We start from the raw sequence: 72089 nt of genomic DNA on the forward strand, positions 1-72089 counted from the left end.
AGGTTGAATATCTTTAGACACATTCCATCAAAAAACAACATCCGAGACATAGACATAACAGGAGCGTAAATCTACGCCCAACCTGAAAATGACAGTCTCAAGTTTTAATTCCCTAATTACTTTAGAGTAAGTAAGATAATGTTTATGAAAAAACAAAAGATGTAGATCTTTGAAACACACTCAGTGATCAAAAGATCCACAGGTACTGGTTTAACGACCACTCGTACGAAATCAAACAAATGAAATAGAGAATGTGGAAAAATCCCCTTACGAATAACTCACACATCCACTATTTCTGGCTGGGAAAAATTTTTCGAATAGAATCAAAGATCCAAACACCAGTTCTTAGAAATGTGTTTCGCCCTCTTCAACCTCCGTGGGCTCGTCGGTAAAGATGAGAGGTTGAATATCTTTAGACACATTCCATCAAAAAACAACATCCGAGACATAGACATAACAGGAGCGTAAATCTACGCCCAACCTGAAAATGACAGTCTCAAGTTTTAATTCCCTAATTACTTTAGAGTAAGTAAGATAATGTTTATGAAAAAACAAAAGATGTAGATCTTTGAAACACACTCAGTGATCAAAAGATCCACAGGTACTGGTTTAACGACCACTCGTACGAAATCAAACAAATGAAATAGAGAATGTGGAAAAATCCCCTTACGAATAACTCACACATCCACTATTTCTGGCTGGGAAAAATTTTTCGAATAGAATCAAAGATCCAAACACCAGTTCTTAGAAATGTGTTTCGCCCTCTTCAACCTCCGTGGGCTCGTCGGTAAAGATGAGAGGTTGAATATCTTTAGACACATTCCATCAAAAAACAACATCCGAGACATAGACATAACAGGAGCGTAAATCTACGCCCAACCTGAAAATGACAGTCTCAAGTTTTAATTCCCTAATTACTTTAGAGTAAGTAAGATAATGTTTATGAAAAAACAAAAGATGTAGATCTTTGAAACACACTCAGTGATCAAAAGATCCACAGGTACTGGTTTAACGACCACTCGTACGAAATCAAACAAATGAAATAGAGAATGTGGAAAAATCCCCTTACGAATAACTCACACATCCACTATTTCTGGCTGGGAAAAATTTTTCGAATGGAATCAAAGATCCAAACACCAGTTCTTAGAAATGTGTTTCGCCCTCTTCAACCTCCGTGGGCTCGTCGGTAAAGATGAGAGGTTGAATATCTTTAGACACATTCCATCAAAAAACAACATCCGAGACATAGACATAACAGGAGCGTAAATCTACGCCCAACCTGAAAATGACAGTCTCAAGTTTTAATTCCCTAATTACTTTAGAGTAAGTAAGATAATGTTTATGAAAAAACAAAAGATGTAGATCTTTGAAACACACTCAGTGATCAAAAGATCCACAGGTACTGGTTTAACGACCACTCGTACGAAATCAAACAAATGAAATAGAGAATGTGGAAAAATCCCCTTACGAATAACTCACACATCCACTATTTCTGGCTGGGAAAAATTTTTCGAATAGAATCAAAGATCCAAACACCAGTTCTTAGAAATGTGTTTCGCCCTCTTCAACCTCCGTGGGCTCGTCGGTAAAGATGAGAGGTTGAATATCTTTAGACACATTCCATCAAAAAACAACATCCGAGACATAGACATAACAGGAGCGTAAATCTACGCCCAACCTGAAAATGACAGTCTCAAGTTTTAATTCCCTAATTACTTTAGAGTAAGTAAGATAATGTTTATGAAAAAACAAAAGATGTAGATCTTTGAAACACACTCAGTGATCAAAAGATCCACAGGTACTGGTTTAACGACCACTCGTACGAAATCAAACAAATGAAATAGAGAATGTGGAAAAATCCCCTTACGAATAACTCACACATCCACTATTTCTGGCTGGGAAAAATTTTTCGAATAGAATCAAAGATCCAAACACCAGTTCTTAGAAATGTGTTTCGCCCTCTTCAACCTCCGTGGGCTCGTCGGTAAAGATGAGAGGTTGAATATCTTTAGACACATTCCATCAAAAAACAACATCCGAGACATAGACATAACAGGAGCGTAAATCTACGCCCAACCTGAAAATGACAGTCTCAAGTTTTAATTCCCTAATTACTTTAGAGTAAGTAAGATAATGTTTATGAAAAAACAAAAGATGTAGATCTTTGAAACACACTCAGTGATCAAAAGATCCACAGGTACTGGTTTAACGACCACTCGTACGAAATCAAACAAATGAAATAGAGAATGTGGAAAAATCCCCTTACGAATAACTCACACATCCACTATTTCTGGCTGGGAAAAATTTTTCGAATAGAATCAAAGATCCAAACACCAGTTCTTAGAAATGTGTTTCGCCCTCTTCAACCTCCGTGGGCTCGTCGGTAAAGATGAGAGGTTGAATATCTTTAGACACATTCCATCAAAAAACAACATCCGAGACATAGACATAACAGGAGCGTAAATCTACGCCCAACCTGAAAATGACAGTCTCAAGTTTTAATTCCCTAATTACTTTAGAGTAAGTAAGATAATGTTTATGAAAAAACAAAAGATGTAGATCTTTGAAACACACTCAGTGATCAAAAGATCCACAGGTACTGGTTTAACGACCACTCGTACGAAATCAAACAAATGAAATAGAGAATGTGGAAAAATCCCCTTACGAATAACTCACACATCCACTATTTCTGGCTGGGAAAAATTTTTCGAATAGAATCAAAGATCCAAACACCAGTTCTTAGAAATGTGTTTCGCCCTCTTCAACCTCCGTGGGCTCGTCGGTAAAGATGAGAGGTTGAATATCTTTAGACACATTCCATCAAAAAACAACATCCGAGACATAGACATAACAGGAGCGTAAATCTACGCCCAACCTGAAAATGACAGTCTCAAGTTTTAATTCCCTAATTACTTTAGAGTAAGTAAGATAATGTTTATGAAAAAACAAAAGATGTAGATCTTTGAAACACACTCAGTGATCAAAAGATCCACAGGTACTGGTTTAACGACCACTCGTACGAAATCAAACAAATGAAATAGAGAATGTGGAAAAATCCCCTTACGAATAACTCACACATCCACTATTTCTGGCTGGGAAAAATTTTTCGAATAGAATCAAAGATCCAAACACCAGTTCTTAGAAATGTGTTTCGCCCTCTTCAACCTCCGTGGGCTCGTCGGTAAAGATGAGAGGTTGAATATCTTTAGACACATTCCATCAAAAAACAACATCCGAGACATAGACATAACAGGAGCGTAAATCTACGCCCAACCTGAAAATGACAGTCTCAAGTTTTAATTCCCTAATTACTTTAGAGTAAGTAAGATAATGTTTATGAAAAAACAAAAGATGTAGATCTTTGAAACACACTCAGTGATCAAAAGATCCACAGGTACTGGTTTAACGACCACTCGTACGAAATCAAACAAATGAAATAGAGAATGTGGAAAAATCCCCTTACGAATAACTCACACATCCACTATTTCTGGCTGGGAAAAATTTTTTCGAATAGAATCAAAGATCCAAACACCAGTTCTTAGAAATGTGTTTCGCCCTCTTCAACCTCCGTGGGCTCGTCGGTAAAGATGAGAGGTTGAATATCTTTAGACACATTCCATCAAAAAACAACATCCGAGACATAGACATAACAGGAGCGTAAATCTACGCCCAACCTGAAAATGACAGTCTCAAGTTTTAATTCCCTAATTACTTTAGAGTAAGTAAGATAATGTTTATGAAAAAACATATATATATATATATATATATATATATATATTTAGTTTACAAATTGATGTTTGTACCGTCCAACGGTGTTATGTCAAAATTATGTTGTTTCTCTTTAATAAACAAGGTTTAAAAAAAATATTTGTTGTTTTAAGTTAGTAGATATAGGTAATATTATTAAAAAATTAATAATAATAAAATAATATTTGAGTAAAATTTATCACAGGATACATCGTTTAATGAGTTTTAAAGATTCCTTTAAAACAAGATATCGCTGGTTGCATTAGCTATACACGTTTTTAAAATATTGCCTTTTTTTGTGAGTACCAATAGGAAATTTAATTGAGATAAGTATTTTTGATAATTTTTTTGAACAAGAACCCATCATTTCTCCATCCTAAAATTTGGCAAATATGTTCAGAAAACAATAAAGAAAAATATATAATTTTTTGAAAAAAATCAAAAATAGGGTATTTTGAGATTTTTGAAAAAAAAATTTTTCTTCGTAAATCTCGAATTTTTTTTTTCAAAAAAATTAAGCTTGCGGCACATCGTTTTAAAGGTATTTAGAAGACCTTTAAAACAAGGTATCGCTCATATCGGTAGCTGTAATAGTTTTCAAAATATTAAGCTTTTTATTAGAACCCCTCATGAACAAAATTGACAAATTTGTTATTTTCAAAAATTCATAAAACCAAAACCAGTAGTCAAAAAATTCTAAAATTTTAAATTTTTCAGTTTTTTGGTAAGCAGAATAAATGTGCCAAAAATAATCAAAATCGGAGATGGTCGAAACAATCGCCTGGTCGATTTGATATGGATTGACCCTTATACATTCCTCCAAATTACAAACTATCTCCAACTGAAATCACAAATTTAATTAATCAGCTCTCAACTCCATTTATTCTAGTTGGTGACTTTAACTCCCATAGTCCTATGTGGGAGTCCAAATACACATCTGCGCGAGGCAAGCTAATTGAGAAGGTGATAAATGATTTAAATATAAATGTTCTAAATACAGGCAGCAGCACATATTTTCATGTCCAATCTGGCAGCACATCATCTATTGATCTAAGTATTTGTGACCCTGGTTCTGCTCTTCTCCTCTCCTGGTACACATTGGACGACCTATACAATATAACCACTACCCAATAATCATCTCTAATAATGCTTCTCTACCCATTCAAACTAAGATTAAATGGAAAATTTCAAAAGCGAACTGGAATATTTTTAGCGAAACTGTTAGGGAAAAAACCGATCAGATCTTGTTTAAATATGATGTAAACAAAAACGTAGATATTTTTACTAATTGTTTACTCTCTTCAGCTGAGCAATGCATTGGCACATACAATACAAGTTTCACAAGAAAAAGAGCTGTGCCATGGTGGAATAATACATGCCAAACTGCTGTAAGAGAATGTAAAAAAGTTTTAAATAAATACCGACGAACACGTAATCAAACAGATCTTATACATTTCAAAAAAATGAGAGATCGAAACGTACCCTCAAGGAAAGCAAGAAGGATTCGTGGAAAAAATACGTTAGCTCTATTAACTCTAACACAAATCCCTCTCAAGTGTGGAATAAAATCAGACAAATGAAAGGACACAACACATCATATAAAATTCCTGCACTCATCCAAGAAAATAAAGTTATTACTGATGACCAGGAAATTTCAGAAATAATTGCTGAATATTTTAGCAACAAAACGAAAGGTAAAAATATATCCTTAGAACAACATCCTCAAAAATTTACGCAACAAATTCCAGTTATATAGAGTGTATAAATCTTCCATTTTCTTTGTCAGAACTCGAATTTGCCATTTCCACTTTAAAAAATTCGGCAGCAGGACCCGATATGATCCCCTCTATTTTCCCTAAAAATCTACATTCAAGTACACAATCGAAACTACTTGATTATATGGACAAGCCAAGAATTTCCTTCTCTTTGGCAACAATCGCTTGTTATTCCAATCAAGAAATCTGATTCACTGTATAACACAGTAAACTCTTTACTAAATGTTTTAGTATTTTATTTCTACAAAAGTCGCAGCTTTTTAAGTAATAAATTTGTATATATCAAAATGCCACAGATTCTTTTACTCTTATAATATTTTTTATTAGAAAAAGAAGTCGCATCCACCAAAAGGTTATTAGCGACGGAACAAAATATAAATAACAAAAGTAAACAACTACAGATTGTACAAAATGTTTATGGAACTTCGATAAGTAACTATATTGTCATAGGAACAGTTTTGACCTAGAGCCTCTGGTAAAGGCCCTCATTTCGCCTTTGTCAAAGGCTTTGACACTCATTTCGCCGCAAACACAACACTTTATTTTTAAAATAACCTTTTAAGTAACTGGAAACACACTTACCTATCGGCTCCGAAAAATCACTTAAAATTGCCTCTCGTGCAGTCCTGTCAGCTTCTTCATTTCCTGTTATTCCGACGTGTGACGGAACACATAGAAACTGGACGCTTCTTCCACGTTTCGGAAAAATGTGTTTTAATGAGTTTAGAGAGCTAAGGGAATCTGTTATGATCAGGGCTTTTGTGAGTGTAAGCTCGTTAAGAAGTTTCACAGCACGGTATATGGCGTAGAGTTCAGCTGAATATGTGCTACATGCTGGGGTTAAACGGAAAAGAAGATTGTGTTCTGAAGAAACAATTGCTATTGCTACACCACCGCTTGCACGACTTGCATGTACGGTCTTTGCGGAAACAAGTGAAATGTTTTGAATTGTACAACTAATTGGTCTTTAAGTTTGTCTCCTGTAGACAAATAATATCTGGAGAATATTCAGATAAAAGTAGCTGTAGCATAAGGAGACGATAGAAAAATCCATCAATGTTCCATTGAAGTATCGAGTTGAAAGTTGGTAACAGATTCGGAGTTAGATGATACTGAACAATTGTCTACAGAAGAATCACTGTCAAGTCAGAACTCTCTTTCCCTAAATGAATGTATAGTTTCTTTTGAAGTTTTGTAAACTTGCTTTTTGTAGATCTATCATTTGCATATTGATAGCTGCTTTGTAAAAGATGGAGTAAACCAGCCATATCAGTTGTAAATTCTTTAACGACGCTAATAGTGTCGGGGGAGCCATTGACATTATCAACCAGTAAGGACAATTGGTGGTAATTTAAAATGAATGGTGGGGTATGATTATCAATAAAATTTTTAAGAGTTTCCCGTGTAGATAGGACTTTAGATGAGCGCGGTTTTTTTGGTTTAGAGGATTTGGGTTTTGCAAACAGATTTTGTGATGAAAATCTGTTTGCGTATCTGAAGGAGGCGTATCGATCTCACCAATACTGCGTTTTATGGAAGAACTTGCGTTTTCGCAAGTGCTATTAGAGTTTTCACTTAGATGTTGTGGCTTTATTACATTTGGAAGTACTGGAGCAAACTCATTGGTAGTGACAGAAGTCGAGCTTGAAGTTTTATTTGTAAGATTGGTTGAAATGGTTGTTTCAGAAAATTGTGGTGATGTATCAGTTTTACTAGAGTTTTCTGAAGTGGTATCTAATGGAAGAGGTGCTGATAGATTGGAGGATATTGCTTCCGAAGTTTGTGAAAACGGTATTGCCGCTGAATGAGGTTGATTGAGTGTTGCTATGAGTAGGAGTATTAGTAATTTCTTGGTCATGGAGATTTGTAGATGTGGTTGATATGCTCGGATTTGATAATGGATAACTTGATGAAAGCGGAATGTTTGGTACCTTGTGTAGTATACTTGTTGGAGCTGTTTGATTTGGTACTTCATTGTTTGACTCAATATGAGTTGATTCCGTTACTGAACTGTTATTGCATTGAGATGATATATGTCCTGTATTTTTGCAAACAAAGCAGGTGAGTGTACCTTGTGACAAAAATATGCGGTAAGGTGTTTGGTCGAAATTTATTAGAATAGAATCTGGAATTGATGTTGTAGGGCTTACATAAACTTGCCTCCGAAAGCTCAATATGTGACTATATTCGGAAAGAGTCGAGCTAATTTTCAGAAATGTTATTGGGGAAATAAGCTTTAAACCGATATTCTATAATTCTTCAACTAATACTTGATGAGGAATTGACGGGCAGACACCAGACAAGACTAGTTTTTCTACTGGAGACAAGTCTCCGTGCTGTTACAACTTCGCCGAGTACTTCTATAGAGCCATGTTGTGTCATGAAATTATCTACTGCGGTTTTGTTTGCTAAATACATGCAAATTCTATTATGAGATAATCTAGATGAAAATATAATATTTTTTGGGTTGATGATTGTGCCCAAAGGAATGAAATAATCCAGCATTATCGATACAACTAAATAAAATTGCTTGGGTCTTACTCGGAAAAGAATGTGAAGCGGCTGATGCATAACTGTTTGTGAAATTCGAACGTTGATTTACTGGACTGGTTAGATCGGAAGGTGTGTTTACATTGTGTGAAGACATTTTAAGCTACGGTGGCGAAAGCTTCACTCCGAATCTGGTAAATGACAAACCAAAAGCATGCTAGCTAACCTCACAAAATGATTGTACCGTGGCGTATATTTATTATTTGACGTTTTCTTTTCACAATCATAGAATAATAATTACGTATAGACTACTTACGTAGTATCTAGTAGATAAACACTTTAATTTTAAAAAACTATTTAATAATACCACTTGTTTTTAGTAAAAACTAGGAGTAAAATATCAGTACAACTTAACCATGCCAATAAAATTCTAAACTCTTTGAACAAAATTTATGGTACAACTATTTTCTGGATGGAAAATATAAAATATTATTATTTTTTATTAATTATGTTTTGATTACCTTTAATATAAATTTCCTAGACAAGAAGAAGCTAGAAAAAAGTGGTTAGATCCCATTGTCAGATCAAGTGTTGGAAACTGTGCACATATATGTGTAACGTTACAAACGTCACATCTTTGATATTTTATTTTTAAATAATTATTTTAGTTTATTTTCTTAAATATTTCATTAGTAATTATTTTCTTCTATCTGTTTTACCACTTTTCTTCGTTAAAAACTTGTTGGTGCCCTCTTATTCTCTTTTATTATCCTCTTTTATTATCTTCTATTTAATATATCTCTTTTCATCTAACATCTAAATCATCATACTGAACGTACCCTATGTATTCTTACTCTTTAAGTATCTGTTTTTCAATACGGAACATGCCCGCCACTGCCTATGTCGCACTGTCATGAAAGTGACGCTTCATCCCTACTCTCTGTCATTTCAATTCTCCAAATGGCGGTGGTAATCTTATAAAAGGCATGTAATGTGAAAATAAATAATTTTTATTCTAAATCAAATCTTCTCTTGGGGTGAGTTTTCATACAGTTTTTTTTAATAATTTCTTACAGTCATTATATTCCATCCATACCTAGCTTCTTATAACATTTTTTCTAATATTTTTTATATCTAACCTCCAATATCAGAACATGTGTTCTGATATTGGAGGTTAGTTTTAAATATATTATCTTTTTAATGTACATGTATGCACGTTTAGTAATCAAAATTTTAACTATTCTCCTCATCTAAATTCCATTTAATTTACCCTTGCCATCTACTAGTTTCTGAATACTATTTGGCAAAGGTACAATTTGGTTATTAACTTCTTGATTGTTGATATGTGTTTTTATCTTATAGTTTTTGGATAAGATCACCCTTTATCCCTCCAGGAGCCTCCAGAATCAAGCCATCCACACCGGTGATGGACACGTTAAGGCCAAGACAGTAGGATGCATCCAGACAGCAACAACCATTATCTGTAGCAACACTCAACATCTTTCGCTACACTGACCTAGGGCCACAACATCTGCCCATGTTAAGAGAAGTCCACAGCAGTACCATTCTACGTCAAGAAGTTACCATCAGCTACCAAAAGCCATAAGTATAATCAAGAATTGTTAGTTTTTGGTAAGAACTTGAATATATTTGTTAATGCAATTTACTAAGTCATATTTTTATAATACCTTTATGAACAATAAACATGATTAGTTAAAAATAATGAATGTAGTAATGAAACAAAGACTTACTCACAATCATTTAATTATACTTTGACGACCGGTTTCGATCTCTACATTATTCAGATCATCTTCAGGTCGGCGTTACAAGTAGTTAAATGCTACAATTAAAGAAAACCAGAGTTAGAACATTGTCTGGTTGCACAAATGTTAATAGAAAGCTAAATTCGAAAACATTTTTTTAAATAGAGGTTTGCAACTGTTGACATTTCAGAAAAGCGATACATACAAATGCACACTTATGAGTAACAGATACTCAAAAGCATGCATAAGTAAATGGATGCATGCAGTTTATGAATATTTGTTGAAAAAGTTAAAAAATAAAATTTTTTTTTATTAAAAATTGAATAACTAATTAAAATATTAATCAAAATTAAATATGCTTCCAAAAATTCAAAAATGATAATAATAGATAGTAATATTGTTCTGATCTACTTACATGCCGTTACAAAGAATGCGTTGCCACTTAGTTGTTAACATGTTAATACGTCCAACTTATGCTAATAGGTTAGCTGGGAGAGGTATAGGGCAAACAGACATGTTACGTAGGTCAAAACACAGAGTGTTTGTGTTTTGACCTACGTAACATGTCTGTTTGCCCTATACCTCTCCCAGCTAACCTATTAGCATAAGTTGGACGTATTAACATGTTAACAACTAAGTGGCAACGCATCCCTTGTAACCTGCGTAACATGTCTGTTTGCCCTATATCTCTCCCAGCTAACCTATTAGCATAAGTTGGACGTATTAACATGTTAACAACTAAGTGGCAACGCATCCCTTGTAACGGCATGTAAGTAGATCAGAGCAATATTACTATCTATTATTACTATTTTTGAATTTTTGGAAGCATATTTAATTTTGATTAATATTTTAATTAGTTATTCAATTTTTAATAAATTTTTTTTTTTATTTTTTAACTTTTTCAACAAATATTCATAAACTGCATGCATCCATTTACTTATGCATGCTTTTGAGTATCTGTTACTCATAAGTGTGCATTTGTATGTATCGCTTTTCTGAAATGTCAAGAGTTGCAAACCTCTATTTCAAAAAATGTTTTCGAATTTAGCTTTCTATTAACATTTGTGCAACCAGACAATGCTCTAACTCTGGTTTTCTTTAATTGTAGCATTTAACTACTTGTAACGCCGACCTGAAGATGATCTGAATAATGTAGAGATCGAAACCGGTCGTCAAAGTATAATTAAATGATTGTGAGTAAGTCTTTGTTTCATTGCTACATTTAATATGGACTCACATATGCAACCCATTCAATATTTTTAAAAATAATGTTTTGTTTGCTTCTATTCCAAATTTTCATAGTTCATTTCTAAGATTAGGACAAGACGAACACGCACCTAAGTGCCTGAGCTAAGCTAAGGGTGTAGCGATGGCTATCTTGGTTGGTTGGAGTATCATTTTCGAATGGTATTTCAATTAGCTGGGGTAGTCCATCGCTTTTTTTTTCGATTCTCCAATACTCTCTATGTAAATAACACACACTTCATTCACAACGATAAAGTCATTAGTTTTCGAGATATTTGAAGTTTAACATGTAACGGCACAGATATTTTGATTAATATATTGTGCCGCATCATGTTTAATTTAAAATATCTTGAAAACATATGATTTTATCATTATGGAGGAATAATGTACTCTTCAGTATTCATCATCATCATTCTCTTTGCCTTATCCCTATGCGGGGTCGGCTTCCCTAATTGCATTTCTCCACACAATTCTGTCTTGGGTCATATCAATGTTAATCCCCTTTACCAACATGTCCTGCCTTATCGCCTCCCCCCAGGTCTTCTTTGGTCTTCCTCTCCTACTCCTTCCAGGAATCTGCACTTCAGCTATTCTTCGTATTGGGTGATTAACGTCTCGACGTTGAACATGACCGAACCATCTTAACCTATGCTCTCTCATTTTGGCATCAATTGGTGCCACACCTAGACTTCCCCTAATATACTCATTTCTAATTTTATCCTTCTTTGTCACTCCACTCATCCATCTAAGCATTCTCATTTCCGCCACATGCATTCGTTGTTCCTCTTTCTTTTTCACTGCCCAACATTCAGTTCCGTACATCATAGCCGGTCTTATGGCTGTTTTATAGAATTTTCCCTTCAGCTTCATTGGAATTTTTCTGTCACACAACACACCACTCGCTTCTTTCCACTTCATCCATCCAGCCCTAATTCTACTGCATGCATCTCCATCTATTTCTCCATTACTCTGTAATACCGATCCTAGGTACTTAAAACTATTGCTTTTCACAATCATTTCACCATCCAAAGATACAATTTTATTTGTAGTAGCTCCATCTTTAAATGAACATTCCAAATACTCTGTTTTTGTCCTACTAAGTTTTAAACCTTTTTCCTCCAGAGCTTGTCTCCACTGTTCCAGTTTTTGTTCTAAGTCTCTTTCACTATTTCCTACTAACACGACATCATCAGCATACATTAAGCACCATGGAATGTTACCCTGTAGTTTCGCTGTTATCTGGTCCAAAACTAATGAGAATAAATACGGACTAAGCACAGAGCCTTGGTGCAATCCTACTTTCACATGAAATTGATCAGTCTCTCCCACACCTGTCCTAACACTAGTCGTTACTCCCTCATACATATCCCTCACAATCTTTACATATTCACCAGGGACTCCTTTCTTATTGAGTGCCCACCACAGAATCTCTCGAGGAACTCTATCATATGCTTTCTCAAGATCAATGAATACCATATGAGCGTTTGTTTCTTTACTCCTGTATTTTTCCATCAACTGCCTTATAATGAAAATTGCATCTGTTGTTGATCTACCCTGCATAAAGCCAAATTGATTCTCGGATACTTCAGTATTAAGGATAAAATTATTGGTTTTAGATATTTGAAGTTTAAAATTAAGCGGCACAATACATTAATTAAATATCTGTGCCGTTACATGTTTAACTTCAAATATCTCAAAAATTAACTTTATCGTTGCGAATGAAGTGTATGTTATTTACATAGAGAGTATTGGAGAAACGAAAAATCGCGCTAAAATGGCATTTCCGCCAGTGGCGTAGAATTTGGGAAGGGTCAACCATTCACTGTTCCCTGTCGTACGCCTCTGGTAATAGTCATAAACGTTTGTTTAACATAATTTTATACACATAAATAGTGTGATGTTAATGTCTTTTTGGTCCCAACTAATTAAAACTCTATTGTTTGGATAACTTTATATTTACATCGTATAAACGGTGATTCAACCATAATTGTTTACAAATACAAATCATTACCTATACCACACATTTGTACATATCAAGTATCTAATTATAACAACTCTTGAATTTACCTACACTGCATTTTTATACACGACATAATATGTAAACCTCACGTATTAATTCACGGTCAGGAGTCATTGTCTTCGAGCATGGCTAATACACTACATTATATTTTGATAAAGACATTTACAACTTAATTTATATAGGTTGTCCCAACTATATTACATCTCTCTGTTTTAAAATGAGATCTATTTCTCTTTCCCTTTTACAAAATGTTTATGGTTACCTAATACTATTTTCAAAAATTAAATTTCCCAACTATCCTAATACCCTAAACATGTATATTCTTTTTCCTATTCTAAACCGGTTTTTCCTAATACTAAAAAATTGTTTATCATTATCACTAATTCACTTTCTGGTCCGTCTTGCCTTTTAGGCTTTTCTCCATTCACAAAAAAACTGTGTCCACATAAAAACAGTGACTAAACCTATCCGGATTTTTAACATAGTCTTTTAGTGCCTATAAGCATCTCATATAAGCAGGGGAATACTCTAATCTACCTAAATAATTATAAAAATCACGTATCTAACTAAAAGTCCTAAGCTAAGCTAATATTACTCGAATCAGTTAATGAAAATGTAACCTTTACTTTATTAATAATTCATATTCAGCCTTCTTTTGCTTTATTTATATACTCCTTACTAACTTTAAAATAATGTTACCTATAATAAAAATGTAATCTCTCTCTAAAAACTTCTAATATGTCTCTATAAAACTTTCAATAACTCTCTTGTACCTATAATAAAGATTTAATCTATGTTGCTGGACGTCTAAAAATTTCACTTTCTGTGTCCCTTTGCTTACTATCTACTAAAACTTATTGTAAGATATTGTCTATCCTTAATTCAAATACTTCCATTTTCCGCGAAAATTTAACCTGAATCCATTATATACATTTAAAAATAAGTTATTTATAATTTACATTACTTTAGAGAAAAAAAATACAACTTTAATTCTTAGACAAAATTCAATGATTAGCTACTTATTTGATATTATTCTTAATTCTGCTTGTTTATTTTGACATTTCTGACAGGTTTTATGTATCTTCTTTCATTTTTCCCACATATTTTCCTCTTCTTCTTCTTGTCTGGTACTACAACTCATATAATTCTTCAATTTTCTCCACATACTAACACTTCTACAGTGTACATAATTCATCTTCATATACATATTTCATATAACAATCATATATCATTTATCTCATATGTCATTTCATATAACATCATAATCATCACTTCATATACTAGCTCCGATACCTTCGTTTTACCTTAATAAAAGAGGTTTTACTCGGATGTCTTAGTTCTCCGCCAATATTAACCCGAATTTTCGCCCTGATCTGTACGCACCATTGAGGTGGTATAGTTAACTCAAAACACGAAATAGGTATTTTATGCGGTTCAAATTCTTCTAAAAATATCACAACCTCAATCCCTTGCTTTGAGGCCGTTGTTTATTCACGAATAATCATGAATAAAATAGGTACCCTTCAAAACACAGAGTGGGTCTCTAATAAGCTTTCAAGCATCTATAAATCACTTAGTACCTTCCTAATTTGACAAGAGCAGTGGGTTTCTTATTTTCTCTAGTTGCCTCATAATATTTAGCTTATAATATTGTTAGTTATTCTTCTTATCTATATAGTTCTCCAGATTCCTTATCTCGACTCTTCAGGTCGGTTCGTTAAAAATATATCTCTTGCTTATAGCAATGTTTGTCTTAAAGCTCTTATATCAACGTATGTCATCACTAATCATTATTCATTAAAAAAAATATCATTTATCACTCAAAAAATATTAATTCAGGTTCATATCATACAAAAAACACAAAATCGATGAAAATGTATCTATAATCAGTAAATATCAATAATAAAAACAACTGGCTAATAAAAATTCAATAATAGTATACCTATTCGACAAAAATTCAATAAAAATTCAAAAATAGCATATGCAAAAGTTAGATAAAAATATTCACAATAAGTTTATATCTCAAAATTCGATAGAAATTTTTGAAAAAAAAATTCGATATTCCATAAAATATTCAAAAATAACCGTACTAAAAATAGAAATCGGATAGAGATTTTTCAAATAAATTCAATAAAGATTCAAAATTCATTAAAAATTCAATAATAGCATATACAATAAACTTCGACAAAAATATTCAATTCAAAAATCACTTCATGTTTCAAAATTCGTAGATATTCTTAAAAAAAAATCGATACTTCATAAATTATTCAAAAATCAGAAAAGATAAATATTCAATGTTCAATAATAATATGTATATATAAAAAACGAAGGAAGCATTTTCAATAAAGATAAACTAAATTTCTTACTTACATTTTAACACTTGTGTCTTTGTTCACTGGGTTCGGTTTCTGGGTCCTGGTCTGGTCCATTTTCCGCCGTCGGTGTTTCCAATTTTTGTCGCCCATTATCAGAAGATTCTCCCAATTAATTTACAGGAGCGCCATGTCATAAATAATGTGATGTTAATGTCTTTTTGGTCCCAACTAATTAAAACTCTATTGTTTGGATAACTTTATATTTACATCGTAAAAACGGTGATTCAACCATAATTGTTTACAAATACAAATCATTACCTATACCACACATTTGTACATATCAAGTATCTAATTATAACAACTCTTGAATTTACCTACACTGCATTTTTATACACGATATAATATGTAAACCTCACGTATTAATTCACGGTCAGGAGTCATTGTCTTCGAGCATGGCTAATACACTATATTATATTTTGATAAAGATATTTACAACTTAATTTATATAGGTTGTCCCAACTATATTACAGGGCGTACAGTACCTACACTTTATGCCAAGTGTGAAAAGGATACGTCGAAAAGTTTTAGACCACTGAGCAAAAATAGTTTTTAAATTTTTAAATAAAACACCCTGTCACTCTGTAAGGAGCCACATTTAATTTAAGTGATTTGGGTTAAATCCTAATATTTCGAGGTCTAGAATCTACAACTTAAAGATTAGACATTCTTAAGGAGGGGGTATGGTTTGAAATCAACATATCAAGCACATTTTTGTGAATTTTTTTTGAAACTATGGTAGAATTATTTTATTTTTAAATTAAATAAACACATTAAGTACAATTCAAAGAATATTTAAGAAAAAATTCAATCCAAAATATTGAAAAATAAGCCATTGGCGACAAATTTTGGCAGGCAGCTCAAAAAAAATGGATTTTGCGGTGGACATCAGAACTCATTACTGGATTATACGAAACAATAAATTCAAAAAGATTTTATTAGCTTATGAGTTTCACGAGGTAACAACGTCGAGTTTTTTATTTTTAATGATTTTTGAATTTTTGGTATCACTCAAAAGTCAAAAATACGAAATTTTTGATAAAAATTTTGTGAAAACCAACAGATTTAATATTGTTGAACAAAAAATAAGCACAAAACGAAAAATATCTCGACGTTGTTACCTCACGAAATGTCTAAAGAAAATCTGTGCAAAATATCAGGTAGATCGGCCGAGTAGTTTTTCAGTTACAATGTCCACCGCATTTGAAAAAGCAGTTTTGAGAAAAATGCGTTTAAAGTTTTGACAACTGCATCTTCATCTTCTTATTTGTCTGCCAAATCGTAAAGTGATGCACATTGGAATATGTTTTTTGAATCGAGGAGTAATCTACAAAAGAGAAGGCGAACAGTTGTTTAACGTTTCTTACTACGCTCAAGCGTGCTGGCGCGAAGTCGCGGCAAAGCGAGTCGAATATTCAACACCCTGTATCTCTGGTAATTTTACTCCGATTATTTTGAAATTTTCAGAGAGTATTCATGAAGGTGTGGACTTTTATTTGAAATAATAAAAAAATTTAAATATTTCAAACCATACCCCCTCCTTAATGAAACACCCTGTATAACGATTTTTTTAAAGTAATTCACCCCCTAATGAAGGGATGAAAACTAAAAAACGACCCATATTATATATATACTCGTTTTACGGTACAATACCTCAAATATATGTACAAGTTTTCAGCAAGATCACTTTTACAGTTTAAACAAATTTTTAGTTTCCATCACGCTTTGACCAATTTTGAATACTGCGGAGCTAGTAACGTCGTTTAAAGCAAAAAGTAGTACTTTGTTTACATACATATCGATCATCCGGAAGAAGAGGGTTACATCTCAAAAAATTTCAATTTTTGTTTTTTTATCTCCATGTACCTAAAATGTACTGCAGTTTTAAGGGAAAGAAGGGTACAAGTGAGTTTGCACGTAAACGTCACGAGATGGAAGTTGTAACTATACTGAATTTACGTAGATGGCGCTACGATTCGCAAGAACAAGGTTCCATTTTAGTTTGTTACTGACTTTGACAGTGTGTGCTTCAAGTTTGTTCACCAAGGAGGTTACATTTTCTGATATAACGAGGACCCGTGTACGCTGAAGATTAAAAAGAGGTGCATTTTGTGTTGTAACCATTTTTAATAAGAGTAAGTAGACATTTTTAATAAGTTTTATTTAACCTTTAACTACACGCGCTGGCGTATTTTGTACGCCAAATATAAGAATTCTACTGCAAATATATTTAAAAATTTAATCTTTGACCTTGTTTATCTCTCTAACCTATCACTGGAATGTGCTTTAAAATTTGGTTTTAGTTTCGTTAAAATCGGCGTTCTGGGAAGATCGTTATTTACAGTTTATTATTTGTTATTTCCGGTGGTGGACAATATACGCCACGATTATATTAATATACGTGCCTATTACATATGTACGTACTCTTTTGACTTGTCAAAAACAAAAGAAATTTTGTATATTTGATTCAATAAATTCTATTCTATTCTATAAGTCGTAATATAAGTACATATTTCAATTGTTTTTTAGTCATTATGGCACAAAATATATTTTTCTTTATAAACAATACTTTTTCTCCTGTAAAAAATCACATTTCAAAATTTTTTTTATTAGTAATTTCATTTATCATGGAATACAGTTATTCCATGATTCCAGTTATAAATTCCAATTGGCTTACTGAGAAGGAACCCCAAGTATTCACTGATGGCGAATAAGGTTTATAACAAACAACTAAGTGTATTTTTTCAAAAAAAAAATAAACGAATCCGCTGTTTTTAAGTGTATTTTCTTATGGCGTATAAAGTAAGCCACGTGTGTAGTTATGTTATAACTTGATGCGCGGGTAGTTAAAGGTTAAAGATTACGGTGACAATTCGATATGGGACAAAACATCTAATTACATTCCGCTTCAAGAGGGTTACATCTGTAAATTAATGTAACTTTCTTAAATACGCTAATTGTAAGCATTATTGTTTATTTTTTTGGATTTTAATTATATTTTGAGATGTAACCCTATTGACCAAAATATAGTTATGAAAAATGCTAGTTTATTTAGATAAGTAATTTACTTATATTCTTATACAAATAAGATTGTATTCTTAAAAATTGCGGCAGTAAGCTTAATTACTTTTACTTATTTATTGCAACTTGTAATTGTAACTTATTTATTGCAACTTGTAATTTATCGCAACTTGCAACTAGTTACTTGTAGTATTCGCTGGTGAAAAAGTGGAACTATCAATTTTTACACGTTAATAGAAACATTATTAACCCTTTAGCTCATGGCGTACTACATAGTACACCGACTAGAAGTGCACTTTTGTAATGATAAATGAACGATTTATGCTGCGTGGTGCCATCTATAGCTTAATAGCAGATTTACCCATTTAGTAAAATGGTAGCAAGTAACGATGTCTGTAGTTCTAAAAGTTTAGTACCAGTTGACAACCTCGGGTCCTGAAAAACGGTTGCTTTCTTTGTTTCCTAATTTTCGGATGACATTTTTTGCAGTAAAAAACGATTGAAAGGTAAGTTTTAATTTTTTGTTACAAGTTTATACTTTGTTTTATTGACTTAAATATTAATTCTTAACCAATTATACATTAGCACTTCGAGCCAAGCAGGCTCATGGCTTGGTTTACAGTCTTCCTCCATCCTTGCTTGTTCTTCGCTTTTTCTTTCCAATTGGTTGCATTGAGATACCTCAGGTCATCATTAACTTCATGGCTCCATCTGGTCATAGGTCTTCCTTTTCTCTTTTTACCACCTATTGTAGCGCTTAACATGATTTTAGGCATTCTAACTTGGGCCATTCTTTAGACATGTCCTAACCATCTAAGTCTTTGTGATCTTACAACTGCAATTATATTAGGCTCCTTATACAATTCTTCTAACTCCTTGTTTGTTCTTCGTGTCCACTGATTGTTGATTATTTTTTCCCCAAATATCCTTTTAAGTATTTTTCTTTCCCATACTTGTAACATTGATTGCTCGGTTTTTGTCATAGTCCAGGTTTCTAAGGCATACGTAACTATTGGTCGTATCACAGTTTTATACTATTTTTTTCCTATAGTAGGCATAAATATGTCCTCTCTACCTATTTTGGCATTGGTATCTCCAAGGACTATTTTGAGATCATATTTGGGGATGCTTTCATATACTTGGTCCAGTAGGTTATAAAACTCTTCCTTTACCTCTAATTCTTTTTCTTCCGTAGGTGCATGAATATTTACAAATGATATTTTTTGGAATTTTCCCTTTACTCTAAGAACACTAAGTCTATCGGATATTGCTCTGAATTCGACAATTGATGCTCTATAGTTTTTATGTATTAAAAAGCCTGTACCCAGCATTCTATTTTGCCCTCCACTATTAAAGAATAAGTAATCTTCTATTTACTGACTGTATTGCCCTAATTGCTTTGTTTCTTGTAATGCGACGATCTGAAAACTATATCTTTTAAGTTCCAAGTACCATTTGTTTTAATTTTCCTTCTTTGTGACTTCCTCTTATATTCCATGTCGTCATACGTATTACTTCATTTGATTTTATTGTTTTCTTTTCTGTTTCGTCTTTTCCCTCTTGTCTCCTTTTTCTTTGCCGTGTCGTCTTTATAGTATTGTTCTGTCCGTTATTGCTTATTAGTTTTTTGACCAGTTATAATTTACTTTTTCCAACTTTTCTCTTTCTCTGTTCCATTTCCATACTTCATTATCCAAAATTAACTTTTGATATCCCACCTTAGCAATTTTCCCTTTGGTCTTCTCTTCTTTAGCAGTTGCTCTAATTTTGGATTGTATTTCTCTTTCACGTTTTGTTAGATCATCATTTATGTAAATGCGGTTCGGCAGTTCCTTGAGTTTATGTATGTTTTTCATTATTTTCATCTTTTCGTATTTCCTATCCAGTTCGACTAAGTATATTTTATCTCCCAATTTCCTTGCTTCATTTATTTTTACTTCTATACCCATTTCCTTGTCGATAAATTTTTTTACTGATTCTCTTAATATCTTTGGATTATTTGTAGTTATCGGGATGCCTTGTATAACTATATTTTTCCTTCTTTTGTCGCTTTCAAGGTATTGAATTCTCTCGTTGCAACTCATTATTTCTTTCCGCAAATTATTAATTTCTATTAACATTTTTTCATTATTATTCTTCATTGCTGATATTTCGTTTTTATTTTCAATCTGTTCTTTTTTGAGTTCTTTTAGTTTCTCGAAAATCTCCTTCATTTTCTTATCTTGTTCTTTTTGTTGTTTTCTTATTTCTTCTGTGTCCTCTTTAAGATTTTTTAACATAGACATAATTTGCGTTAGCATTTCTTTGTTGGAACCGTCATCTTTTTTTGGAGATCTGGTGGTTTTTTTAGATTGTTGAAAAGCATCCAAAAAATCTGTAGCTTTTCTTTTTCCTGATTCATCTGCTGTAGTTGAATCATCGGAATCATACATTTTGATTACACCGCGATAGAAACTTAACCAATTCTTAACCAATACATCTTCTTTTATCGTAAACACAACGTATTTTTCAATGTATTGCGGATAGTACATGGTGACATAAGGGATATTTAAGTTGTACTACTACTAGTACAATGTGATTCAAAGAAAAACCTCAGCTACTTACTTTTTTAATTTTTTTGCAGATATATACTTTTAAAAATGAGTAAAAATAAGAAAAATAAGCCATTGAGTGAAAAAGAACTGTATGAGTTGATAGAGGCTGGACTTTCTGATGTGGAAGAGTTCTGTGATGAAGAGACTGATGAGATATTGACGTTCGAAGATCTCCAGAGAGACGACGGAATTATCGGTAAGATAATCAACTAGTTATTTTTGCTCATCTGATAAGTTAATTTTAGGTAATGATAATGATACTAACAGTCAAGTAAATGATTTGGAGATAGAATTTTCTGAAAGTGTCACTTCGCAAAGCTCAGCATCCCATGTTGTCAACAACGATTATACTACTTCTCAAGATCTAAAAAGTAAACTAGGCTATGGAGGTTAACTAGTTAATGGAGGAGTTTTTGAAGACACATGATTTAACGAAAAAAAGTAAAATAACGTGGCGAGAAGATGTCAAATACATAATGCCCACTACTATACAATGGGCACAAAAAACAGAAGCAAATTTTACACACCTAAAATCACCAATAGATTATTTTTATAAATATTTTGATGACACCTTGTTTGAATACTATGGTTATATACACAAATCTTTATAAAACGAAATAAAAAGATTTGTGGGCATTCATATTATTATGGGAAACCTAAGTTATCCTCGTATAAGACTTTATTGGGACAGCAAACTTTGTGTAAATGTTGTTAAAAATAATATGGCGTACAACAGATTTTCAAAATTACGAACCCATCTACATTTTACTGATGCCAATGAACCAAATGACACTGATAAATTTTGGAAAGTTAGAATTCTTTACGACAAAATACGACAAAGGTGTATGCAATTATCACTTGAAACAAAATTATGTATTGACGAACAAATTATTCCGTTCAAGGGACAGTTAAGCCTTAAGCAATATATAAAACGCAAGCCGTGTCCGTGGGGTATAAAACTGTATGCCTTGTGTGGAAATTCCAGTTTACTTTACGACTTCATTTTATACCAAATTCCCTTCATCAACAAGTTTTTTGGTCAAAGTGCAGCTGTCGTAATAAAACTTACGGAAAGAATAACCAATCCAAACCATCAGCTTTATTTCGATAATTATTTTTCTAATTACCAATTATTGCAGTGGCTTCAAAACAGGCATATTTATGCCTCCTGTACTGCCAGAGCAGAACGTTTTGCAAAACCTCGACTTTTACCAGATAAGCTAATAGCTAAAAAAGAACGAGGATTTTCACAAGAAATCATTAGTAATGATGAACAAGTTATAATGACTAGGTGGTTAGATAACAAATGTGTAACCATGGCCTCAAATTTTCAGTCAAAAGGAGAAGATACTTGCAATAGATGGAGCAAAACAGAAAAACAGAAGTATGGGAGGCGTTGACAAATTAGATTTTTTGATTTCTATATATATAGAACTTTCATAAGGTCTAATGCCTGGTTGCACCAACAGATCTTAAGCTCCAGCTTAGCTAAGCTCTACTTATAGATAGGGCCTCCTTGAGTATCACTTACGTTGCACCATCATTTTAGATTCTTACCTTATTATCAATTATATCTATGATTATATTATGGTATTCTTATTGTAATATATTATAATTATATTATATTAATTCTTATGATATTCTCGACTTAAGCTTAGGATCTGTTGGTGCAACCGGGCATAAAAAGTGGATCCTAAGAATGTTTACACATGCTCTTGATTTGGCATGCTGTAACGCATGGCTGGAATATCGAGACGAAGCAAAGTTCCTCAATATAGCCCAACAAGATACTTTTGACCTATTTCATTTTCGTTTGTATATTGCAGAAGCGCTCATACATTGTGGACAAATGGGTAAGAAGCTTGGAAGACCTTCAACTGATAATTCAAACAGTTCATCTCCTCCACCTAGCAAAAAATGGTGTCAAGAATATGGACCTATCAGAGAAGTTCGATTAGATGGTATAGGACACTTTCCTGACTTTGACGATAAACCTACACATTCCCGAACCAGGTGTAAATTGCCAAAATGTGCTGGAAAAACACATTTTTTGCATTAAATGTAAAGTACATCTATGTAAAAAAAACAAAATTGTTTTTTATTGTACCACTCAAAGTAATGTAAAATAAATTTTAATACATTCAAATAAAACATGCTTAAATTATTTTTTTACCTTTGACTCACAGTGTACTACGGGTAGCACATGTTATATGTCAGCTGTCAATAATGTACATAATGTTTAGATCTCCAGACTTATATTTTTCTTTTTAGAGTTGCAAGATAAAAATACCCTATCGTCAAAAATATCATCAGATTCGTCATCGGATTCATCGTCAGATTCTGAGTCATCTTCATGCCTTGATTCCAGATCCCGTTCGTCCGAAGTTTCCAGAAATGATCCTTTTTCTGAAGATGATAGCGTTAAAGATCCTAATTTTGATCCGTCACTTGATATTAGCTCTTCGGAACATGAAGAAGACAAGCTACAGTTACCTAAATCTAAAAAAAAAAAGTAGAAACTCGCCAATCTGGAAACATTAAACCAACTAGAAAGAGAATTACAAACCCGGATACGTGGAAAAAGTAGAAAACAAAAGCTGCGAAATAGTGGCAAGAGTATAATTATACGCGTGTGATTAAATCGGAAGATGGCAAAACCGTAAAAAGCAAGGTAACTAAGGAAAAGAGATTCATCTTGCCACCTTGTGGCTTAAAATGCAAGTTAAAATGTTAAGAAAAATATTGCCGGGTCAGCGAGAAAAATTTTTTAACGACTATTGGAATATGCAAGATATTGGAAAGCAAAGGGAATTTATATTATCCAATACGAAAACTGTAACACCGCGTCATAAATACACGAATACACAGAATCCGAGAAAACCGAATAACCCCTTTTTTTTATTAATGATAAAGCAATTCGTGTTTGCAAACTGTTTTTCATGGCTACCTTAGCAATTAACCATAAAGTCATCAGTAAAGTTTTGAGAAAGCTAAATTTATGTGACAGCGGCAGGGTATTGGAAAAGGACAAAAGAGGAAGAAATGGTAATCACTATAAAATTAGTGAAAATGTAAAAAAAATAATGTAAGGAATCACATCAACAGTATCCCACGCATTAAAAGCCATTACTGTAGGGCCAACACCAGTAAGGAATATATCGATGTAAGTAAAACGATTGCAGACTTGCACAGAGATTATACCAAACAATGTAATGAGCAGAGCCTTCCCTATGCCAACTACCTATATCATGTATAGTAAAATATTCAATGAAGAATTTAATTTGGCTTTACATTTACCCAAAAAAGATCAGTGTGAAGACTGTGTACAATATAGAAATTGTAATGATGAGCACAAACAGGATATGGATGAAAAATATAACAAACATATAAAAGAGAAGGATTTAAGTAGGAAACAAAAGGAAAAAGATAAGGACAGTGATGACAAAACTAAAGTAGTGATATTTTATTTGCAGGCAGTGTTGCTGTGTACAATCGGAGACGCTTCGAGTTTTTATTACGTATCCAAACTTAACGTATTAAACTTTACTTTATACGATATAAAATGCCACGAAGGCTCATGTTTTATGTGGCATGAAAGGGAGGCTAATAGAGGTGCCAATGAAATTGGTACATCCATTTTAAACTATCTTCAAGATTTAGCCCAACACAATAAGGATGATATTTATTCCGATAATAGTGTTGGGCGAAATAAAAACAGGTTCATAATAGCTATGTTTATCTACGTAATCTCTCACTTGAACATTAACTCTATAACGCACAATTTTTTTATACCTGGCCACTCATAAAATGAAGGGGATGCTCAAATAGAGGAGATTAAAAAGTTTAGAAAATCAAGTCCTATATTTTCCCCAGATCAATATGCGTGCATAATTAGGAATTAAAAAAAAGGTACAGCGTATAAACTAAAGAAATTATGTCACACTGACATTTACTATCTTAAAGCTTTAACAGCGGAACTATTTGTCAACCTACCTAATAATGTAAAACTGAAAAATATCAAAATGTATAAGTTGGAAAAAATCACCCTGGGATTTTTTTATAAAAACTCCTTTGAACAATCCGATTACAATGAGGTACAAATTATAAATTCAAGAAAATAAATTGATGTTAATAAAATCCAGCTCAAGAAAGCATTTTCTGTAAAACCTGGTATAACCGATGCAAAAAAAAAGAGTTACCGTTAATTGAAAAAAAAAATTGCGTATCCCTTTATTATATTATTGTTACTAAGTACTATACAAAAACTTGTGAACTATTTTTATGTTAATGAAAAAATCCTTTTGTTTCGAGCGTTATTCTGTTTATTTGTACGAAAAGTTGTAAGTAAATTATGTATTATAATACTAAAGTAAATATTTCGTTGATCTCAAACTATATTTTTTTGCTTTTGTGGTTTAATGTCAGACGCTTCCATAATTTGTCTACGATGCAATCACAAATTAGAAAAAAAAGGACCGTTGTTTTATGGGAAAGACAGTTACATCTGTCAAACTCTCCCTAGCTTTTATTTTCTGGAAATATGTAAGTTAAGAAACCAGAACTGCTAAATCACCAATAATAAAAGGACAGCGTCAGCAAGCTTCACCTCGACCACACCTCGGCGTCACCGAGCTTATAAATAAACTTTTGCATTGTATAGCGTCACTCTTATTTTGCATTTAACTGTAGTAAGTAGTCCCTTGTCAATAAAGTTCTTTTTAAAAACGTTGTTCTTGGACTTAGAAACTTCACTGGCGCAGTCAGTAGGATTTTTCGGGAATTACGTCGCAAAATTACGTTACAAAAATCGAACGATTTCGCGAGTAGTTTTTCGTTTTAACGATTTACCGGAAAACCGAACTTTTTGTGAAAGTGTCCAAGATCAGCTTTAGACAAGGTATCACCAAGACCTGGGGAGAGAACAAGAATCGTCGAACCCTAGAGGCAGTAGATTTTAAGCAGTAGTTCAACGAGACCTGGGAGAAGAACAAAATCGTCGAATCCTATAGGCAGAAATGTTGAAATTCTACATTTTAATGTAAGTGTTTCCTATTTTTTCCATTTTATTATTCCATTTTATATTTTCCTATACATATTTGAGAATACTTATAGTCAGAGAGCTAACGACAGTAAATGATTTTTTTTAAGATTTTATGATTTTACAAAGATTTTTATTTTAAATAAGAAAAATATTATTATTACTATATATTATTATATTTTTGAAAATATTTTATTATTTTGAAGTTGAAACATATTTTATTGCAAGTTGATATAGTATCTGAATAAAAAGAATAACTATTTAATGAGTGAAACTGATAGTAAATTAGATTTAAGTAGCCTTGTAGCAGAATTAAATTCAATTTTAGAACCAAATAGTAATAAAGATAACGAAATGGCTCAAACAAACTACCAATTGTTAATATTTATTGAAAACCATATTTATTGAAAATTTAATAACTAATTTTGCTAGCCAAACAGATGGCACTTTGAATACATTTTTACTTCGAGCTATATTAGGTAAATTAAATGGAAGAGCTCAAATGTTAATAGGCTCTAGGACAGAATTAAATACATGGCAACTTGTAAAGAATGCCCTAAATCTTAGTTTTGGAGATCAGAGAGATCTCGATTGCCTTATCCAAGACCTGATAACGTTGAGGCCTTTCAAAAATGAAACCCCTTCTAATTTTGGCATGCGTTGCCAAGAAACACGTAGTTTAGTAGCACAAAAATTAAATACCCTTAATATTAAAGCACCAGAAAAATTAATTAGAATACAAAGTTACGATGACTTATGTTTAAAAACTTACATTAGAGGCTTACCCTTATCGTTACAAACAAATATTAGATTGAGAAACCCAGACAGTTTAGAGAAAGCTATGTGCTTCGTTATCGAAGAAGAGAATTTTCTATATTCGTTACAACGCGGAAATAATTTAAACTCACAAAATTCTTTTAGACCCTCATCGAGACATACTCCTACGAGAAACAATAATTCTAATCAAACTTTTATTCCTAGAAATAATTTTCAACAAAATCGCCCTAATATGAGATTTCCACCTTACCAATATCAAAATATCAGACCGCAATACCAAAATAATAATTTTAATCCTAACAATACTTTTCAACCACACCAAAATCATTTCCGAAATTTCAATAATAATTATAATTGTAACTTCAATCCAAGAAATTTCGACAATAATAATTCTAATTTTCGACCAAGATACTTCAATAATAATAATTCTAATTTTCAACAAAGAAATGTTAATAATCAACCTCAAAATCAAAATCAATACCAGCCAGAACCGATGGATACAAATTCACGAAATACTTCTTTAAGATCTAAACCACATTTTACTTCCACGCAATTATTTAATCAACAAATAAATAACGATCAAATACAATTCGAAAATCCCTTTGAAAATAATAATATTCCCACTGATTACGAATATCCGACTCAAAGTTCATTACCCTATTCATTACCGCCTTACGAGAACAATTATGAAACTCAATCCAGTCCCTATCAAACTCAAGACAACACAAATGAAAGATCATATCACAATCCAATTCAAAATGTTGAAAACGTAAATTTTTGCATGAGCCAAGAAAATTACAATCCGACATAATATACTTAAATACAACGATAGCAGATTTACCACATATTATTATACCAGAACTCAATGCCAGATTTTTATTAGATACAGGGTCTTCCAAAAGTTTAATCTCTCCACAGTTAGCGCATAAATATTATAAAAATTTTATTTCTTATGAAAATTTTAATATACAGACGGCTCACGGAATTTCTATGCACAATGAAATAATTAATATTCCAGCTTTTAACATTTTTAAAGTAAACCAATACAATAAGTTTTATGTTTTTAAATTTAGCGAAAATTTTGATGGATTAATTGGTATAGATTTATTACAAAAATTAAAAGCTTCAATTAATGTCAACACGAGACAAATGAAAACGCCTTATGTAACTATACCCATAATTTTTGAACCCAGTAAAAAGAATATATTATATCCCAAATCAACTTTTAATCATACAATAATTATTCCCCCTAGAACTAAGCAAATAGTCAAAATACCGGTAAAATTAAATGAAGGATTAGGTATACTAGAATATAAAAATTTCGGTAAAGGAATCGAAATGCCCAAAGCAGTAGTTAACGTTAAAAATAATTTTGCTATAACCACTATTACGAATATGAGCGAATATAAGACAACGTTAAGTAATATTGAACCCTTAGATATAGAACCATTAGATATAGTAAATACTAATTTTATAAGAAAGATGGAAACTGACGAAGAAACGTCTATTAATGATGATAATATGTTAAAAAGGAATTTAAAAAATATAAGGATAAATCATTGCAACAAAGAAGAAAAAGAATTACTAAGAAATCTTTGTTTCCAATATAGAGACATATTTTATTGTGAAGGCATACCCTTAAGTTTTACTAATAGTATTAAACATAAAATTAAAGTTACTGATGATTCTGCAATATATACAAAATCATATCGTTTCCCGGAAGTTCACCGAGAAGAAGTTAAATCCCAAATAAATAAGATGTTAGCAGAAGGTATAATAGAAGACAGCAATTCAGCGTTTTCGAGTCCCATTTGGGTGGTCCCGAAAAAACAAGATGCTACAGGAAAAAGAAAATGGTGTCTAGTAATAGATTACAGAAAGTTAAACCAGAGAACCATAGATGATAAATACCCATTACCAAACATAACAGAAATTTTAGATAAATTAGGAAGAGCAAATTATTTTTCGACACTAGATCTTGCAAGTGGCTTCCACCAAATAGAAGTAGACCCACAAGATGTTGAAAAAACAGCCTTTAGTACCCCACAAGGTCACTTTCAATTTAAAAGAATGCCTTTTGGTTTGAAAAATGCACCCTCAACTTTTCAGAGAGTAATAGACAATGTTTTAAGAGGACTAACAGACGAAACATGTATAGTATATTTAGACGATATTTTAATTTATAGCACATCTTTACAAGAGCACCTTGAAAAATTAAAAATAGTTTTCGAAAGACTTAGAAAAAGTAATTTAAAGGTACAATCAGACAAGTCAGAATTTTTACAAAAAACAGTTATGTATTTAGGACATGTAATTACCCCTCAAGGCGTAAAACCAAACCCTGATAAAATCGCCGCCATAAAAAGATTTCCCATTCCAAAAACCCAAACTGAAATAAAAAGCTTTTTAGGATTACTAGGTTACTATAGACGATTTATAAAAGATTTTGCAAAAATTACTAAACCAATGACCAAATGTTTGAAAAAAGGTTCTAAAGTACACCACGATAAAGATTTTATTGACTGTTTTGAAACTTGCAAACAAATATTAACACATGATCCTATTTTACAATACCCAAATTTTAGCGAACCATTTATATTAACGACAGATGCTAGCAATTATGCAATTGGAGCCGTATTATCACAAGGAAATGTACCAAATGATCGACCCATCGCATACGCCTCAAGAACACTAAATAAATCAGAGACAAATTATTCAACTATAGAAAAGGAGCTATTAGCAATTGTATGGGCCTGTAAACATTTTAGACCATACCTTTACGGAAGAAAATTTTTCATTTACACGGATCACAAACCATTATCTTGGCTTTTTAGTCTAAAGGAGCCAAACTCAAAATTAATACGTTGGCGTCTAAAACTAGATGAATTCGATTATAAAATTATTTATAAAAAAGGAAAACACAATACAAATGCAGACTGTCTATCTCGCATTACAATTAACGCATTAGAAGATGAATCAATAATAAATAATCCTGGAGACGTAGACGAAGATATTTTAAAGTACCTCCAAAATTTTGCAGAGAATCCATTAGACCAACAACCTTCAACAAGTAACAATAACGACTCAAGAAAAATTAACATTATTTCTGATATAAGAATACCTCCAGACAAAATAAATACACAAGACGAAAGCTCAGACGAATCTACACAACATACAACCGCAAACGAAACAACGAATCAAGGAATACCCATTTTAGACGAAATAATAAATAACAAAGTTCACCAAATCTTAGTATACCCTAACGTTTACCCAAAAACCGATATAACTCATGAAACTTATCAAAACCATAAAATAATTAAAGTAAAAATCCCTGAAACTGATAATGAAAAAGATATTTTTGAATTTCTTATGGCATACACAGACCTTAACACTACATTTTATTTGTACTTCAGTAAAGACAACCTGTATAATGATTTTAATAAATATTACCTAAAACATTTTTCTGAAAATGGTCCGAAACTAATTAAATGCACTAGATTAATTAATACAGTAGCAAACGAAGAGGAACAAATAATTTTATTAAAAAACTACCACGAAGGAAAAACTAACCATAGAGGAATTAACGAAACATTTGAAAAATTACGTCAAAATTATTACTGGAAAAATATGAAGACAACTATTACTAATTACATTAACGAATGTTCTATTTGCCAAAAAAATAAATATGGTAGACACACCCCTTATGTCCCACTAATGCTTACGGAAACCGCCAGCAAACCTTTTCAAATTATTCATATAGATATTTTTACATATGACGGTAACAAATATTTGACCCTCACAGACGCATTTACTAAATTTGCTCAAGCTTATTCTATTCCAGGTAAAAACGCAATTCACATTACGAAATCCTTAATAAAATACTTCACTTCTTTCGGCATTCCCCAATTAATAGTAGCAGACAAAGGTAGAGAATTTAATAATGAAGTAATAAAAGATTTATTAGCAATTCACAAAATCAAAGTTTATTTTACTACTCTCGGTCACCATGAATCAAATTCAATAGCTGAACGAATACATTCTACACTAATCGAACATTTAAGACTTCTAAAACAAACGTATCCTAACGAAGATGACCTAATGGACTATGCTCTTATAGCTTACAATAATTCTATTCATAGTTCCACAAAATTTACCCCATTTGAACTAACTTTCGGACATACAGATTCTAGAAACCCCAACGAACTATTTCTTTTCCAAAATTTCTATTCAGAATATATAAATAATCATAAAGACAAATTAAAACACGTTTACCAAAATGTACATGAAAATCTAACACAAAATAAAACTAAAGTAATTGATAAACGAAACGATCAAGGAGAAATAAATTCAGAATTTAAAATTGGACAAGTAGTTTATTAAGTTAATACCCAAAAACGTAACAAAAAACATCAACCATACTTAGGTCCCTACAAAATAACCAAAATTCTTGACAGAAACCGAGTAGAACTTGTACGACAAAGACTTAAATATAAAAAAGACATTAACCAGACAGAAATTATACATATTAAAGAACTAAAGAAACCTCCCGTTGCAGGTTCACCCTCTGGACAACAAACGTCGACGCAAGACGAGACACATCCAAATTCCATAACTTAAACGACAATCCCGGACTTTTACCCCTTCATTTAGGCACAGCCCGAATTCAGACAGATGTTTGGACTTTTATACATATCTATGACATTACAAACATTACTACAAATTTCCTTACTCTACAAAATCAATATGATTCCATGATAAATACCCTTTCAAATACTTCCCAAATTCTAAGCTTTAATAAAGAATTTCAAGACTCCTATCATTTAATCCAAATTTTAGAAAACAAAATTTATCTCGAATTAAGACAATTAAATCCCTTTTGGAATACCAGATCTAAAAGATCTCTATTTGATGGTGTAGGTTCCGCAATAAAATTTATAACCGGAAACCTAGACCAAAACGATGCAAAACGCTACGACGACGCTATATCAACTTTAACAAATAATCAGAATAATATTAAAACTATAGTTAAAAACCAAATCACCTTATTAAGATCTTCAATAAAGAATTTTGAAAATAATACAAAAATCTTAGCCCATAACCAGTTAATTTTAAGTTCACGAATAACAGAAGTTCAAAACTTAATTAAAGATATAAAGATCGAAAAAGTTGAGACATTGCATTATTTTGCACTAGAAAGACTTGTATCGCAATTTTACACTAGTTTCCAAATTATTTATGATCTTCTAGAAAAAATCGAAGTTGCTATCAGCTTTTCAAAACTAAATACATTTCATAATTCGATAGCCGACCCAGATGAACTATTTCTCGAAATTTTAAACGTTAGCAAATTCCTTAAAAATAACAAATTCCCTTTTGAATTATCTTTGCAAAATATTTTGTTGTTCGAAAAAATAATAAAGATAAAAAGTTATAGTAAAGCAAATAAAATAATTTTTGTACTTGAATTACCCATTGTTGAGATCAATGACTATGATTATTATCATCTTTATTCCTTTCCGACCCGATACCAAACTCATTTTAGAACAATTATTCCAAAATCCAAGTTCCTACTTTCCAATCGATACCAATATGCACTTGCCAACGTTCAATGTCAAAAATTGTTAGAAGAATATTTATGCCACGATGTCCAGTCCATTGAAGTAACACCAACAGCCCCTTGCGAAGTTCAACTAATACAGTACTCAAAATTTGTAAATCAATGTCAATCAGTGCCAACAGAAATTAACAATATAAAAATTCAAAAACTTGAAAACAATAAGTGGATCGTAATAACTCTAAACAAAGTGATTAGTATTCAAAAATGCGACAAAAATTCGGACAATATTCCATTAAACGGTAGTTACTTAATCGAACTCAATAGTGCGTGCGAAATTTATATAGACAATTACGTTTTAAAATCATTTGAACTAAAAACTCCAAACTTTGTTAAAATGGAACTGCCAAATTTAGAAGTGTTACTAAAAACCCCGGTCAGTGATCTAAACTTTAAAACAATAAAAATAGACTCAATAAAATTAGACGAATTAAATAATGTTCAAAGTGCTTTAGCAGATCAAGAAAACAAAATAGACAATCTAGACACAGTTCCCATTCATTTTCAACATGTCAGTTTTTATACCATAATTTTATATGTCATAGCAGTCATCTTCCTTGTCTACACCATTTGGCAAATATACAGAAAAAATACGAATCCAGAATCACCAAAGGAATCCACAGAACAAGAAAAGAAGGTACCAGAAAATTTTCCATTTCTTCGAACTATGCTACCCCATAGTTCTCATCTAGCCCCGGAGGAGTTAAGAAACCAGAACTGCTAAATCACCAATAATAAAAGGACAGCGTCAGCAAGCTTCACCTCGACCACACCTCGGCGTCACCGAGCTTATAAATAAACTTTTGCATTGTATAGCGTCACTCTTATTTTGCATTTAACTGTAGTAAGTAGTCCCTTGTCAATAAAGTTCTTTTTAAAAACGTTGTTCTTGGACTTAGAAACTTCACTTGTATATACATCACCTTAACCCTTTCAGCACCAGTGGACGTACGAAGTACGTCCACTTACTATACTTCAGGACGTACGACGTACGTCAAATTTATTTTATTACGTTTGAACTGTTTTTATTTGGATTTTTTGCTTACACTGAAAAAAACGTTTCAAAATAAATAAATAAATACTGTGGATCCTCGATAAGTCGGATTAATCGGGACCGCGGCCGATCCGGGTTATTGAAAATCCGGGTTAGCCGGAGAATATGGTAAAAATTAATAAAATACGGTACTCTTACAGATAAACTTAATTATAATTGCCAAAAAAATGAAATACTTATGTCCAGTACTTCTAAATTACGCACAGTTTTATACATTATTGTTTATTTCTTGGTAAAAAAACTCAGTCAAAGTGAAAATATTTTTATTTTATCTGATGAAAATCGATCCAGGTTAGCCGGACTTCCGGGTTATCGGAGGCCGACTTATCGGGGTTCCACTGTAAATAAATATTGAAAATTAGTATCTGTCTTCAATTATTTAGTTCAGTCACAGTTTAGTATATCGTGGGTCGACCCCTTTTCAAACAAACAATTTTGTCCAAAGATTAGACAGGTAGAAAAGACCGTTATATTTAGTAATAGTTAACCAGAATTAGTAAGTACATTTTGGGAAAACCTATTTTATGATTGATAAATACTGTGTCATTAGATTTCAGGTATATTTACCCAAAATTTGAATAAAAGTAAATAAACTTTCCAACAGGTAAACACTGAATTAGTTCCAGATAAGAATGTATATTTTGCAGGTACACAGTTTCTTGAGGATTAAATTAATAATCCGGAGGAAAGTTTATGCGTCTCTGCTGATAGTTTACTTATGGTTAAAATAAATAAATGAAATCGCAAAGATATTAGTTTTCGATTTAGTTTCAAACGGTAGTTCGAAGTGCAGTCTTCTTTGAAATTATTTTATATTATCTCGAAATCTATTTCTCATCATGAGTGACAGTGATTCAGACCCCGATTTTTTGTTCGACAATATTATGTCCGGCACTGAAAGTGAATATTTTGATAGTAGTGATGATGAGTTTTTATCAGACAGTAGTGATGCTTCATCTGTTGGTAACAGTCCACCTGCGTGGAATATGATAGGTGATCCATTTGGAGATATTCGACCTGATAATGTGCCAGAATTCCTTGGGATTCCAGGTCCAAATCCAGATGTGTTTCCTGACGAAGATGTATCTTTTACAAGGTGTGTGGATGCCTTTTTACCAGTTTACTTGTTTCATTTTATTGTGCAATGCACAAATTCTAAAGCACAATTATATTTTGCAAATCATCCAAGAGTCAATTTTAAAATTCATGGACTACAATGGCGCGATGTAACAGTAGAAGAAATGAAAATTTTTTTGGGTATATCCTAAATATGGGTTTGAATAAAAAAGCGCAGATATCAGTGTATTGTAGTACGCGCGCTAATCTAAATACTCCGTAGTTTCGAGAGAAAGGTCTCAGTCGAAACCGATTTTTATCAATTTGAAAATTTTTACGATTTGCTGATCCAAATAACCTACAATCAAATGATAGATTATGCCGTATTAGACCATTTCTAGAACGTTTAGAAAGACTATTTCAACATAGCTACCAACCAAAGAAGAATGTTGTAGTCGACGAATCATTGATGTTGTACAAAGGCCGTTTACATTTTCGGCAATATATTAAATCAAAGCGGTCCAGATTCGGAGTAAAAGTTTTTAGCCTTTGTTCCTCAGATGGATACATGTACAGCTTTGAAATTTATACTGGTCAAGGTCAGCAGCAGTTTGCTCTTCCTGACGATATTGCTATTGCTAGATTATCCCTTTCCGAAAGAATTGTAGTTCATCTTGGTAGAAATTTGCTGAACTTGGGTTATTCTTTCTATACAGATAATTAGTACAGTAGCACTCGACTTGCTGAATATTTATTAGAAAGAGAAACGCTACTTACTGGTACAATACGTTCAGATAGAGGGGTTCCACATATTCTAAAAAATTCTCTACTCAATAGACACCAATCAGCATTTTCAAGAAAAAATAATATACTTATTTTAAAATATTTTGACACAAGGGATGTTTATGTTTTATCGACAGAGTTCACTGCAGAACTTACGGAAAGAGAGAGATATGTTGCAGGTGGGTAACGAGAATTTTTCGTGAAACCCGCAGCAATTCAACAATACACTCACTGCATGCGAGGCGTCGATAAAATAGATCAATTACTTAATTCTTATAATTGCTGCCGAAAATCTTACACCTGGTTTAAGAAATTAGGATTACATTTCCTTCAACGTGCAGTATTAAATTCACATTATGTTTACAAAGAATTAAGCGGCAGAAATATGTCATTATTGGCCTATTTAAATTTTGTGATCGTGTATTTCGTGGAAGGGCGTTCAGAAGAGATTGAAAGATTGGACGCAAATGAGCCACTCTGTAGACGACGTCGAAGACAACATATTGTAGTTCCAGATGGACCTGTCGTTCATACTCCTTCGACATTTCTACCTACTGCTCGTCGTCAGCGTCCACAACGAAGATGCGTTATGTGTTTTTCAAATAGAATACGACGCGATACTAGATACTTTTGCAATTTGTGCCCTACTAAACCTGCCTTGTGCATGCCAAACTGTTTTAATAATTATAATCATGTTTTGTAAATGTCAAATAAAATAAATTATTTATCACAAAAGTATAAATTATGTATCATATCAATAAAAAAACTGTATTTCCCTTTCTGTGTTATTTTTACACCCCTGATATTGTTCAGTAAAAAGTTACATCATTTTGAGCGTCCGGTTTGGGGTGAGATGGGGAGAAATCGGTAAATTAGTAGTTTTTTACGTTTTTCGTCAATATTTCTAAAATTATGCTTTAGCGTATACAATGTTCTATATAAAAATGTTCTACATAAAATATAAAACAAAAAAGGTCCTATTCATATTTTTTATAAAATCAGGGTTTCCAGAGTTACGGAGGGTGAAAAGTGGAGGTTTTCGATACTTTTTATATGTTTTGGGCAATTTATAATATTATTACTGATGAAAGGAATTTTCTTTAACACGATTTTGTTTTGTAAATAAAATTTGCTATTTCAGTGGGCCCTTGAAGAAACGTCAACTTCACCACCTAAAATCATCATCAATTGCCAAAAAAATATAAAAAGTATCGAAAACCTCCACTTTTCACCCTCCGTAACTCTGGAACCGTTGATTTTATAACAATTATGCATAGGCTTTTTTGTTTTAAAATTTATGTAGAACATTTTTGTATAGAACATTGTTTACGTTAAAGCGTAGTTTTAGAAATATTGACGAAAACGTAAAAAAAACTACTAATTTACCGACTTCTCCCCCATCTCCCCCCCCCCCCCCCTCCTAAACTGGACGCTCAAAATGGTGTAACTTTTTACTGAACAATATGTGGACCATATAGAAAGAACAGTTTGGTGTTGGAGGAAAAATTTTACTTTGGATGTCTGGGTTTGGCCTCTTTTTAGACCAATAATTATACCATACTACCTCCGTAACTTTGGAACTGTTCATTTTAGAAGGATTATGCATAGAGCCTTTTTTATTTCAAATTTAATGTGGAACATTTTTGTATAGAAGGTTGTTCATGCTAAACCGCATAGTTATAGAAATATTGACGAAAAACGTAAAAAACTACGAATTTACCGATTTCTCCCTCCCCCCCCCAAACCCGACGCTCAAAATGGTGTGACTTTTTCCTGAAAATTATATGGACTATATAGAACAATTTGGTGTTGGAGGATAACTTTTACTTTAGATGTCTGGGTTATGCAGTTTTTGAATCAATTGTATCATACTATTATAAAACAATACGCCACTGAATCTCTAATCCAAATAAGTAAAAAGTGTGGGAAATCCTGGAGATCCTGTACAGGTGCCATCTATCCGTGAGAAAAATTTGGCACAAATTAGTACATTTGGTTGCGTCTCTTTATACTTTTCACTCAACGGTATCATGCATTTTAATAAAAAATATCTTTTTTTGTACAAGTTAATACATTTTTCAGTGTAGGTTCGTTCCTATGACGTACAACGTACGGCCGTTGGTATATAAGCATGGAAACTTATGCCGTTTGTCCAAACTTAAAATCGCTGGGATTATTGACCTCAAAAAAATTAGTAGCTGGGGGTGAAAGGGTTAATGTACTTATAAAATCTTAACTACAAAATGAAAATAGTAACTTGACAGTCTGTAATTTAAATAATATAAATATTTTCATTTCAAATAAAACTTAAACTGGCTCTCCTGAAAAATATTATTTTTTGAGATGTAACCCTCTTCTTCCGGATGATCGATATATTAAAACTTAGACTTTGAGTAGTGTGATCGGATATTCAATTTTTGGGAATTGTGACTGTATATTCTCGATTACAATCGTAAGAAATGTTATGATGTGTTATATTATGTAAATGTTAAGTATTTTATTCTCTATTGCAGATTGGCTGCATATGTTATAAATAATGATTTTCGAGATGCTATTGGTTACTGTTATGTTTGAGAAACAATACCAAATATTTTATGACCACCCAATGTGGACTTCACGAGTCTTCAACAGTCTTCAGAAATTCCTTCAATAGATATCGTTGACATAAATTACTACTTTCTATGTAGTTATTAGTTAGCCGAACGAATGAGCATGTGTGGTTTAGTCCACAGAAAAGGCTACAGCATGCTGAAAAATAATTTTTTATTAGCTATGGTGGAATCAAAAACAGAACATCATCATTGTTACCGAAAACAGGTTAAGAGTAAAATGAACAAACCCCTTACGTATTATGTTAAACTGGTCCTTACCGTGGATGGAAGTATTACACGAAACATCGTGCGTATGTATTGTTGGTAAGGGATACAGAGCTGTGTGCAAACATGTTACTGTTGTGTGCAAGGCTCTATTAAACCTTAAAAAGCATTGTATAAAAGATACCTGCACTGACCAAAAGCAAGTATGGCATATGCCAAAAAAAATCAGACTAGAAGTAGCGCCACAGAAAGCTGAATAAATAAGTTAGACTGTTCCAGTGTACAACGTGCAAAAAAGCAGAAGACCAACTTATGCTATGATCCAAGGCCACAAGAGTTTATAAATATGCCTGATTTTATTAAAAATGTGAGGAATCAGGTCATTAATTATACATCAAATAGGAAGAGAAGTTTGTGTATTAATGGATCTTTTAGTGCAGCGTCTGTTTCAGATATTGCTCATGATCATGATTATTAATTTATCATCTTCAGTCGTGCAGCCAATGATATACGAACTATTCAGGTATCAACAAGAGATTAAATCTATCGAAGAGGCAACACGAGCTCAGTTTAACTCTGCCACCTGGATTAACATCATTTCACGTTGGCACTGTTGTTCACATAACACATAGGAGATATATAAAATCCTTTGTGAAATTAATTATCAAACAAAAATTCACTCCAGTGCAACAAATTGGGGCAAAACGGTGCCAAATAGCGATCCGTGCTTATGAGAATTCAACTAGTAATCATGGCACTAGCTGTGTATTTTTTATTTCGTTACTTTCAGCTGTTTCTCCTGATGGACTTGTTGCATCACTAACTGTGTTAGAAGTAAAGTGTCCCTATTCAATAAAAAATTCGACAACTAATTGTGACAGTTTGCCATATTTTTGACAGTGTTTAAAATCAAATTCAAATTATTATTATCAAGTTCAAGCTCAGATGTTAGTCGCTGGTCGTGAGTTCTGTGATTTTGTAGTTTGGACAACAAAATAAATGAAATGTAAATATGTAAGTAGAAATAATGATTTAATTCATAACGAAATCATCCCAAAAGCTAGAGTTTTTCGACAAATATATTGTTCCAGCCTTGGCCGAAAAATATTTATAAATAATGTAGATAATTTACTATATTAATTGAGTCACTGATGATAATTGCAATTCTTATTTGATACTTCATTCCCAATGGCAAAATGTCTCAATATACAGAATTCAATACTTTACAGTTGCTTGCTTTTACTTTATTTTTTAAAATAAGACATAGTTCTTTTCTATGTATATTTTTGTCTTTTATGTAAATTTAGCTTGTAGTTTGTAATTTATGGAAGACTATTTACTTGGCCTGATGATGAGGCAAATAATGTAAGCCTCGAAACCGGTTGCCCCACATTTTTTAACATCAATTAAATGCAAACTCAAAGATTGTGAGTATTGACTAAATTTATATCCAATATTATAATGACCTCGCATTGACGACCTTTTCATCATATATATATTTATATAAAGACAAAAATATTTTTTATCTAATTCTACTGGGCAAACTGAAAATAAAACTAGGCTTGGAAACAGAGAATAGTAACTTTACGGATCTATTGGCGTAGTACACCCTTCACACAACAGTAGTCCCTTCAAGAAATCAATGGACATCCTAAGTCTTGACGTCACAAAATTGGGAGGAGCTTATATTTGGCTCCAAACAATTTTGTTTATAATGTTAAACACTCATAAGGAATTTTTAATTTATTGTTTACGTGGTTTGTGTGACAAAATAAGACTTTTCATTTAGGTATTTAGTTAAAGAAACGTGCCAATTAAGAGATTTTTATTCGTATTGGCCCAGGTGAGTCAATTTAAGGCAATGATTATAACGTAAACAGTGTTGAGGTTATGTTTATTTTCAATCACTAAGGAATAAAAACCACCTGAGCAAAAACGAATAAAAATCTCTTAATTAACACGTTTCTTTAACGAAATACGTAAATGAAGTCTTATTTTGCCACACAAAGCACATAAATGAAAAATTCCTTATGACCATTTAACGTTACAATCAAAATTGTTTGGAGCCAATATAAGCTCCTCCCAATTTTGTGACATTTGTGACGTCAGACTTAGGCTGTCCATTAGTCACGTATTTTTGTCAAATTTGATGTTTTAAAAGATTCTGTAAAGATACTTTTGAATTCTTTTAACTCAAAAATTTCGTTTACAATGAATGGATGGTCTCCCATTTAATCAAGGGCTACTATGCCGTAGTTGTTCATTTTATTGACAATAACTGATAGAGTCACGGTGACTCTTTATCACGTAATGATTTTTACTGTTTGAACAAACAAAACAAAGAGACTTGCATCCCTTACAAGAGTGCAGCAAAAAATATTTGTGCATTCCTGCCTCATCAGTAGAATCAGAACGTACATTTAGTACCACAGGGAACATCATATTAGAGAGAAGATCAAGACTAAAATCTAAGAACGTAGATATGTTAACTTTTTTGAATAAAACGATTGGCTGATCAACTTTTTAAAAAATTAAGTAAACAAGTATTGTATTTTATTATTTCATCCTCTCCTCTGCTGGTTCTTTATCGTTTAACGATTGATTTTCTTTTGTTTACATGTAAAAATTTTAAGTTAGAACTGTTTTTTCGTTTTTTTTTTTTGTATATTAGGATTAGGTATTTTATTTCATCCCCTCCTCTGCTTATTCTTTATTGTTTAATGATGGTCTTTTGTTTACATTTAAAATTGATTTAAGTTAGAACTGTTTTTCGTTTTTTGTATGTATATTAGGATTAGGTTACCTACTTGAAATAAAGATATCTACTACAGTACTACTTATTTTCTTCACACAACAGTATTTTCAGTTAATATATAGTAATTATTAAAAAAACATAAAATAAAAAAGAATTTTCAAAAAACTTTACCTTATATTGGATTTGTGGTATTGGTATTAGTATGAAAAAAATGTGTTGTTTTCTAGGTTATACGTATAAATATCTCCTCTAAGTGACCAACAAGTATAAGTTCTTTTTTGATTCGGATTTGTGGGTATGATAGTGGTATGGGGCACATGTACCGGGTGTCCCAATAAGAATGGCTCTCGGCTATATCTCAGGAACCGTTTATAGTGGAGCTTTGAAATAAAAAAATTTATAACAAAAGTTGCCTCAGGAAAAGCCTGGAAATTATTTTCATAATTGTGGGACCACCGCTAGAGGGCGTAATTGAATATCAAAAATTAAAAAATCTAAATTTTACAAAATTTTCCCAATGAAGGGGCACTGGAAATCCGATCGTCGTATTCTTCATAAAATTCTACGCATACTTGATTTGACAAGTTTAGGTCTACCTTTGGAAATAAGAGGTAGGGGTGAGTGGGAACCTTGTTATGAAAAACTGGCTGTGAGTCCGGTTCTGCTTAATCAAATTTTGCAAACTTGGTCTTGTTGAAGATAGATCTTTTTCATCAATGTAAAAGTTATGATTTCGAATCAACTTACTGAGTAATATGCCAGCTAGAAGGCGTTATTTAATTTTTTTCAGAAATGTAGTGTTCCTTGGAAAATATTAAATACAAACATGCATTTTTAATACCATATTACAAAATTAGACAAAATTAGCAACAGAATAGCGAAAACCGCATGTTAATACCTTTTTTCTATCTCGAGATATCTTACAAAACGTGTAAATTTAAAAACATAACTGTTACTGTCACCGGTAAACGAAATAATTCATTAAAAGTAGTGTGCTATGGAAACAACAAAGAAACATTTTCCAGCTCTCAACGTATATTAGGTCTTTTCAACGCTTCTCATTTGTTTCGAGCCTCGTTCATATCTCGTATATTAATATTATACACGGATTATACGGCATATGACAGAGGCTCGAAACAAATGAGAAGCGTTGAAAAGCCCTATTACAAAGAAATAAAAACAACTATTTAGTGAGGACATAAACATTCAAATTTTTGCCCATCATTTTCGTTGCAAACATTTACTCTTTCAAGAGTAGATTGAACAGCAGTCTCAATTTCTGCTCTCGATATGCTTTGAATGGCGTTTAGTATTCTCTGGATAATGTATTCTAGAGTAGTGTATGATGGGCAACAATTTGAATATTTAGGTCGTCACTAAGTAGTTCTTTTTGTTCTGTGTTATATTTAATTTTAATAGTATTGCTTCTCTTTATATTGTTGTTTTAATTAATTATATTTTTATACGTTGACATCTGGAAAATGTTATTTTGTTTTTTTCCACGGCACACTACTTTTCATTAACTTAGTTTACCGGTGATAGTAACAGTTATGTATAAAATTTACACGTTTCTCGAGATATCTTGAGATAGAAAAAAGGTATCGACATGCGGTTTTCGCTATTCTATTGCTAATTTAATCTAATTTTATAAAGTATGATTAAAAATGCATACTTGTATTTAATATTTTACAAAGAAAACTAGATTTCTGAAAAAAATTAAATAACGCCTCCCAGCTGGCTTATTACTTATTAGGATGGTTCAAAATTATCACGCTTACATTGAAGAAAAAGATCTGTCTTCAACAAGACCCAGTTTTCAAAATTTGATTTAGCAGAACCGGACTTACAGCCATTTTTTCATAACAAGGTTCCCACTCACCCCCACCTCTTATTTGCAAAGGTAGAGTTAAACTTGTTAAATCAAATATGCGCAGAATTTGATGAAGAATACAATAATCGGATTTCCAGTGCCCCTTTATTAGGAAAATTTTGTAAAATTTAGATTTTTTTATTTTTGATATTCAATTACGCCCTCTAGCGGTGGACCCACAATTATGAAAATAATTTCCAGGCTTTTCCTGAGGCAACTTTTGTTATAAAATTTTTTATTTCAAAGCTCTACTATAAACGGTTCCTGAGATATGGCCGAGAGCCATTCTTATTGGGACACCCGGTACATAGTAATTATTAGTAAATTTGAATAATTGCAAATTTTTTATTGTTGAAATGTTCCTCGAAACAAATCTAACCTAACTATCGAATACTATCGATAAATATGAGTGACTATCGATAGTTCTCCACCTCTAGAGTCACCCCAAACCCAAAGTAAATACAGTGCGTCCATAAAGTAATGCATAAATTCATTAGTTCATAAACCGGCAACTTTTAGGAAAAATCCCGAAAAAGGTCGATTTTTATTTTCAAATTAAAATTTTTTGGCATATATATCATACTAGTGACGTCATCCACCTGGGCGTGATGACGTAATCGATAATTTTTTAAATGAGGATAGGGGTCGTGTGATAGCTCATTTGAAAGGGTATTCAATTCTCTATTCACTAATATAAACATTCACATAATTATTTCTACAGGGTGCTCAAAACCATTTTTTTTATTCATTTAATTGAGACAAAAAGAAGAATGTATGAAATTTATTTAATTCAAAGTACGTTTTACTTTTGTCATAAAACAGGAAAACATGTTTATTTGACAAATAAATATTTCTTTTCGCTTAAATTCAATGTTAAAGCTGCCACCCACCTACCTCATAGCAATTTGAACATTTCGTTTAAGCGATTTTTTTATGTTTTCTGACAGGAATAATATGTATTCATAATTAAACAAATTACATACATTCATCTTTTTGTGTCAGTTAATTTAATTAAAAAAAAAAGAGCGTGGTTACTTGTGTACGCACGTAAGAAGTTATACTTCTTTGTCGCCATGAAAAATAGTTTTTTTATATACTCCATACAAAATTAATAAAATTTGATATAATATGGTTGTATTTTAGGTTTTAGACCATGCAGAACATTCTATAAAGAAGAACTTTTTTTTCGTAAAATTAATAACAAAAGTTATCATAATTGAAATAACAGAAAATAATGTTGGTTATCTATTTTGAGAAAAATTTGCAATTTTTTTTGTCAATTAGAAGGATGTATTTGCATATTAGAATATAGTTCTAATTCCAATTAACTTTTCCTAATAACAATTTTCAATATTGTGAAAAATAAAGCTACTTTTCTCTTTAGTGAAATTCATATTTTGTGACATACCCTGTATAATATCCATAAAATTTGCTATCTGACGGTTGAATCCTAGATTCTAGATATTGCAGAATCTTTTACGTAGAACAACTATTTTTCGTAAAATGAATAATAAAAAAGTTTTCCATATTATGTCAAAAGTGTAAACGTAACCTTAATTTAAAAAATAATCCAATTTAAATTTTAGATTAAAGCTGCACCTGATATGAATAACATTGTAACTGCACTTATAATGATTTTCAACTATTATTGCTTAAATGACATTTATAAAGGATAACTTTAATTTAAACTTTTCTAAAAACTTTTATCCTATCTTATGTACTTAAATATAAATTTTTTTAATAAAATAGCCTCATTGTAATTGCAAATTTTGAATCACTCGGTGGAAAAACATTGTAAGCAATGTTACAATACATACTGTAAATTTCTAATATTGACGAATATTTTTATAAAAACATTGTAACGTCTATATAATTTACCAGTGAACTAACTTCCACTGATAAAAATAAGGTACCTGATGTGCACAGTGGATTACATGCTAAGGAAACCCCTTCATGCACCAAACATATGCACCAGACATATGAATATAATTTGCAGTCAGCAGAACACCAACACCAAGTTCGTAAGAAACATTTTTGGATACTTTCAACATAACAGATATATGGTTAACTACGCTATGGTTGCCACAAGAACAGAGCAAATGCTGTAGACGAAAACGCACAGAAAAGCCATATGATTTAAACAGAACTAAGTCAAAACGACATCTTGGACTTTAAATAAATGTTAAACAAAATTATTGGGATTTAGAATTATATAGAAGAATGACAAGATTTCTGATCGAAAGTACAATACTTTATATAAAAATAGGTAAAGAACAACGACATGTTCTCAGTTTTCAGTACAATCTTGTTTCTGAACAATTATCATTTATAAACCTAGAATACAAACTAAAGTTGAGCAAAATTACCAAATCCGGGAATAAAAATATACAAGATTTATAGGAACTTCAAATTCCTTTAGTTGCACAACAGAATTCACAATTTAGTACTTCCCATAACTACCTCAAAATATAAAGATCTTGTTGCTTTGTGCTCTAGTAAAGCGATTGATGTTATCGTTCATGGATATTCTTTCATTTTTCCGACTGTAGATTTATATAAAATATTGTTATGTGAAAGTATGAGGGCTATGTTTAAAAGTCATAACAGAATTTGATAAGCTATTTTTAAAACACTTACCAGCAATAATAAAGGGTGTAAAATGCAGGTCATAAATTAAAGTACATATTCTGGGACCAAAAATAATGAACCTAACTTACCTTAGTACAAATATTCACATAAAAAAATACAGCCCTTTGAAGTTACAAAATGAAAATCGATTTTCTCGAATATATCGAAAACTATTAGAGATTTTTTATTGAAAATAGGCATGTGGAATTCTTATGGCAGGAACATCTTAAAGAAAAATTATAGTGAAATTTGTGCACCCCCTAAAAATTTTATGGGGCTTTGTTCCCTTAAACCCCCCAAACTTTTGTGTACGTACCAATTAATTTGTTATTGTGATAACATTAGTTAAATTCAATATTTTCAAAACTTTTTTGCCTCTTAGTATTTTTTCGATAAGGCAGTTTTTATCGAGATGCGGCTTCTTTTTTAATACCTTTACATACAAAATTTATGGGGGTTTTGTGCCTTTAAACCCCCCAAATGTTTGTGTACGTTCCAATTAAACTATTACTGCGGTATCATTAGTTAAACACAGTCTTTTTAAAACTTTTTTGCCTCTTTGTATTTTTTCGATAAGGCACCTTTTATCGAGATGTAGCTTCTTTTTTAATATGGTTCAAAATATACCTAAAAATATAAATCACAAAAATAAATTTTCATATTATTACCAAGTGTCCATAATCGTACTTAACCATATACACATATGTGGTGGATTTGACAAATATTCAAAATATCTCGATAAAAACTGATTTTTCGAAAAAGTACTAAGAAGCAAAAAAGTTTTTAAAACATTGTGTTTAACTAATGGTACTATAATAATAATAATAATAATTAAACTGAAACGTATACAAAAGTTTGGGGGGTTTAAAGGAACAAAACCCGATAAAATTTTTGAAGGGTTTTCAAATTCCACTATATTTTTTTCTTAAGATACTACTGCCATAATAATGCCACATGTCCATTTTCAATAAAAAAGCTCTAATAGTTTTCGATATATTGGGAAAAATCGATTTTCATTTTGTAACTTCAAAGGGCAGTAATTTTTTTTATATGCACATTTGTACTAAGGTAAGTTAGGTTCAGTCGAACTATTTTTGTTCCTTGAATATGTGAATAAATTTATGACCTGTATATAACTGGACTCTCTGATTCTTTAGTTTTGTATGAGACCGTCCCGCTTAATTGATGTTATCCACAGATCTCTATGTCTTCGAGATAATTTTTTTTATCAGTAATTTTGTGATTGAAAACCACAGCCACAGAATAAAATTCCACTTCTCAGTTTGATGGGCTCATTTCTATGTTAACAAGTCCAAAAATGTATACGAAAACTATTTAAAAAGGCAGTATAACTATGAACTAACTTTTGTCTGTTCTTTCTCTTCTCACAAATTTTAAAACACAAACAGCCATAACCACAACAAACCACCACAGCTGCGCTACATCCGCCATATTGGATAATTTTTGACATGTCATTTGAACACCCAATCAGAGCAAAGGTATAACGCGCCTGCGTCCGGCACTAAGGATTTTCATATTAAAATTTACCCCCATCGCGCCTAAAAAAGTATAACTTCAAAAAAAATTTTGGACAACCTGTATAAATAATTATGTTAATATTTATATTAGTGAATAGAGAATTAGATACCCTTTCAAATGAGCTATCACGTGACCCCTATTCTCATTTAAAAAATCATCGATTACGTCATCACGCCCAGATGGAGGACGTCACTAGTAGGATATATGCTAAAAAATCGTAATTTAAAGATAAAAATCGACCCATTTCGGGATTTTTCTTTAAAGGCGCCGGTTTACGAAATAATTAATTTATGCGGTACTTTATGGACGCACTGTATACAGTCAGTATAATAATAATTTATTCAACAATAATAGGTACAAACTTTTTCAATATTTACATATAAAATGAATAAATTAACCCCGAGAGGTATGGATAAACCTGTTTCGGTAAATAGGATATAAAATAATAAATAATAACATACTAACGTAAATAACATAAATAACATAAATAGCAACATAACACAATATAATACAATGCAATAAATAGACAAGTTTTTTTTTAACTGTAAATACACAGTTATGTTTTAGTAAATATGATACGTAGAATAAATAATATAATGAAAACAATAAAATAAATACTTAGTTTAACAATAAAGCACGAACAATTAATTTTTTTAATTAATTTTTTTTGAAGAATGGTGTATATAGGGGAGAGTTACCAACAGTGAGACGCTTTTTTTTGTAACTGACATAACTATTTTACTATTTTTTTAAAGTAACTAGTTTTTTAGGCATATTGAAGCTATAACATCTGTTTCAATATTCTTGCTATTAATTTTGTGTTTTTAATGAAGTAGAATATTTTATGGCAATTAATTAAAACAGCTGCTCCTGTCTCACTGTTGGGCACAGTTGCCCTACAGTGAGACAAGAAAAATTGCACAAATATATATTTGTTATTCACTTATAAGAAAAAGGCAGACATTCGGTAATTAATATTTTATTGTATTTAGTAACAGCTAACACTATTTTAACATGAAAAAGTCTAATATTAACCAAAACACTGAAGAAATCAATACATTTTACTGAACATTTAATAAACTAAAATCTATTTCAAACATAAACGAAGCCCTTTGTCGACTTGTGTGTCCATAGAGAATTGGAGGGGGCATTACAAATTTAATATCATTCATAGAAACAACAGCCTCGTCAGCTATTTCGGGGAATACAAATTTGTTGGAACCCTCTTTTCGATGTTTTAAAAATGTAACTTCACATTCTTTATTTAATTCGCTTCTTAAGACTTTTCCAACGAAATAAATCTTTCTTTTCTCTTTTTTGCCAGTGAATTCCACTAGGACAAAATCTCCTTTAGTCGGGTTACTATGCAGATTCGAAAAATCACCTGGGTCAATTTTATAACAAATACTTTCTTCTTAATTTTTTGTACTTTCTCTATCTTAGATCTGTCCTTTCCCTTTTGTGTTTTTGCCCTGTACCTTTCTTCTCTTGCCTCTTTCTCTGGGGTGTCTGTAGCAATTATACATTTTCCCTTTCTTTTTATGTTTTTGGCTTTCCGTGGTTCTGCTTTTGGAAATCCTCGAAAATCTTCAGGACTCCTAAGGGCGCATTTTTTACTAGGCGTATCTTGGTTTTCGATTCCCGATTGTGTTATATTCGTGTTTTCGTCACTTGCTGACTCTGCTGTTCTAAGATCATCACTTCTTGGTTGTGTTGAATTTAACCCACTAGTAATATTTTCTTCTGGAATTTCTCGATCAGTAACAGCACTTGGCAAGAAATCTACATCGCTAAATACACTTGCGTCATACGGATATATTCCACACTTTTTGAATGCGTTTATTATATTACTTGGCGTAAGAGCCTTTTCATGAGATATGCCAACGCATTCTGCCACTTCATATATGGATAGTGGTTTACCTGGGTGTCGCAGCATCCAGCTATCCACCGAAGCATTATATGCTGTCGAAAACGCCCTATAAACCCCCCATCAAGGGGTTGTAATTTATTGGAAGAATGTGGGGGAATCGTTAAAATTGTTACCCCATTAGCTATTGCTAGGTTAAGAACAGCAATGCTAAGATGACTTTCGTGGTTATCGTAAATTAAAAGGGACGCATTTTCTTTGGAGCTGTTCGAATATTTAATGAAATGCGCCATTACTTCACAGAACAAATATGTGTTCATTCACCCACTAGGTGAAGCAAGGCCCAAGGTACCAGGCGGGGCTCCATGTAGCATATGTTCCTTAAAATGGGTTCTGGGAAACACCATTGCTGGAGGTAAATACTGGCCTGTAGCACTGACTATGCAACATGTTGTTACTAGGGTTCCTCTCTTACCACTTGTTACCTTATTTACCTGCTTAACCCCCTTATCAGCAACAACTTTTTGTGGTTTCTGGACCGTCATAGTGGATGTTTCGTCTAGATTAAATAATCTTCTTCCGTCGGCAAATGCAGAAGTTCTTGAGTAAGCAGACTTTAGATTTTCAAAAAAGATCCCCACATTATATCTATTAAAAGAGATAGCCCTAGATAAGCTACAGCCTTCTGGCGTTCTTAATGAGAGTTGTTTATGTCGGTTACGAAATCCCCTAAACCATTTTAATCCTGCCCTCTCTTGGTTGTGCCATTTTTCGGGTATTTTCTTTTTATTGCAGAAAGCCATTTCGTAGGCAAGTTTAAGACAATCGGTAACAGACAACCCATAAAACATTCGGGAGCAATCGATTATATATTTTGCTAGGGAAGCTTCCTCTTCTGTTGTAAAAACCTTGTTTACGGAGTAGTTAGGTGACATGTGAATATTACTGACACCACCAACTTCTTTAGCTTTCTTTGTGTATCTTGCCAAAGTTTGAAAAGCAATACCTTTTGAAGCAGCTACTTTTCTGATACTTCCACCATTCAGCACAAGATTCACTGCTTCTTTCATTTTTTCTTCAGGACAGTTCCCTATTTTTCTTTTCTTTGGATCCATGTTTGATCTGAAACAAATAAGATACGTATTGTCAAAGCTATTCATAATTATTGTCAAAGTCCAACAGTGAGACAGTCTCAGTGTTGGACCTAATGTTATGTCTCACTGTTAGACATCCGACCTCGACCGCCATTTTGTAATGCATATCATGTAAAACAAATTGGATCCACAAGATTTAAATATATTTCAAAACTACATAAATATTACTTACCCTGACGTAAATCGCCTATTAAAATATTTATTTATATTTGAAGTGTTAGAACAAAACAAGATAGCTATAAAAATTACTTTAGCATGTGCAAATCAAATGTAGTTCGACAACAGACCTGCACCCATTCGCTGTAAAGTAAATACTGGCGCGAAGGAACTGCATCGATAGCAGAAACGCACTGACAAACTGCTAGACGAATTGGAGATAAGGAGGGGAGCGGAAACAAATTGTCTCACTGTAGGACCTGTCTCACTGTTGGCCCCTCTCCCCTACGCATGTTTCATTAAATATGATAAAAATAATAAGGCAAATAAATCATTTTAAAAGAATATAAAATTTGAAATATAGGTGAAAGCGAACAATCTAACTATTAATATTTTATAAAAAGTGGTAGTGACGCTGGAGTTTCATTTATTTTTTTTTTGTTTTTTAATATATGTAAATTTAAGCTACTATAATGATGTCACAAAAATTTCTTGTTTGTTCCATCAGAAAAGATTTTAATTTCTTTTTAAATAGAAGAACATTCTCAGTATTTTTGATATCACTGGAGATATGATTATATATACTCAGTGACAAATCGGCAACTAACATCAGATAACGTCGCAAGGAAAACAAAATGCCAAATATTCAAAACCTTAATAAGACCGGTAATCACATACGGCTCAGAAACCTGGACACTCACTAAAAGAGAGGAAACATCTTGCGACACACACATATATATATATATATATATATATATATATATATATATATATATATATATATATATATATATATATATATATACAGGGTGCGCCAAACCTCTGGTCTTCTTTGATTACGGCTAAACTATGAGATATACAAAAAAATGTCTATAACAAAACTAATGTGTATCAAAGGGGTCTATAATTTAAAATTATTTTCAATTATACAGGGTGAGTCAGAACGACGGTATGAACCAAAGTTGTATTTTTTTAAATGGAACACCCTGTATGTTAAATCATTTTTGAATATATTATTTAAAAATATGAAAAATTTGTATAAAGTCTTATAGGCCTAAAGTTAATAATTTTCGAAATATTTACATTTTTATTGAGAAAAATGGTAATATTTATAGGGTTGTGGCTTATTTTTTTAAGGAAATAAAAATTTAGGTGATAGGTCAAAGTTTTTAAAATATAGTGTTATTTTTAAATAATTTAATATTTTTTACTTTTAGCCATAAAATATACAGTGTGATCACTATTTGCAAATACAAAATTTTCTCATTTTTTTTAAATGGGACACCCTGTATATTAGTTTTGCGTTTTGTAGTAAATATTACAACCTTTCTTTTAGTATAGGTTGTATGTACCTAGCATGTTTCGTTTTGTAGATATTTTAAAAAAACTATAGAATTTACGTTTTTGCGGATTTTTTATTTAAAAATTTTTTTGCAAATAAAATAATTATAATCTGGTTTTAGAAACATACACCAAAATATAAAATATGAAAATAAAAACGTAATTAAAGATTAAAATAAATCGTATGCTAGTACAATTCAATTGAATTTAATAACTTTATATTATTTTACAAAAAATATTTTACCATATTAATGAATACATAAATTAGTTACTAAATTAAATAAACATCCAAATTTTAAATCAATCGTAGTAATTCTTCTACCGCAGCAACTTTCCTGTACCAAATTAATTGTTAGTTATATTGTATTTACGAGTAAGATCAGTTAATAACTTTTTAATTTACAAAGTACATACATCTTGAGAACGGATAAAGTATGCTTTGAAACAAATGAACGTTATGGAAGTATATTAAGAAGTAAATAGTATCTATGTACCTACTCGTGTCACAAAAGCTGGTAATAATTTCTAATGGTTTCGCCCAAAACAAATGTCATATCCAAAAAATTTTCGGTTAAAAAATTAAAATTTAAAATATAAAAAATTGTTACAAAAATTTCAACTACAAAAGCATTACCAGCTTTTGTGACACCAGTAAATACTATTTATATTAATAAATAATTTGGCTGATACATTTAACATTCATTTGTTTCAAAGCATACTTTATAATAATTTTTATATTCTCAAGATGTATGTAAGTAAATTTAAAAGGTAAATTAAAAGTTTAACTAAATACAATTTAACTAACAATTAATTTGGTACAGGAAAGTTGCTGTAGTAGAAAAATCACTACGGTTGATTTAAAATTTGGTTGTTTATTTAATTTAGTAACTAATTTATGCATTCTTAATATGGTAAAATATTTTTTGTAAAATAATTTAAAGTTATTAAATTCAATTGGATTGTACTAGCATACGATTTATTTTAATCTTTAATTACGTTTTTATTTTCATATTTTATATTTTAGTGTATGTTTCTAAAACCAGATTATAATTATTTTTTTTGCAAATAAGTTTTTAAATAAAAAATCTACAAAAACGTAAAATCTCTAGTTTTTTTAAAATATTTACAAAACGAAACATGCTAGGTACATAGAACCTTATACCAAAAGAAAGGTTGTAATATTTACTACAAAACGCAAAATTAATATACAGGGTGTCCCATTTAAAAAAAATGAGAAAATTTTGTATTTGCAAATAGTGATCACACTGTATATTTTATGGTTAAAAGTAAAAAATATTAAATTATTTAAAAATAACACTATATTTTAAAAACTTTGACCTATCACCTAAATTTTTATTTCCTTGGAAACATAATCCACAACCCTATAAATATTACCATTTTTCTCAATAAAAATGTAAATATTTCGAAAATTATTAACTTTAGGCCTATAAGACCATATACAAATTTTTCATATTTTTAAATAATATATTCAAAAATGATTTAATATACAGGGTGTTCCATTTAAAAAAATACAACTTTGGTTCATACTGTCGTTCTGACTCACCCTGTATAATTGAAAATAATTTTAAATTATGGACCTCTTTGATACACATTAGTTTTGTTATAAACATTTTTTTGTATATCTCATAGTTTAGCCGTAATCAAAGAAGACCAGAGGTTTGGCGCACCCTGTATATATATATATATATATATATATATATATATATATATATATATATATTTAAAAACATGAGATGTAGATCCTTGAAACACACTCAGTGATCAAAAGATCCAAGGTTAATGGTTTGACGACCACTCGTACGAAATCAAACAGATGAAATAGAGAATGTGGAAAAATCCCCTTACGAACAATTCACACATCCACCATTTCGGGTTGGGAAATGGTGGATGAAGAGAGGTTGAAGAGGGCGAAACACATTTCTAAGAACTGGTGTTTGGATCTTTGATTCTATTCAAAAAATTTTTCCCAACCCGAAATGGTGGATGTGTGAATTGTTCGTAAGGGGATTTTTCCACATTCTCTATTTCATCTGTTTTATATATATATATATATATATATATATATATATATATATATATATATATATATATATATATATATATATATATATATATATATATATATGTTAGATCACTGATCACGTATTTGACTTTTTAAAAAAAGATTTTATTTGTTACACAATAAGTTTACATAATAGTACAAAGTTAAATTAATTTAAAATGACTACAATAACTGGACTGGTCGAAGTTGCAGCTAAGAGTCGTCCCGGCATCTGAAAATGGCAATTTATAGGTTTGGTATGAAGTGCTGAATCGCTGTTCCCATGAGAATTGACCAACGGTTCGTACAAAGTTCATCTACTGCGTGCTCAGCGGTTTCTATGGGAATGGGATGATGAAATATGAAGTCGGCGAACTTAAGCTAGTTCAAGGTTAATATTTTCTCATATAACAGCTCCCCTTATTAGTGAAAAGTCAATGCCATTGCTTTGACTTTTACAGAGTAATTGGTGTTTCTGCTTCTTCTTCGCTCTCTTGTTGGACATTGGGTCTTCTTCTGAAGGAGGTAAAGCTTTGAAATTTCTGTCTAATGGAATTTCTGCGTGGTGCTGAAGTTGGAGGCTGATCCTGGGACAAGGAGATTGCAATTTTTGGAAATATTTTGGTTCGATATTTACAACAAAGGTATAAGATAGCTAGGATGATAATCAGGGATAAGGTTGATATAGTGAATAAGGGTAAATGTTCCTCGATGAATGATTGGCTCATGATATGGTCCAGTTCTTCCGAATATTGGTCCAATTTGTGTTGTGCAATATTTAAGTCATCTACGTTGATCTTACTGAGTTTTAGTGGTTTCAATTTTGATAGGTGACTCTTTGTCTCAAAATGGTCACAGCATATGTAGGGTACGTTAACTGGGTGACTTCTATACGTAATATTTGTACATTTCTCGATTTGGTCTTTGGCATGAATTCTGGTACTGCCAATGAATGCAATACATTCGGGAATTAATCTTAAGATTGAATTTGTTTTGATTATTCGTGTAGTGACATCTTTTCTTGCACATTTGATTGTTACTGGTAATGGATCGGAAATGGTTAGCAACCATAAATTTCGGTCAATTTCTTGAACGTTGTAACCTTGTGCCAAGAGCATGGACATCTGGCAAGTTTTTGGCAAGTTGCTGAGAGGTTTCAAAAGCTGGGCTTCGCATATAGCATCGGTGTCTATGGGGTACGGAAGAATGTCTGTACACATTCTTTGGTTTTGACTGATTTGATTGCATTTTTCGGTGTCCGTGGGTAAGACATATGAAATTGAATCATCATCTCGCGCTATGTATTTATGAACAGTTGAAAGTATATGATGAAAACCAGTTTGATTATCTAATATTGGTATTGAATATAGTTGATACAAAGTGAAGATTTCGGGATCAACTAACGGAATTTCGAGAACGAAAACAATTTTTTAATCAAGCTGATAAGCTTGTAGTTTTATTATGTCAATATACTGAGCTATATTTGACATATAAGTGGGTAGAGGCAAAACGTTATTTTGTAATGACTGTGAGATTTCTTTTAATGCTTCCATTAAGTCTATGGGCGAAATAATAGAACTATGTAAAATTTGCAGGCGAGAGAATGTGATAGAATTTAGTATATCATTTAAATAATTTTCTAAAAATACGTAGCTTTCCATTAAGGACTCACATAAATCTAGTATTTGTAATTGTGCTTGGTAAAAGGAGATGTCATTATTAATGTCCAGAAGTGTAGTCTCTATAGTTTTTAAGTCGTTGTTAAAGGTTTCTTCGTCTATTTGCAATTTTTGAATAGTAGTGTTCAAAGTTTTTATAATTGAAGTGGTAACAGATATTTGATTTTTTAAGAGATTTTCAATTTGAGTTTCATCGGAGTTTATCTTATTTATACATTTATTAAAGTATTCGCCGTCAGAGGCGTCCAAATTTCCAGTAATGGATTTCCATATTGTTCCAATACCATTTACTAAACCGCGTTTTACGCGTTTATTATAAGGTACTGTGTCAGAGGTTATCTCTTTATATTTTAAGTTAACGGAGTTTGAGATTTGTTTTAGCAGACTAACATGTGTCTGTACTTCGGCTTGAAAGGCAAGTTTTCTCGGTGTATCCACGTTAATAAATTTTTCTAATAGGTTTTCCAAAATTTTGTCATTGTTGGATATTGTAGTTTTGATAGGCAATAATTCTTTGTAAACAAGTAAAGTCCATTTGTCGTTAGATATTCGTATAGTTCCTTTTTCATGGAAAAATATTCCAATTGTGTTATTAATGGGAGTGAGGAGAATTTGGGATTGGACGATAGAAAGGAGTCCATAGAATCTGTAAAGGAAAATTATTCAAAATAAGGTTTTAGTCTGTCAAAATTTACTTTAGAGGTTTGGTTAGTTTTGGGGTTAAGGATAATTGCGGAATTTGTAAAAATTTCTTGAATTTCGAAAGGTCCATTAAAAAGATTTTCTGATTTTGATTTAATTTGGGATTCTTTTACGTAAACTTTTTCACCAATTTTAAAATCAGGTCTTTGCGCTGAAATATTTTCGTCAAATCTTACTTTCGCCTTTTCTTTCTGTCTCTCTGTTTTTGCTCTGGCTACTTTGTAAAAATATTCCATGCGATTATTTAGGTCTCGAATATATTTACTCATTAGTGTTTTTTGATTGTATAGAGTTTCTGGTGGACGGCCTGCAGTGTGCCCAAATATAAGTTCATATGGTGTAAAACCGTGGGTCTTATTTTTCGTGTTGTTATAACATATTACTGCATAAGGGAGTATATTGAAGGGATGATCATTCGGGTTTTCGGCTTGATTTGCTCTAATCATTTCTGAGAGTGTGGCATGAAATCTCTCTACGGATCCATTAGATTGTGGATGGTTAACACTAGAAAATGTTAGTTTGATGTCATATAATTCGCATAGATCTTTGATTATAGCATTTTCGAATTCTCGACCGCAGTCACAATGAATTCTTAGTGGTGTTCCATAGTGCTGAAAGAAGAGTAGGAGTGTCTTGGCTACTGTTACTGCCTTTTTGTCTTCTAAAGGATAGGCTTGTGTGAATTTTGTCAATTCGTCACGAATAGTTAATGCATAATTTCTAGTAGGGTATTCGAATATGTCCATATTGATTCTTTCGAATGGTGTTTTTGGAGTTTATGTTATGACTAGTGGTCCACTTAAGTTTTTTCTACAAATTTTAACTTTTTGGCATATTTCACATGCTTTTACAAATTTCTCTACATCTTTTGTTAAATTTTTCCAATTATATTTTTGTTTTATTCTTCTGACAGTTTCGTTTATTCCACGGTGTAAATTATTTTTACCACAATGGTAATGATCTAAGATTTGAGGGATTTCGTCTTCGCTGGCTGTTTTAATTATATTTTGACAGATTCTTAATTTTAATTCTTTGTCAGCAAAAATATAAGAAAATATCTCTAGAATAGGTAGTTCGAGATTATTTTCGACACAATATATTTTTGATTCATCGAATTGATCTTTATTTGCAAAAAGTACAAGAAACAGGTGTGATATTACTCGTTCGGGATCAAAAGGTAATGGTATAATAAAATATCTTCGATCTTTTACTGTTTTGCTGTGTACAATATTAATTCTTCTGTTACTATATTCCATGTTTTCTTCGAATATGTCATTCATTATTTTCTCGTGAAGTTCTTCAAGTTTATTTTGCCAGAAAAAGGTAACAATATTTTTGTTAGATTTGTCTAATAAGTCCGTATTCGATATTTCAACTTTAGAATAATCGATTATCGACTTAGTTCTGTAAAGTTCGATAAACTTGTCAAGTTCCTCGGACATTTTTTCTATATCTTCTTCATCGTTGTCTTCCTCGTTTTCTTGTGTGTCCGTGTCGTCTTCATTCGATGCATGTAATGTGATTTTCGATTGAAAGTTTGCACAATCCTTAAAATGGTTAATCTTTATCCTTGAGAGGGCATCAGTGTTTCTGTTTATTTTTCCTGCACGATGTTCTATTTTATAATTGTATTCTTCGAGTTTTAGGCGCCAACGCGCTAATCGGCTTCCGGGATCTTTTATCGAGAAAAGCCATGTAAGGGGTCGATGATCGGTAATAAGTGTAAATTTTCGGCCAAAAAGATATGGTCTAAAATGTTTGACTGCCCATACGATAGCTAGTAACTCTCTCTCTATGGTTGAATATTTTGTTTCTGCACCGCATAATGTTCTAGAGGCATAAGCTATGGGTAAATCTTTTCCTATAGGGCCTTGTGATAGAACGGCTCCAATCGCGAATGCACTAGCGTCAGTTGTTAGTAAAAATGGTTCCTCAAAATTCGGATATATGAGTATTGGATCTGATGTTAGAATATTTTTGAGTTCGTTAAAGGCTTCTTTGCATTCAGAATTAAAGATAAAAGGTACGTCTTTCTGGAGTAGTTTCGTAAGTGGTTTAGAAATTTTGGCAAAATTTGGAATAAATCTTCTGTAGTAACCGGCTAAGCCTAAAAATGATTTTATTTCTTTGGTGTTCTTTGGTTCCGGGAAGTTTTTGATGCAAGATATTTTAGCTGGATTTGTTTTTACTCCATTTTCTGTTACAAGGTGGCCCAAATATGCCACTTCTTTTCTTAGAAATTCGCATTTGTCTGGTTGTATCTTTAAATTTGCTTTTCGTAACCTTTTAAAAACTTCTGTTAATCGTGACATATGATCATGTATAGTGGGTGAGTAGATAATTATGTCATCCATGTATACTAGGCATCTTTCGTTTTGTATTCCTAAGAGGATGTTGTCCATTACTCTTTGGAAAGTAGATGGAGCATTCATTAGTCCGAATGGCATGCGGACAAATTCGTAATGTCCATTTTCGACTGAAAAGGCCGTTTTCTGGATGTCTTGTGGCTCAATTTCAATCTGGTGAAATCCAGAGGCTAAATCTAGCGTTGTGAAGTATTGGCATCTTCCTAGTTGGTCCAATAATTCTGATATTTGTGGGAGAGGATAGCGGTCTTGTACTGTGAGTTCGTTAAGCTTGCGATAATCAATAACAACTCGCCATTTTTGTTTTCCTGAGGCATCTAATTTCTTTGGTACAACCCAGACTGGACTCGAATATGGCGAGACGCTTTTCTGGATTATTCCTTCTTCTAACATTTTATTAATTTGCGTCTTTACCTCTTCCTTATGTATTTGAGGATATCTATAGGATTTAGTAAAGATAGGTTTAGCGTTGTTTGTATCGATTTTGTGCTTGATTTCGTTTGTGAAAGTCAATTTGTCGCCTTCGACATAAAATATATCTGCATATTCAGTACAGATGTCTAAAATTAGTTCTTGTTCTTCGCAATTTAGGTGATCAATTCTTAGTTGTTCTTTAATTATTCTCGTTCTATCTACTACGGGTTCTTCAAAATCATTTCCGTTGTAGGCTAGGATTGTCTCCGAATTTTTGAAAGGTTCAATTGAAATGTCTGAAAATTCGATTGTCTTCGGCATAGCATTAGCATTTAGGACGGAAGTTAAGAATTCTCCATTTTCGTCAACATGGACTAATGCATGAGGTAATCTAACTTTTTCTATTTCTTGTGCTGATAATATGGCATCTGTATTTGATAAGTTGCATTTTAGTCTGCATATTTGTTCGGTCCGGCTGTCAATGGTAATTATGTTTTTTCCTTTTATTCGTTTTCTCTCCGGTCTTTCAAGATTTTTGTCTTGATCTCGGTTATTTACGATAGTGTATTTTTCATTCATAGGGTTTTGGTATTTTAAATTTGATTCCTGTTTAGAATCTGGTTTAATTTTTATTTTAGGTTCGTTTTGTCTTGTTTCCGTAGGGTGTGTCGGTGATATGTCTTTAGGAGGTGTGTTTGTATCATGCCCTACCTTGTGAAGGGTGAGAGTTTTAAAATTTGTATGCAACTGTCGGGATTTGAGATCTATTACGCATTCATAATGATCTAGAAAGTCTAGGCCTATTATGCCATCGAAGTCAATGTCTAAATTGAAAATAAAGACTTTGTGGGGATTATCGTCAGTGAAAGGAATAAGGACAGATTCTGTTATTAACAATTTTTGATCGGTTATACCTTGGATAGTAACGTTTTCAGGAAATCTATTATAATAATTGCGTGCTGTGTTTTCTTTGAAAACAGTGATTCCAGCACCTGTGTCGATTAAAAGTTTAAAAGTGTTGGTAGCATCGTTAATGTAATATAAATTTTTGGAACTCATGGTATGAAATGGGGTTACAGGAACCTTTGTTCGGGAAAATTGAGATCCGGATGAAAATTGTCTAAGTTGAGTGCCTGGATTTGTTCTTGGATATTCGTAATATCCGTTGAATGGTTCGTATGGTTGGGAGGATGATTTTGATTCTGAAGTGAAAGAAAATCCTGATAATTTTCTGTGTCGAGTGTGTTATTGGTTTCGTAAAAGTTATCTGTTTGTGGATTATTTTCTGTATAATAATCTGTTTCATAGTTTTCGTAGTTATCGGTATTATAATAATTATTATCTGTATAGTAATCGTCTGTATAATAGTTAGTCGTCATTTCATCAGGGTATTCATTTAGAACATGTGCCCTTTGAAAATTTGGGTTTCTTTGAATAACGGATGGACGATTTTGATTTTGATTTTGAGATGAAAAGGAAGGTCTCTGTTGGTTGAAATTTGGATTGTTGGAGGAATATTGATTCCTATTAGGGTTTTGATTGTTTTGATAGTTGTTAGGTCCATTATTATATTGGTTTTGATAACCGTTAGGCCTAGAAAAAGATTGATTTGGTTGTACGAAACGGGAAGAACGGCATTCAAAATTTTGATGACCCATTCGGCCACAATTTGTGCATTTTGTAAATTGAGATGAGGGTCTTCTCGTTGGTTGAGAAGGCTTAGGAATATTTGATTTAGAATTAGATTTTTGTTCTTCAAAATATGATAATTGAAGTTCGCGTCGGATACGATTGCTTGCTTCAATGAGATCTTTTGGATTACTAGCCCTAATAATTTGTCCTAAACGAGGTTCTAAACCGGTTAAAAGCGTGTTTAGAGCCATGGTATCGATTAAGTCACATTGGGCGGTTTTTTGTTCTGGGGTTAAATCTGCTATTTGGATCGAGGCGTGCATTTTTGCATTCAAAACTTGTAAGCGGTTAAAGAAAGTTAGAGGAGATTCGTTAGATAGTTGTCTTAGTCTTTGTAAGTCTTGTATTAAGGAGGTCAGGTCTCTACTGTCTCCGAAATGTAGATTTAGTAATTGTTTTATTTCTTTATAAGAAAGTGGTTTTCTAGAATTAATAAGCTGTGCAGCTTTACCTTTGAGTTTATTTTTTATGTGAATCGTTAAAAGAACGCGCTGATCGCCTGTAGCCATCTTAATAGCACAGTCGCACGCATCTAAAAATGTTGAAAGAGAAATCGGATCGCCTTCAAATTCTGGGATAATGGAAAAAATTTCCGAAAGCTTGTATGGTTCGATTTCTTGTTGAGTTTGGGAACGTGTCTCGGGCATTTTGCGGGATATTTTTAAACAAATATGAAAAAAAGAAGTATGGAGAAATATAAAATATCTGTATGTAAGGGAGAAAAAAAAAATATGTAGTGGTATATAAAGGGCAAAATGTATCAATAAAAATAAAAATGTTATATAGAGACAAAATGTATCAATAAAAATGTATCAAATATATCAATAAAAATATCAAGAGAAAATATACCAAAATATAGCAAGTAAAAATATGTCAATAAAATATGGTAGAAATATACCAAGTAATAAAAATATGTCAATAAAATATCAGTATAAAATAGTATAAAGAAAAATGTCAATATTAATACTTTCAAATATTAGACAATCAAATTGTATTTTATTTTTTTTGTGTATCTTGATTAATAATTGACTTGCAGTATAGTCAATTTCGTAAATTATTAAAACAAAATTATTAACGAGATGATTCAAAATCCACTTACATAAAGAAGAACATCGGGACGCCTTGTTCTCTCTGCTCAGCTACCAGGGGCTTCACTAGGTGTTCCTTCCGTAGATCACAGGAGTGAGGTTGTTCGGAGATGCTTTCTTCTTTAAGGGTCGTCTTGTTCTCTCTGATCGGCTACCAGGGGCTTCACTGGGTGTTCCTTCCGTAGTTCACAGGAGTGAGGACTTCCGTAGATTCTTTGATCCGTTAAGGGATAAGAATCCGCCGCTGCCAGTGAGTATACACGTGTTCTAGCAACGTTAAACGGATCCTACTGACTGCGCCAATTGTTAGATCACTGATCACGTATTTGACTTTTTAAAAAAAGATTTTATTTGTTACACAATAAGTTTACATAATAGTACAAAGTTAAATTAATTTAAAATGACTACAATAACTGGACTGGTCGAAGTTGCAGCTAAGAGTCGTCCCGGCATCTGAAAATGGCAATTTATAGGTTTGGTATGAAGTGCTGAATCGCTGTTCCCATGAGAATTGACCAACGGTTCGTACAAAGTTCATCTACTGCGTGCTCAGCGGTTTCTATGGGAATGGGATGATGAAATATGAAGTCGGCGAACTTAAGCTAGTTCAAGGTTAATATTTTCTCATATAACATATATATATATATATATATATATATATATATATATATATATATATATATATATATATATATATATATATATATGTGTCGCAAGATTTTTCTTTCAAAGGTGGCTAGAAATGTTTCCTCTCTTTTAGTGAGTGTCCAGGTTTCTGAGCCGTATGTGATTACCGGTCTTATTAAGGTTAACAACATGTTAACAAATGTAACAATAACAACAGAAATGGTACAGAAAGCTATCTCACAATTAAAAAATGGTCGGGCACCTGGCCCTGACAATGTTCCCGCAGAACTGATAAAATCAGGTTCAAAGAAATTAATCCGAATGATCACAGAATTTCTTCACAGAATTATTAACGGAGAACAAGTTCCGAAAAGCTGGAAAGAGGGCTGGATCTCTTCAATACACAAAAAGGGAAGTAAAAGTGATGTCAACAATTATAGGGGAATAACTGTAACAAGCACAATGAGCCGTTTATATGGCAGAATACTGAAAACCATTATTTGCGAAAATTATCAACCCTATGAATCCGAAGAACAGTGTGGTTTCAGAGCCGGCCGATCTACGATTGATAATATATTCTGTCTAACACAGGTTATGGAAAAAAGACTAGAACGTGGACAAGACACACATATACTTTTTGTCGACCTAACGAAAGCATATGACACAGTGCCCGTGAAAAAATTGTGGGAGGTTTTGGACAATACACACATATCTGCAACTGTCATCAAAGCCATACAATGCCTCTATAAAGATTCTATGTCAAGAGTAAAGAGAGGTAACCATCTGTCATCTAGCTTCCAAGTAACAAAAGGCCTTAAACAAGGGTGCTGCTTATCTCCCATTCTTTTCAATATATATACCGACGGTGCTCTCAGACTTTGGAAACAGAAATGCAGTGGTATGGGTATACCAATCGGAGACATAACATTATACACTTTGAACTACGCAGACGACCAGGTGGTAGTTGCCCAAGATAAGGAAGACTTAGAATATATGACCAGAAAATTGATGGAAGAATACAGGAAATGGGGTTTAGAGGTAAACATAAGGAAAACACAATATCTACACATCGGTAACCAAATACAACAGGAGGACCTAGATCTTGACGGAAGTGACTACATCAGGGGTTGTACAGAGTATATATATCTAGGGATTAAATTAACAAATAGTGGAAGAACGGAACCCAGTATAGATGATAGAGTGTCGAAGGCTAGAAAGGTTACTAGATCCCTAAACTCTGTCTTATGGCAACATAACATAAATTTAAATACAAAAATGAGGATGTACGACGCTATTCTGAAACCAATTTTAACGTATGGCTTCGAAGTGTGGCAAATGACAAAAAAATCCGAAAATAAGCTGCTTACCACTGAAATGGATTTTTTTAGAAGATCTGCCAGAATATCGAGATGGGACCATGTTCGAAATGAACAGATCAGAGAAAAAGTAGGTAAGCAGAAAACAATAGTGGACGAGGTACAACGAAACCAACTTACCTGGTATGGACACGTCCAACGAATGGGAGATGAAAGATTACCAAAAATTACAATGAGATGGATACCGCCAGAAAAACGGAAAAGAGGAAGGCCACCGACCTCCTGGAAACAAGGAATTACAAAAGCCATGTCAGAAAGAAATCTTCAAGAAAATGACTGGCTAGATCGACCGGATTGGCTTGGCGATTGGGCACCGGAAGGCGTAGAACGCTATAGAACCGGTTATATATATATATATATATATATATATATATATATATAAATTTGTTAATTTTTGGGGAATAATATATATATATATATATATATATATATATATATATATATATATATATATATATATATATATATATATATATATATGTGTGTCGCAAGATTTTTCTTTCAAAGGTGGCTAGAAATGTTTCCTCTCTTTTAGTGAGTGTCCAGGTTTCTGAGCCGTATGTGATTACCGGTCTTATTAAGGTTTTGAATATTTGGCATTTTGTTTTCCTTGCGACGTTATCTGATGTTAGTTGCCGATTTGTCACTGAGTATATATAATCATATCCCCAGTGATATCAAAAATACTGAGAATGTTCTTCTATTTAAAAAGAAATTAAAATCTTTTCTGATGGAACAAACGAGAAATTTTTGTGACATCATTATAGTAGCTTAAATTTACATATATTAAAAAACAAAAAAAAAATAAATGAAACTCCAGCGTCACTACCACTTTTTATAAAATATTAATAGTTAGATTGTTCGCTTTCACCTATATTTCAAATTTTATATTCTTTTAAAATGATTTATTTGCCTTATTATTTTTATCATATTTAATGAAACATGCGTAGGGGAGAGGGACCAACAGTGAGACAGGTCCTACAGTGAGACAATTTGTTTCCGCTCCCCTCCTTATCTCCAATTCGTCTAGCAGTTTGTCAGTGCGTTTCTGCTATCGATGCAGTTCCTTCGCGCCAGTATTTACTTTACAGCGAATGGGTGCAGGTCTGTTGTCGAACTACATTTGATTTGCACATGCTAAAGTAATTTTTATAGCTATCTTGTTTTGTTCTAACACTCCAAATATAAATAAATATTTTAATAGGCGATTTACGTCAGGGTAAGTAATATTTATGTAGTTTTGAAATATATTTAAATCTTGTGGATCCAATTTGTTTTACATGATATGCATTACAAAATGGCGGTCGAGGTCGGATGTCTAACAGTGAGACATAACATTAGGTCCAACACTGAGACTGTCTCACTGTTGGACTTTGACAATAATTATGAATAGCTTTGACAATACGTATCTTATTTGTTTCAGATCAAACATGGATCCAAAGAAAAGAAAAATAGGGAACTGTCCTAAAGAAAAAATGAAAGAAGCAGTGAATCTTGTGCTGAATGGTGGAAGTATCAGAAAAGTAGCTGCTTCAAAAGGTATTGCTTTTCAAACTTTGGCAAGATACACAAAGAAAGCTAAAGAAGTTGGTGGTGTCAGTAATATTCACATGTCACCTAACTACTCCGTAAACAAGGTTTTTACAACAGAAGAGGAAGCTTCCCTAGCAAAATATATAATCGATTGCTCCCGAATGTTTTATGGGTTGTCTGTTACCGATTGTCTTAAACTTGCCTACGAAATGGCTTTCTGCAATAAAAAGAAAATACCCGAAAAATGGCACAACCAAGAGAGGGCAGGATTAAAATGGTTTAGGGGATTTCGTAACCGACATAAACAATTCTCATTAAGAACGCCAGAAGGCTGTAGCTTATCTAGGGCTATCTCTTTTAATAGATATAATGTGGGGATCTTTTTTGAAAATCTAAAGTCTGCTTACTCAAGAACTTCTGCATTTGCCGACGGAAGAAGATTATTTAATCTAGACGAAACATCCACTATGACGGTCCAGAAACCACAAAAAGTTGTGTATATATATATACACAAAAGGTTGTATATATATATATATATATATATATATATATATATATATATATATATATATATATATATATATATATATATATATATATATATAAAGGGTTGTCTACAACTAATGCCGCTTCCCTTCCGTCAGCCAGGACTTCCATTTTTTTCGATCTTCCCAGTCTCCGTCTTCCAATCCTTTCTTAGACATGGCTTCGTCGACTTCATTTTTCCAAGATCTTCTAGGTCGTCCTCTTCTTCTCGTTCCTCTTGGGCTCCATTCTGCAACCTTGTTTATCCAAGTGTTTTCTGCTCTGCGTACGTGGCCGTACCATTTCAGTCTTCTCTCGTCTATATATTGCAGGGCATCTTTTTCCACTTGCATTCTTCTCCTTACCTCCTCATTTGTTATTCTGTCTCTTCTGGTGAGACCACAGCATCTTCTCCAGTATTCCATTTCGGTTGCCAGAATGCTTTTTTGGGTTTTTTTGTTTATGACCCAAATTTCTGAGGCATATGTCATGATGCTTCTTACTATTGTTTGGTATATCATTATTTTTGTTTTTCCCTTGATGTTTTTATTCCAGATTACATTATGAAGTTGTCTGATGCAAGATCTTGTTTGTCCCAATCTACTTTTTATTTCTGCTTCTGTTGTTCCGCTTTTCGACATTATAAAGTCCAAATATTTAAAATTCTTCGTTCCTTTTATTTCAACTTGTTCTTCTACTTCTAAGTTTTTTACGTCTTCTTCCGATATTATTAAGTATTCCGTTTTCTTCATATTTATTTCCAGGCCCACCTTTCTGTATTCCTCTTTTAGTTTTCTTACCATGTAACTGATATCCTCTTCATCTTGAGCCATCACCACCTGATCGTCTGCGAAACACAATGTGTAGAGATAATCGTCCCTTATCGGTATTCCCATACCCCTACACTTTGTCTTCCAAGTTGTTAGTGCGTGTTCTAAAAATATTTTAAATAGAGTCGGTGACGTTGGGCATCCCTGTAGTAATACTTTTGTTGTTTTGAAGTTAGCAACTACCTTGTTTCCGATTTTTATATTTACTTCATTTCCACTGTACATGTTTTTGATTGCTTGTGTTAGGTTAGGTGGTATCCCTATTTTAGTCATTGCTTTGTACAGTTCTTTCCTTGGCACGGTGTCGTATGCCTTCCTAAGGTCTATAAACGCCATGTGTACATCTTTGTTCTTAGCTCTTTTTTTCTCTATTGTCTGTTGTATTGTATGGATATGATCTAGACATGATTTCCCTGCTGTAAAACCTGCTTGTTCTTCTCCGATTTTACCTTCTATATTTTTCTCTATTTTGTTCCTGAGGATCCTGCCATACAGTCTTCCCATTGTAGCGATGACGCGTATCCCCCTGTAATTTTCGCAATCTTTTCTGTTACCTTTTTTGTATATCGATGTTATGTAGGCTTCCTGCCATTGTTTAGGGATGTCCTCTCCATTTATTGCTCTTTCCATGATTCGGCATATCATTCTTCTTAATTTCTGTGTTCCGTATTTGATTAGTTCCGCCACAATTCCTCCTGGTCCTCCAGCTTTATTGTTCTTCATGGAATTTATTGCTTCTTTCATCTCTTTGTCTGTTATGACTATTTTTTCTTCCTCTGTGGTCATTATTTTTTGTTCGTCTCCATCGATGCTGAATTCTGGTCTTTGCTCTATCAGTAGATTTTTATAGTGGTTCTCCCACTCGTCGTCTGGTATGTATTGTATAAAAGTTTTCTCTTTCCTGTTAGTTCGTAATGATTTCACAATTTTCCAGGCTTCTGAACTTCTTGTTCCTCCCATATTCTGTTCTATACTTCTACATGACCTTTCCCATTGTTCATTTTTTTCTTTCGTTGTAATAGCCCTAACTTCTCTGTTCTTATCTCTATATTTACGGAGGTCTTGTGGATCTTTTGTGCTTGGTATTTATGGTATAGTTCTTTTTTTTCTTTTATTTTCTCTAACGTGTCTGGAATTCCCAGAAAATGATATAAAAACCTTAAAAATAAAAAACTGGAGAAAAAAGTACGAAACAGATCAGAGTGGAGAAGAATCCTGGAACAGGCCAAGACCCAGAAAGGGCTGTCGAGCCAATGATGATGATGATACTCAGTGACATTAGAAGTGTTACACCCAGAAGGAATCATTTGTGGAACTTAATTTTTTGGCAACATGGTACATTTTCATCAGAATGAAACGATAACGTTGGCAACACTTTATTGACATGTAATCAAAAAAAATTAATAATGTGTTTGGCGACGCCCTACCTGAATACACGTCTGTACATGTCTAGGCATTGACAAAATGAGATAATCGATGTCTGCTTGTGGCACCACGTTCCAAGCAACTTGAATATCATGGATTTACTGTGTGAGAGTCTGTGGAGGATGGTGCAAAGTGGACAGTCTCCTCCTTATTATATCCCACACATGTTCGATAAGATTTAAATCCATTGAACGGGGTAGCCACGGCAAAAAATTAACGCCAGCTTCTTGGAGAAAGTCCATAGTTCGACGAGCAATAAGGGGACGCGCGTTGCCTACCTTAAAAATGGCGTTTCGACGGCCGTCTAGATAAGGCAGTAAAGTGGTTTAAAAGATGCCATCAACATAACGCACATCTGTCATACTGCCTCAAATAAACAAAAGTGGTGATCGGCTACCATAGGCGATAGCCCCCCAAACCACTACTCCAACTGTTCTGCGTAGATGCCTTTCAACAGCAAACCCCATATCTCGTCGCTCTCCACGGCGGCGTCTTATCATCTTACGACCATCATGCATACCTAAAAAAATCGCGATTCATCGCTGAATGCTGCATTAGGCCATACTGCCACCCAATGCTGCCGTTCTCTGCACAAATTCAAACGTTGATGACGGTGGTCCGCAGTCAAAGGAAGCACTCGTCGTGAGCAGAATAAAACCAGTCTAAAGGCTCGAATGCTACGGTATAGGGTACGTATAATAACAAGTCTACCTTCTACTCCAAACCATTGGTCAGCGATTTCACGGGTAGTAGCAAAACGGTCTCGCAGAGCCAGGAATCTAAAGCGCCTATCTTGACGCCCTGTGGTACGCCTCGGTTGACCAATTGGTCTTCTTCGTGTTCCTATACCTTCGTTTGTCCACACACGACACACTCGCATAACTGTCATTGCCGTGGCTCAGTTTTTTTGTTTTTGTTTCCAGCACGAGGACAGTATTTGTTTTCAGCTTCTTTCTTTCAATGTTGAAATATTGATTAAATTTAAGCATTGTATAAAGAATTATAAATACCTAAAACTGTCCAAAACTCAAACATGTGGCAGTACCTACGCTTTATTTACCTAAATCAAAAATCCGATACCCTTCAGCCATTCAAAAGAAAGGGTACAAAGAGCTGAACATAGACAGTCTAAAAATATTGTTGAGCAACTTTTGACTACTTCTAAGTCAACAACGTCAGTCTAAATCTTTATGTTTTATTAATTATTAGACTTTTTGCAAAAAAAAAGGAATAAATTTTTCTGTCTAGAAAGAAAAAGTATACTCTTCTTTTGAGTAGGTACCATGTTTTACATTATTCTAAAATAATGTTTGTTACCTGTTTTTCTAATAAAATGACAAATAAATCTCACATCAGGGGCACCAGAGACAACCGCATGCTGGTGGCTGGCATAAAATTCGCTGCTCGTTTTAGCATTAATAAAAAAATGTGGCTCGGTTTTTTGTTTTTGCTTCCAGAACGAGGACAGTATTTGTTTTCAGCTTCTTTCTTTCAATGTTGAAATATTGATTAAATTTAAACATTGTATAAAGAATTACAAATACCTAAAACTGTATTCTTTTGTAGGATCGAGCATAATTGAAATCTCAAGTAAAACTTCATCTGAAGGTTCCCCGACGCCCTTGATGCGTCGTATATTAACGAGGGTAAGCTACTCACCACCTCCACCACCTTAAGCTTAAAATGGTAAAAATTGAATCCATATTTATTAATGGCCTGTGCATAGAAACGTCAGCAACCATGATTGCCTGATTTTCTACTTTTTATTTGTTGAGAACATAATATGTTCTCAAAATTTTTTTGAGAGTTCCTTAAGTACTATCCTTTTGCATGTTCCAATTATAAATAAAAATAATTTTTAGTTTTCGAGATACAATTTTTTTTAAATTCACTTTTTTTAACCGCTATACCTGTGCAACCCCTTAACGTTTCATACGTTTCCTAAAGATGGTGTGGCCAGGAGACTGTGGATAATATCCTGTTGTAGAAAGGATAATTTTAATTGCAATACTGCAAGAATTTGTTCCAAGCACTTCAAAACTGAAGATTTACAAAGAAATTTATAACAGGAACTATTAAATTATTAATCAAAAAAGGGTCCAAAACTCAAACCTGTGGCAGTACCTACGCTTTATTTAACTAAATCAAAAATCCGCTACCCTTCAGCCATTCAAAAGAAACGGGCAAAAAGAGCTGAACATAGACAGTCTAAAAATATTGTTGAGCAACTTTTGACTACTTCTGAGTCGACGTCAATCCAAATCTTTATGTTTTATTAAGTATTCGATTTTATACAAAAAAAGGAATACATTTTTCTGTCTAGAAAGAAAAAGTGTGCTCTTCTTTTGAGTAGGTACCATGTTTTACATTATTCTAAAATAGTGTTTGTTACCTGTCTTTCTAATAACATGATAAATAAATCTCACATCAGGAGCATCGGAGCCAACCGCATGCTGGTGGCTGCCATCAAATTCACTGCTCGTTTTAGCATTAATAAAAAATGTGGCTCAATTTTTTGTTTGTGTTTCCAGCACGAGGACAGTATTTCTTTTCAGTTTCTTTCTTTCAATGTTGAAATATTGATTAAATTTAAACATTGTATAAAGACTTATAAATGCCTAAAACTGTATTCTTTTGTAGGATCGATCATAACTGAAATCAGTGAAACTTCATCTAAAGGTTCTCCGACGCCCTTGATGCGTCCTATATTAACGAGGTTAAGATACTCACCACCTCCACCAACTTAAACTTAAAATGGTAATAATTGAATCCATATTTTTTAATGGTCGGTACATAGAAACGTAAGCAACCATGATTGAGTGATTTTCTACTTTTTATTTGTTGAGAACATAATATGTTCTCAAAATTTTTTCAGAGTATCTTAAGTACTATCCTTTTACATGTTGCAATTATAAATAAAAATAATTTTTAGTTTTCGAGATATAATTTTTTTAAAAAGTCACTTTTTTTACCCGCTATACCTGTGCAACCCCTTAACGTTTCATACGTTTCCTAAAGATAGTGTGCACAGGAGAGTGGATAATATCCTGTTGTAGAAAGGATAATTTTAATTGCAATACTGCAAGAATTTGTTCCAAGCACTTCAAAACTGAAGATTTACAAATAAATTTATAACAGGAACTATTAAATTATTAATCAAAAAAGGGTCCAAAATTCAAACCTGTGGCAGTACCTATGCTTTATTTACCTAAATCAAAAATCCGCTACCCTTCAGCCATTCAAAAGAAACGGGTAAAAAGAGCTGAACATAGACAGTCTAAAAATATTGTTGAACAACTTTTGACTACTTCTGAGTCACCGTCAGTCTAAATCTTTATGTTTTATTAATTATTAGATTTTATACAAAAAAAGGAATACATTTTTCTGTCTAGAAAGAAAAAGTGTGGTCTTCTTTTGAGTAGGTACCATGTTTTACATTATTCTAAAATAATGTTTGTTACCTGTCTTTCTAATAAAATGATAAATAAATCTCACATCAGGAGCATCAGAGCCAACCGCATGCTGGTGGCTGGCATCAAATTCACTGCTCGATTTAGCTTTCATAAAAAAAAGTGGCTCAGTTTTTTGTTTTTGTTTCCCGCACGAGGACAGTATTGCTTTTCAGTTTCTTTCTTTCAATGTTAAAATATTGATTATATTTAAACATTGTATAAAGAATTATAAATACCTAAAACTGTATTCTTTTGTAGGATCGATCATAACTGAAATCAGTGAAACTTCATCTGAAGGTTCCCCGACGCCCTTGATGCGTCGTATATTAACGAGTTTAAGCTACTCACCACCTCCACCACCTTAAATGCTTACCACCACAAGCTTAAAATGGTAAAAATTGAATCCATATTTATTAATGGTCTGTACATAGAAACGTAAGCAACCATGCATGCCTGATTTTCTACTTTTTATTTGTTGAGAACATAATATGCTCTCAAAATTTTTTGAGAGTACCTTAAGCACTATGCTTTTACATGTTCCAATTATAGACCAGTAAGGATCTGTTTTTAGGTGGATGTGAGAGGTGGCATTCAGATTTTTGCGGATAAAGTTAGGTGATAACTTCGTTAATAATAATTGATTTATGCCCCTTCTCAAATATGCCTGGAACATGAATAAAAAAATAAAACATTTAAAAATTTCAAAAAATTTCTTTTTTTTTTTCTACTTTTTTTGCTTATAACTTTAAAACGATTCATTTTGGGACAAAGTCGTATAGGAATAAAACAAAGTAATTAAATTTTCTATCAGATGCGATTGGTTAAAAATGTCTTAATTTATCA

General features: G+C 32.5%; 1 protein-coding gene across 1 annotated transcript; it reads left to right on the forward strand.

The window, feature by feature from the left end:
- Positions 1 to 21072: 21072 nt before the first annotated feature.
- Positions 21073 to 23543, forward strand: LOC126891045 (uncharacterized). Its single transcript, XM_050660223.1, has 3 exons — positions 21073 to 21223; positions 21273 to 21398; positions 23299 to 23543. The coding sequence occupies exons 1-3, from the start codon at positions 21073 to 21075 to the stop codon at positions 23541 to 23543; spliced, it is 522 nt and encodes a 173-aa protein (XP_050516180.1).
- The last annotated feature ends 48546 nt before the right edge of the window (positions 23544 to 72089 follow it).

This window comes from Diabrotica virgifera, chromosome 9 (genome assembly GCF_917563875.1).
Source record: "Diabrotica virgifera virgifera chromosome 9, PGI_DIABVI_V3a".
Classification (NCBI taxonomy): Eukaryota; Metazoa; Arthropoda; class Insecta; order Coleoptera; family Chrysomelidae; genus Diabrotica; species Diabrotica virgifera.

Coding starts and splice junctions, on each gene's coding strand:
- LOC126891045 (XM_050660223.1), top strand. CDS start 21,073: ATGAGTAAAAATAAGAAAAATAAGCCATTGAGTGAAAAAGAACTGTAT. Junction 21,224..21,272: donor GAGAGACGACGGAATTATCG/GTAAGATAATCA, acceptor AGTTAATTTTAG/GTAATGATAATGATACTAAC. Junction 21,399..23,298: donor TACTTCTCAAGATCTAAAAA/GTAAACTAGGCT, acceptor TTTTCTTTTTAG/AGTTGCAAGATAAAAATACC.